At 54.5% G+C, this 62825-nt stretch overlaps 1 protein-coding gene and 1 long non-coding RNA gene across 5 annotated transcripts in view; both read right to left on the bottom strand.

Moving 5' to 3' along the window:
- Positions 1-2362: 2362 nt before the first annotated feature.
- On the bottom strand, positions 2363-36857 carry SRRM4 (serine/arginine repetitive matrix 4). Of its 4 annotated transcripts, none has more exons than XM_035340687.1 (13): positions 36428-36857; positions 25397-25540; positions 23450-23533; positions 23081-23152; positions 21505-21531; positions 20780-20830; positions 18077-18169; positions 16979-17135; positions 9211-9548; positions 7524-7742; positions 7183-7293; positions 5315-5458; positions 2363-4709 (listed from the first exon to the last, which is right to left on the bottom strand). In XM_035340687.1, the coding sequence occupies exons 1-13, from the start codon at positions 36556-36558 to the stop codon at positions 4448-4450; spliced, it is 1833 nt and encodes a 610-aa protein (XP_035196578.1). In that variant the 5' UTR covers positions 36559-36857; the 3' UTR covers positions 2363-4447. The 4 variants fall into 4 exon arrangements, with proteins under 4 accessions (XP_035196578.1, XP_035196577.1, XP_035196580.1 ...); XM_035340686.1 differs by having other exon boundaries at positions 16979-17141; positions 36428-36854; XM_035340689.1 differs by lacking the exon at positions 20780-20830.
- Positions 36858-47075: 10218 nt separating this feature from the next.
- The window catches only part of LOC118174909, a 21403-nt gene continuing 5653 nt past the window's right edge, over positions 47076-62825 (bottom strand). Inside the window, exons 6-10 of the long non-coding RNA XR_004754802.1 lie at positions 62088-62183; positions 56998-57286; positions 52540-52721; positions 48749-48964; positions 47076-47277 (exon numbers count right to left, since the gene is read on the bottom strand). This is a non-coding gene — a long non-coding RNA (uncharacterized LOC118174909). The remainder of the gene's footprint in view (positions 47278-48748; positions 48965-52539; positions 52722-56997; positions 57287-62087; positions 62184-62825) is intronic.

Raw genomic sequence — 62825 nt, 5'->3', positions numbered from 1 at the left:
GAATACCCCACTTCAAACAAACGCCTTTGTTTCAAAGAAGGGAGCGATGCCTGCAGCTGGCTCCTGCTCATTGCGGCCCTTGGGAGAGGACAGGAGCGAGCTCCGCAGTCCTGATATTGCTCCCTAAATCTCTGGTGGTTGAGCTCCCACTGAGCCTCGCTGGCCTGGCAGATGCCCCCGAGCTGGCAGAGGCCAGCCCCCGCGGTACGGCAGCTCTCTCCAGCGTATACGGCACACCTCGCTGCATGCAAAAGGCTCAGATGTTCCTGGACCCAATGGCAAGACCCAAATGGTTTTTCTAAGTAACGCTCAATAAATAGGAGAAATAAATATTAAATAAGAGGCCGAGTCCTCTCAGCCTTGTCAATATATACAATGCATAGGAAAATAATGTTGACTGGCTGTTGCAGACGGGTTTGGTACAGCGTCAGTCCCCCGGAACAACAAAAACATGGAGAAAACGTTCAACATAAAGCAGAGCAGAAGCGAGTGCTGCAACCCCTGGTGAAGTAACACAACAGTGCTCTGAAATATCCCTTCTCTGCGCTCTTCAGCAAAACCGCAGGGGGATTGGGCTGGGTTTGCTGGAACCTGGCCCCAATGCATGGGGTAGGAGAGGAGGAACCCCAAGACAAGGCTGGTCCAGGCAGCAGGGAGCGTCCCGGGGGGACACGTGGGCTGTGGGTGCTGCGTCGTGTGCTCTGCCGAGGAAAGGCAACCGGGGTGCTTGGGATGGAAACAAAATCACGGGCAGGAAGGAGCCCTTGAATGAGGAAAGAGAACTCCACCCTTTGAGACAGTGCTTCCTAAAGGGGGCAGAGACTCCCCCAAAGCCTGGCTGCTCTCGGTGAGGCCCCAGCTGCTCCTGGGTGCAGCGGCTGCCGATGAGCAGCGATTCACCTGCACCAAAAGGACCGAGCTGCCCGCCAGCTGGAAGCTGCTCCTTGCGGACAGCAGCAGTCTGGGGTGCCGGACACAGGGCAAAAAAATCCCGTAACAGCAACGAATGAGTGAAAATGCAAAACAAAAAACAAAAAACAACAAAACAAAACAAAACAAAAAAGCAGTGGCAAAAGGCACAGAGACAGAAAAGCTCACGGGCTTCTCGCAAACTGCCAGAAAACCCAGTTATCCATTGACAGGGAGGTCGATGGTCTGGATTGTATGGAAAAACCTTAAATAAGTTAAAAAATAGAGAGAGAAATACCAGTGAGGGAAACATTTACGTATATGCGCATAGGCACATACACACACACACGCAGACGGTTAGGTCCTGCTGTCACCGGAGGCTGGATTTTGCAAGCACCTCCCGCACACAGCTCGCTCTCTCACGGTCTGGCTTCTTCAGTTTTTCCATGGGTGGGTCGTGGCGCGGTGATAAACAACACCGGGGAGTCCTGGCGACGGCGTCCTCCTCCCAGGGAAGCCGGCGGAGCGGTGCCGAGCAGCCCGGTTTCGGCAGCGGGGCCGGGGGAAACAGGGCTGGAGCCCGGCCCGCAGAGAACAGCCACCCCTGGCCGAGAGGCAGGTGCTGTGAGAACCTCTACACAACAACAGCGACACGGAGACGTTCAAGACAGGCAAACAGGTCCAAAAATAACTTACTGTCCCTCCCCCCCCAACCTCCCCCCCCCCAAAAAAAAAAAAAATAGAATAAATAAATACTGGTAACGGCGGCCACCTGCATCTGTTCGGAGGTACAATTAAAAATAGAATAATAATAAATAAATAAATAAATAAATAAATAAATAAAAGAGGTTTGCTCCAACGCGAGTCACTTGGGAAACCCCAGGAGCGTTTAGCTGCCATGGACTGTGCAGGCGGAGGCAGTCCTGGAGGTGCGGGGCAGCCGGACGGGTGCGAGAGCCACCGGTCAGCTCCCGTCCTGCGGTCGGCGTGTGCCACTGCCCCCGACGCGGCGTTTGTTCGTCCGTCCCCAGCCACGAGGAACTCAAGTTAGTGTTGGGTTTGGATATTTACACCGGTTGCACAAAGCTTTTCATTTCTTTCCTGGTTTTTGCCCGCCTGGCTCGCTGCTACCTTGCTGCAGACACAAGTGTGCGTTCAGGGGTGCTCGGGCAGAAAGCAACTCTCCGTGCACCGGTGGATTTGGGGTTGGGCCTCCAGTCACTGTGATCGTGTCTTCTGCGGAGCATTCAAATGCCAAACTGGGAGAGATTCTCTGGGGAAGAAGCATGAGGTTTTCAGCCCTTTACGAGAAGGGAGCTCACCGCAGAAGATGGCCAAGGGGCTGCTGCCAGGCCCAGGGCAGGGGAAGGAAGCAGCACCCTGCTGCACGAACACCCCGTCTTCAATCCTCAGCCACTGCCCTCTGGTTTGCTCAGCCCTGCCAGGAACACGCTTCTCTGTGCCCTAGGAAGTGGCCTCCCAAGAGATGGATGTCTCCCCACGGAGCAGCCCTAGGAGCCCAGCTCTGTGCCTCTGCCCAAAATGCCCCCCACAGAGCAAGGCAGGGGGACAGGGAAATAAGCGGGGCTTGGGCTGGAAGGCACAGGGCAAGGGGGACCAGCAGTGGCAAGGAGACTGGGAAAAGGGGACCCCTGGCATCAAGCCTCCCCGTGCACCAGCCAGGTGGAAGTATAACCCTCGCTACTGTTTTTCCAACAGATAACACACTTATTTGCTTGATAAGGCAATCATCCAGGCTGTGTTTGTCTTTCGTCTGCTCACAGCTTGGCCCCTCTACCTGCTGCCAGCAGGAGCAGGCCCCGGGTAACCCTTTATCTGGTGAGTTTGCTTTTCTTTCTAAGCCCTCTCCTCCTCCAGCAGATGCTGGCTCCCCTTAGCCCTTTTCTGTGACACTTACATGACACACCTCCTTGACTCATTAAGCCCAAACTTGTTAATAATCAGGCAGGATGGAAGGGGAGGGGATGGAAAAAGGGAGGGAGGGAAGTCTTAAGCCTAAATTAGCGTCTCTAAGCAGCCAGGTGTTGTAAGAGAAAGAAAATCCTCAGCACCAGCTCAGCCTGTGCTGGGAGAAGCCTTTGTTACCCTGCAAAACACAGTAATTGCGCAGGCAGCTGGGCTGGCAAGCCTGGCAGGGAGACAAAACCACAGGGCCGCCCAGGCAGGCAGGGCCCTCCTGGGAAAAACAGGCAATTAGTGGGGGCCCTTCCTGTCCCCCCACACCACTCCGTGTCCTCCCAGCACCAAACCGGGGTCCCGTGCACCCTGCTGCAGCTGCAGGGAGGGGAAGAGCCTCGGAGCAATGGAGTGCTGGGGGAGGCCAGGCCCCGCGCCGTGTGTCGGGGAGCCGCTCAGTTGCCCCGTGGCCAGAGCTGAGAGCAGAGACTTTTCGGTGTGTAGTGCCAGGGAGGGAAAATATCCTCTTGTCTTACACTCGGAGTGATGGGGCTGCTGATCCTGCCTTCAAGGGGAGCCTGAGTGTCTCAAGGAGAAATTATTTCCCCAGACCCTTCTTCTATTGACAACTGCTGTCCGTTAGGAGAACGGGGAGCTGGGATCCCCTGGCTCACACAGTGCCCTTCTGACCCGGTATGCTCTCCCTACACCTCGCTGGAGTTAACCCAGCTCCCTTGTCTCCTCACAGTCCCACCTTGCTCTCAAAGATCAAGGAACCCTTAGAAACACCTGAACTGTCCCCAGACTGCAGGAGAGTCCTCCAAGAAGGGGACCCACGGCCTCACCTCTCACACTGTGGCACCAACTCCCCACTCCCAAATCTGCTTCCGAGCCCAGCAGTGCGTTCACGAGCCACAGCACTGGGGGGAAACAGAACGACCCTGCAAAAGATGGTAGGAAAGGGCAGGAGCTTTTTTTTTTTTTTTTTTTTTTTTTCCCCTGGAATTAACATCAGGAGGGATTTCTAGCATTCTGTTTATAGCAGAGACTGGTTTATGGCAATAAATAAATATTCTCATGGAAGAGGCCTGCTGCAGAGTGGGCAGACGCTCTGGAGGAGACACCCATGGGATGTGCTGTCTTGGTTATGACAGGTCACCCCCACTCATCACCAAAGCTTCCCAGCAAATTCCTCCCTAAATGTGTCTCTTCCTCCAAGGGAAATTCATCTGCTGGCTACCGGTTTGGCGGAAGAGCAAGGAGACAAATTCTTCCTTTGGACCAGCTGGTGGCTTTCGGAGAACGGTGGCGATGGGGAGGTGGGGGATGTTGGTGAGGACGGAGCAGATCTGTTGTAACAGGCTCTCCGTAGGGCACTGACCCTTCTTCCAGCCCCGGCTGGGGGAGCTGGGACAGATCCATCCTCTCTGCAAGGCGGTGAAGGGGCTGTGCTGGGCGCACGCGGGCTCTTACTCTGTCCGAAGTGGGGAAGGGAGACCCGGTGCTGCCATCGCATCGGTATCAGGGGTGATTGCTATCGATGGCCGGCTAGGTGGGAAGGACGTGGAGAATGCCAGGAATTCGGAGGTGCCGGCAGCATGCGAGCCCTCGGCGGCACTCCCTAGCGCCGCAGGCTGTCGGAGCTGCCTCCTGACTCAGAGCTCCTGCTCCGGCTGCGGCTGCTTCTGGGGCCTGAGCTGCGGCTGCGGCTCCTGCCCTCCCCGCTGCTGCTGCTCCAGCTGCGGCTCCGGCTTGTCCGGGAGCTGGAGTAGCTCCTGCTCCGGCTCGGGGAGCGGCTAAAAGTGCTGTACCAAGAGGAATAGCTGCTGGCGCTGCTGGAGGAAGGACTGGGCCGATAGTAGGGGATGGGGCGTTTGCGGGCACTGTGGGGGCAAAAAGATGTGGATTAGCAGGAACACCAGGACAGATTTACTGCCTAAATCTCCAAAACGCACTGTTCACTCCGTACGACAGCCTCCCAGCTTGTTTGTTTATTTAAAAGAAATAAAGTAGGTAGCTGACAGGCTTTGGGATTCCAGCCACCCACTTCCAGGGCCCTGGGGAATGCCCCAAGCACCAAGTCTGGGGCAGGGCTCTGCCTGATGCTGTCCCCAGAAGCCCTCAGCTTGAGGGTGACAGGCTCTCTCTGTACCTGGGACATCTACCACAGGAGATGGCGAAGCAAAAAGCCTGTAGGGGGATGCATCTCGTATCTGATGGGCAAGTCCCTGCTCTGACTTCATCTGCCTTTTTTCTTCAGTGGCTGTAAATGAGACCCCTGCATCCTCTCTCTGCCTCTAGCTGGAAATCCTGAAGCTCTTGGAGTGGCAGACGGGCCTGCTGATCAGGCTCAGGGGAACCTGTCTCCTGCTGGAGCAACCTCCACGGGCAAGGGCTGGGAGCAGAGTACAGCCCACGTCCCCCAGCAGCGAGCGCTGAACCTGCCTCCCTCTGAAGGACAAGCCTGTGTCACAGAATGTCCCCGTACCTCGTGATGCGCCGAGCTTCCAGGTGGCTGGGGGAGTCTCTCCTGCGTTTCCTCAGGGGTGAGTAGGAGCACCGCCGCCGTCGGTCGCGCTCCCTGTGCGACTCCTTCTCGCTGGAGCCGTACTTGTGCTCTCTCTCACGGTCCCTAGGGCAGGTTGGGAACAGTCAGCGCTGGGCTCGTGCGGGTGCAGTTGGCTGGGTGGGGGTTGAATGCACAGAAAACGACCCACAAAGGCACGCAGCTCCAAAAGGGAGCACCCTAAAGCTCAGAGCTCTGGTGGCATCAGCCCTGCACACACAACCAGCTGGGCAGCGAGACATTCATCCGGCCTGACGGACGGACACCAACCAGTTCTGGGCTGCCGGGAGGATTCAGCAGTCTCCCAGCTGCCCCACACTGCTGAGCTAAGATGGCTTCCCCGTACCCATGCCTGTAGCTGCGCTTGGTATTTCCACAGCTCTGCTAAAGCTGCTCTTGCTGGCTGTGCTGCAAAACTGGGCGAGCACAGCCCTGCCAGCGGGCCCCACGCGCGCCGAGGGCCCAGGTATCCCTGCAGGGCCACGCGGCTCCGCACGGCTCACCAGAAGGAGTGTCGGGGTTGCTATGGTTTTATCTTTTGTTAAATTCCCGTACACGTCAGCACAGGCCCTTCTGCGGAACATGGATGATTTCATACACCCCGTTCCCTGCTCGCTGCCATCTGCAAAGCGCTACGTTACAGACCAGGAGCCCGGGCCCTGCACACAGGAAATGTTCTCCTACGGCAGAGCAGGGACTGTCGCAGCTTGCAGGAATCAAGCCCCGGGAATGTAACATTTAAGGGTGCCAAATGTTCACAGTATGCTCAGCAGCAGAGATGTTACCAGAAAAAAAAAAAAAAACTGCCCAAAGGCATCTCCGGGGCTGAGCTGTGAGATGAGATGCGTGTCTTCTGCAGGGTGTGGAGTGAGCAGAGTCGCCTGGACCGTGCTTCCCCTTGCATGGCTGAACGAGCGCCAGCACGAGGGTACCTGGCATCTGCCCACACAGCAGGGACACTTCTCAGAGCCTGACACCTCTTTGGCAGAGCTGCAGCCCTGAAAAGCGGAGCGTCTTTCCCTGCTGCACTAAGATTTCTCTCTGACAAGGGCTGCAGCCCCGCCGCAAGGGTGTGCTGCTGGCTGCCATGGGCTTTTTGGATGATGGAAGCCACGGGCAGACCCGGCTGGAGCCTAGTGCTCTGCCCACTGCTCACAGCCCTGCTGCTGGCCCCCAGCACGACAGGGAGGGCGCTCCCCAGGTTTTCCTGTGAGCCACCTACTTGCACGAGGCCCTGGCAAACATCACCGAGCAGCCATCTGTGCACTCTGCCGAGCAGCGCGTCCTTCGCAGCAGCTCGGAGCGGAGGAAGAGTCGCCTCGCACGCCGCACACTCTGAGTTTGAGGTGCTGCGGTGCTTCAGTGCTGGGGATACACCAGCCTCCCTCCCAGCCCTGAGAGCGGGACATTTCAGGGTGAAATTCCCCTGAATCAGTGCAGGGTGATTATTTCTCGGCTACAGGAAATCCCCTCTTGCCACTGAAAGCGAAAGGCTCGCTGCTGGGCTCTTTCCTCTGCTACCAGCACCAGCTCTGGGGCAATAAGTGGGAAGAAATTTCCATAGGGCTGCAGGCCAACATAACATACGGATATAAACCTTGTCCTGCGTCTCCCTGCTCCTCCTTCACTCTGCTGAGGAGTATTGGGGTGCCTGAAGCACCCAGTGAGGAAGCTCAGGGAGCAGTTTGGGGCTGACAGAGGGCACCAGAAGGCAGGCTGGAGTACAAGCAAGCGATGGAGGCAGTGGGAAGGCATGAGGCAGCAATTATCACATGCAGAGACAGCTGTACCTGCTAGGGCTGTAGCGGGAATAACTGGGGCTCCGGCGAGGCTTTGAACTCCTGCTTCCAGGGCTTTTTTTGCAGGATTTGGAGGAATAGCTGGGGGACCGTGAAGAAGACCTGGGGATAGGGAATAAACACTTGAGTTAAAGATGCTGGAAGATGAGACAGTACCAGACTCCTTCTAATCTTAGCTACTGTGAGGAAGAGACGTCCCATATTTCAGGAGCTATGTGGCTCCCTACCCACACACACAAACCCTCTCACCCACTTCCCTGAGGAGTCTGACAGCCTCCAAGGGGCTGGACGTTGCCCAGGGTCACAGAGACAGCAGTCTGCACTGGCCTTACCTCTTCCCTGAAGAACAGGACCTGCTTCGGGAGTACCTGGGGGAGGCCCTGTGGTGTGAGGAGCGGGAGCGGCTGGAGCGGCTGGAGCCAGGGGAGGACCTGCCTGTGCTGCTGTATGACTCGCTGCGGGAGCACGGCCTTGCCGGGGAGCTGGGGGCTGGGGACGGGGACAAATTTCGCTTCTTCTCTGAACAGCTGAGACACAAGGACAGGCACGCTCTGAAAACATATATATGGTGGTCAGTTATATATATATATATTAGTCAGTTATACATATATATATATATTAAATATATATATGGTGGTCAGTTAAGCCGTGGCTTAGAGCTTACATAAGCTAACAGCGCTCCCATCCTCCCAGTCCCAAAGGGGGGATAAAAACCTCCTGGTTTCCTAGGCTCCTGCTGCAGGAGGCCCAGCGTGTGTGTGGTCAGAGCACAAGAGCTCAGCCTCCAGGCCGTGGGCCAGGTCTCAGGCAGCACTTCTGCCCCGTGCCCTGCAGGCCCTGGGGAAGCAGCAAGGCGAGGAGAAGCCCTGCAGCGAGGCAAGCCAGAGCTCCTGGCCTGCACAGCAGTGTGAGCAGGCACATGCCATCGCCTTTTGAGAGGCTTGTGTGAATCCCTGCACTTCCAGAAGTGTCCTGGCTGTGCATCGGGGCTGGCCTACCAACAGCAATGGCCAGCTGCAATTCCAGCTCCACCCATGCGAAGGCAGAGTTATCCCACTGGAGTCATGGTGTGAGAAGTACATAGGGCCTCAAAATTGTATCCTCTGACTGAAAATTCGGGACTCGCTCTTCCTAATACCAATTCCCCTGGCTCCTTCCCACTCCTGGACCACAGCTTGGCTCTAACTTTTGGTGTTTAAGACCTGAGGGCCTGGAATCGCTCCCTAACACTACAGCCTGAGCACAGCCTTGGGTGCCAGCCCTCGTGCTTCAGTGCCTTCATCCTCAGCATCACCGGGCAAATCCCCAGGAAAGGGAGGCAGTGATGGAGGCTGGCACCTACGTCCCTCTCCTGATGATGTCCTGTGGCACCAGACTGTGTTTGACTCCAGCTCCAGCAGCACCATGGTGCCAGTGCACCGAGCTGCTGCTGTTATCCCACAGCCAGCATGGCACCTGCCTCTCCCTGTGCTCCCCACGTGCACAAAATGCTATCTGGTCACTCAGGACCAGTCCTGAAAGGAGGCAGGAAGGGACAGACTGCATTTGTCTCATTGCACAGGTGAAAAAACAGCCTGTAATGGTTTTAGTGAAAATGAACCCCATTCCCCTTCCCACAGTAAAAGAATTCGCAAGGGAACCCCTCAGGCACCTTTCCAGAATTTGCCCTTAAGGGCCAATGACACGATTGTGTCCAGCAGAGCAGGGCTGTGCTCAGGACACAGCTCTGCATGGGGGCAAACCCCAGGCAAGCTGTATTAACACCAAAAGAGCAGGCAGGGCATTGCCCAGGGGTGCGACAGCTGGGTTTTCATCTTCCTCCTCAAGCTAAAGCATTGCTCAATGCTGGGTTCCCAACTCCAGACTGGCAAGACCGCGGGTCTGATTTAGATCTAACTCTCTCCAGACCACAAAAACCTCCCTGCCAGCTCACCGCTGCAACTGCAAGCAGGCAGGAGATACAGAGCAACGCCATAGCAGGTATTTGGCTGCCAGCAGCAGCTTCTGGTAATCACTGACCTTCGGTCTTGTCCCTGGGCATCTGGAGACAGATTTTCCAAAGCTGTCGCCTTGGTCTGGGAAAAGCAACTGGAGAAGGAATTTCCTGAATCAGAGCTGTTATCACTGTTGGCCAGTTTGGGCTTCCCGGATGAGAAGGCATGGCCAAAGCCATCATGGACTAGACTTCTTTTCTCCTGGCTGTCCTTTGACCTGGATGAGCTCGTTTGAGTGGAGGGAGGGGAGGAAGTATCGTTTCCTGAGTCATATTCATGATACTCTCCGTTCTGGCTGGCTAGGTTGCCAGGTGGGCTGTCTGTTTTGGTAAAGAGGTCAGCAGAAGACCCTGACTGAGAGATCTGAAAGCAAAAAAGCCATGTAGCATTGTTTGAACATTTTTTGAGGGTGGTTGTTTTTGGTATTACTTTGTGTTTGTTTTTTTTAAATAAGCCCAGAAATTTTACCATCATGATGCACTGAAACAAAAGGAAAGGAAAGAAACAAAGAAAGAAAGAAAGCAAGAAAGAAAAAGAAGAAAGAGAAGAAAACAAAAGCACATATCCCTGAAAGAAATCCACAGTAAGAAGAAACTTCTTTTCCCCCTGCTATGATAACGGGAAGATTTAGAGATCATGCAAAGAGTATCAGCATGCGATTCATGTTAAACAAAAGAGTTCAACAAAGTAAACGGGCAACCAAACAATCAAAGGAACTAACTAAATAAAAAAGGTGTAACAGAGGAAAAAGCCCTTATTTAACCTAAAAGGAGGGAAGTTAAGAAAAAAAAAAAAAAAGGAATATACATACAAAAAAAACTACATAATTCTTGGGGGGAAAAAAAAGAAACAAATTCTTAAATGAGTGATTTTTTTAAAAAAGCTTCCTTAATAAAGAGGGTGAATAAATGTCACTAAAACAAGTAAAAATCAAATCAAATCAAGGGGTTCTGTACATATAAAAACTGGCAAATAAACAAGCTTAGCACTTTGAAAATTAAAAAATATATATATAAAATAAAAATGGGGAAGGGGGGAAAAAAAAAGAAAAAACCCTCTGGAAATAAAAGGTATACAGACATTTCTTTGTGTGCTTTTTTCCCCCTGAAGAAGATATAGCTAATGCGCTCAAGTGACCTCTAATAAATTCCCTGGTGTCTTGCGGATAGCATCCACTTACCCATCAAGAACTCCTCCTTTAGTAGGTAAGGTGTAAGAAAAAAGGAAGAGCGGGCAACATAAGTCCATCATTAGAGTCTCATATTACATGAAAAAAACATAAACCTTCTCTTCAATCCACACTGCCAACTGTTCACTTGACTCCGCTATGTAAATGTCAAGCCTGCTTTTTGTCTGCTTGCTTGTCTCACTTATTATTCATTTTTGTTTCCTTCTGGTTTAAATTAGGCTATCCAGCCAGCTCCCGGAGGCTGATCGCTTGTGCTGAGAAGTCGTGGCTTGCGCTAAATCCCCTCGGGTTTCCTGGTGACCCACAGATACATGGAAGTAGCAAAAGGAGCTCGAAGGAAGAAGCAAAAAAAATATACATATAAAGTAGAGGAGGGAAAAATATCCCCCTTGTTTTGCTGGTTTGGAGACCTATTGGGATGGATGAGAGCCCTGCTCCTGCTAGCTGTTGTGTTCAGCCATACCCAGGCTGTTTTTTTGGTGGGCTGCTGACCCACCAAATGTGGTGAGTAAGGACCCCGTATCCACGTGGCTGCCTCGGCCAGGGCTGTCATCTGGGACCCTGAGCACCACCAGGGACTTTACATCATTTCAATATTTTAACCCTTCAGTTTTAACTTTATTCATATCTATTAGAGCCAGGCAAGGAACATATCAGCACTGGGCAGTGGGGCTAGGTTAGTACCAGCTCCTGCTCTTGCTATGGGGAGAATTAGGGCCAAACACAGACCCAGTATGTCTGCACCCTCGTGTGGCCTCCTCCTCTTTCACTGCTCTCCTAACTCCCACCCATAGTGTTCAGTCCAGGATTTGCAGTGCGGACATGTACACTTGGATCCCCCCACTCGAGACAGTCCTTCAATGCTGTACCTGCAAGCCATGTTCTCTCAACCCTCCTCCCCTCACATCCTCTGGGGCACGCAACGCCCTCCCTCTGCTTCCTTTGTGCTCTCCAAGCCACTCTGGGGGGCTGGGATGTGCCCTCCCAAATCTGGGGTATTCTGAGCCTAGAATCAGGGGGGTTGCTCTTGATTTAATTTAAGAGGTGCTAACTGGGACAGGGAGGGTGACTCAGGTGCACACGCCGAGACCAGCACCGACTGAAACCGGAGGGGAGCTGCTCCAAGAGCAGAACTGCCAGAGCACACAGCAGCTCTCAGCGAGCAGTCCGTGGTGAACGAGGTCTGTTCACAACACCCTCGTGCTCTGAAAACACCTGGGCTTGGAGGATCTCCAAGTACTTTCTGCTTGTTTGGTAACAGGCAGTGTTTCTGGGATAAAGCACAGAGGGAAAGGAATTAGTTCATCCCATCCCATCCATGCCAGAGCTGGGAACTACCCATCTTCTCCCATCTCTGCTCCACACTAGCCTCTAAGTAACTTCTAAGCCATGCTCACGTCAAAGGAGCATAAGAAAGCCAGCTACCCAGCTCTTCTTTCTGAAACCCTGACACCGCATCCTGAGGGAACTTGCATCCTTAGACTGAACCTCCGCTCTCTCCCTAGGGGCATCCCAGAAAATACAGGACGGCACTTTCAAATATGGAACCAGATTTTTATTTTTATGGTGGCTCATGGCTTGCATTATACCTGAACCCTAACCAAAAGGCAGTCAGCTTTTGACTGCATTTATTTACGGGCATAAAAGAACGTGTGAGATACTCCCTGGCTACACAGGTAGGAGGCCTGGGGTGGGCTGCTCAGAGGGACACGGCCACCAGCGCTGCACATGCATATACCTCACTTCTACTCCCTCCCAGTCTAAGCCTAGAGGCCTTTATTTCTTCACAGCCAAGAAATTCACCTGTTTCTTCACATTTCTAAAACAGCTTTTAAGGCTGCCTCTGGGACCTGGGATATACGCTCTTGCTTCGCCTTCGCTGAAATCTACCTTTGAAGTGACACCTGTTGTCAGCACATCACTAAATCTAGCAAAAAACTGAGCGGCCAACAAGCTCCTCTGTAGCTCCGCTGCTGCAGTACCAGCACTCTGGGAAGAGGCAACACGTTGATATAATTAAATGATAGAGCCTACAGTCCTTGTGAAGGCTGGAAGGCCTGGGATTTCTGCCATGCACCAGGAGCCAGGACAGGCCTCAAGGTGCTCGACTTCTCTGCTCAGACAACTTCCCCATCTGATGGCCTTGGCTTTGCTCCTGGTTCCATTTTCCTGTTTGTGAAAGGCACACAGGCCACACAAAATGGAAACCAGGAGCCACATCTGAAAACACTGTGCAGAGTTCAGCTGAATTCTAATGGCTTTTTTATTTTTCTAGGTTGTCTTGAAAGAGCCTGGTCTTTCATGAAGCTAATTTTCTCTGTGTGAACATTTGGCTTTCCCTCCCTCCCCCCACCCCATAAGTAATTAAATAATCTCAGTGAACTTTGCTCCTTTCAGCGGGGGACCTTCTGCTGCCCTCAAGAAAACCTAAGATATCCACTTATTGTTTGGGGTGTGAGGTTTTTTTGTTTGTTTCAAATCATTATTTAATCAAGATGGAGGTGTGAGCAGGAACGAGGCCCTCACTCGTACTTCAGAAGGTAATTTTGAGTGTGCTCATAGATCAAGAGGCAGTGCAGACTAATAGGTTACAAAAATACAATCACCACTCGTCTTCCAATTAAATTGAACAAGTCCATTTACTGTGCTTCAAACAGCCCCGAGGAGAGATAGGGCTATAAATTTTCTCAGCCATAAGGGGACCGAGGCCCATCAATGAGCAGCGTGGCACAGCCTCACTCAGAGCCAGAGGGTTTATTTCTTGGGTCTCGTTCTCTTGTTTTGCAACTCATTTCAAAGCAGAGTTAATTTCTCTTTCAGGGTTGCATAACGTCTCCCCTCCCTCCCTCTTTCTGTGCGTTATACTAATGAAAGGAACAAAAAGCTTGCGTCAGTGACCCCTGCTCCTCGCGAGGCTGGCAGACAGCTGCCGGCACCGGAGGCAGCACCTGCTGCGAGGGGCTGCGAGCCTCTCTGGGGACGGTCCCCTTCGGGACCAGCGGGAATGTGGGGCTGCCCTTCACCCAGGAGAGATGCCCCAGCTGAAAAGCCAACGAAAAACCTTGTCTGCCCACCGGGGTGCAGCCAGTGTGGTGTGACACAGGCCAGAGGGTCCGCAGCTCAGCTCCAGGCCAGGCTGGAATGGCTGTGGGGTGAGGGTTTGTGTCAGGACAGCTCCTTTGGGGTACTGCTTGGTCCTCCTTTTGCATGCACGCACCCCTGCCTCTAACCGAGCACTGAGCTGCAAAATTTTCAGGCAATAACCAGCGTAACTTCAGTCCTCTGGCTGGGAGGGGGGTAAAAATGGAACAGCAAAGAGAGCACCTTCCATATTGAAGGGAGGGTTTGCCTTCCAGCTCTTTAAGGGCCTTGTTTGTTCTCAGAAACACAGTGTGCAGCAGATAAAAGAATAGCTTTTCCTATATAAACAAAATCCCAGCCTAGAAGAAAGCAAGAATGAGGCATCCTGCAAGTCTGCTACAAGGCTCCCTGAGCCCTTCTGCACACAGTGTCCCAGCCCCTGAGCAGCATTTCCCCACTTGTACCTTCCTGCAGACACACTAGCACAAACAGAACTACTTGCAACAACTGTACCCCACCGAGCCTCGCTGAAAATTTGGGTCAAGCCTATGTTAATTTGTGACACTGTAAATGAGCTTCAGTGAAAGTAAAGGAGCTGGCAGGGAAAGTACATGCAGAGTGCAGCTATCTTCATCAGGTACAACAAAGGCAATTAAAGTTGCACCCTGCAGGTATTTGTATTACGCTGCTCAACCAAAAGCACAGGGACATGTAATACAGCTGTGTTGGTGTAGGATAAAGTGTCTGCAGCAGGTTAGGGGGGTTGCTATTAACGTTCAAAAGAGGTGCTGCATATTACCCACGGTTTCTCAGCACACTGAGGCACAGAGCCACAGCCCTATTTCTCAACAGGTGTCTATTGTGGCTGCATGTGATTAAAGGGCAAAATTACAGTGAGAAGCTAGGAACTTCGTTGCTCAGAAGTAGCAGGGAACTCTGGGGTGTTTTTGTGTGTGTGCATGTGCACACATGCATGCATCAGCTTGCACATAAAGGTAAGAGGGAAAGAAGGAAGGTAGATGCATGGGCAGGGCACTCTTTTGTGTGGTTTATCCATCATAAATTAAAGGTAGACTGAGTTAGATGCGGCCATTCCAATAGAAAAGTAAAACAACGTGTGGAGGCAGAATTTACCACACAGTGCTTCAACTTGTCAGCAGAAAAAGGAAATAGAATAAAAACTGGCTTAAAAAAACCTTGGATTTGGAAATGCTATAGCATTACCTCAGCAAGTTTGTCTATTGTCTGTGTGGGTCTATTCTGTGTTTTAGGATCCTTCCTGGAAAACCTCTGTCCTCTGGAGATACCACGATGCATCTCTCCATGTAACGATGGTTTGGTTTGGAAGCTCAGGCCAGAGGAAAGGTCAGCGTATGATATAGCAACGCCCACTGAGGACTGAAACATGGTATTTTTTGATGCAAGTTCTGTATTTTTCCACTAAAATATTTTCTGCAAGAGCAGAGAGCTGAGCATTACGAATCCAGACCTCTCTCAATGCAGATTCTGACAGAGCTAAGCTCCTTTATAGAGCAACCCTTGAACTCAGAAAAAGGAGAGCCATACAACAGTTGTGTATAGGCATTAATCAAGGCTAAAAGCTTCCATTCATTTTTTCCCTTGCCAGTTTTGAGTAAATGATATTTAACAACCTGATCCAGAAAAAAATAATAATAATAAAAAAATAAAGTGCTTAAACAATGTCCCAACAGAGTGTACTTCTTTCTGGGAACAGAGAGGACACTAGTGTCAGTACCTTTACTAAGCATTACACCTTTTTGTCACTGGAATATTTGCCCGTATTATTAACCACAGCTAGAAAGAATACAGCAACAGCCTGATGACTTTTGCTTTGCATCCGTTATCTGCACCTGTAACTATAAAACTGATTTCCCCTGCCCTGCGGCTTGTGTGCTCATTTACCCCAAATGAGGCAAGTGGAAAGCAGAGCACAGCATGCTTGAGTTTAGCTAATTTTAAAGATTCTTACAATTTTAAATTAGAGTTTACTCTTGCTCTGGGAACAGAACTGTTGGCAATTGGCCTCACAGGACTCATGGAGCCTGGCTTCAGAGAGAGGAAACCTAGTACCAATTAAAAAACAGACTCACACCTGAAATATGCATGTAAAATATGCAGCTTGAACACCACCAACAAAACCCTGGTGGCAAGTCTTTGGCTGGCTGGTTTTTGAAAGGAGCTGTGAACTCATTCTGACCTTCCTAAATTGACCCAGGGCAACACCCCAGGCTTGTGGCAATGAAAGCTTCAGTTTGGTTTTCTTTCTTTTCATGTTTGCACACGTAGACGCGCACCTAAGTATGGTGCTCACGTTCTGTTCTTGCTCTGCCTTACATGGTTTTATAAGCAGTGACTCACGTGTACTACATGCTCGGTAGACGTATATAACATAATTAATTCTGAGAGACAACTTGTGCCTGTCCACATCCATGTATGATCTGCGTATTTTGATTGGAATGCTACCTGTGCAGGTAAGCAGATAAAGCGTCTCCTCTTGCTGGGACTACCCATCTCATACCTGATGTAACTAGTGAGTATTTGCAGTTGAGCACGAGCTTTAAAAGGAGAAAAAGCAGTTCCCCATTACATAACACTCTGGGGCTTGGAGGGCTACATACTCGAGACACTGCTAACATTACACATCCACACACAAATACAAGTTTCTGCAATACCTTGAGTCTTATGTAGCACTTTCTCTCTCCAGAATGCCTATCAGATACTAACACTGATCAAAGAGCATCACACCTCTGCTTTGCAGCTACTAGGAACAACAAGGGGAAAATGTGCCATGGAAATCACGATTTCATATCAGTCAGTATCTAATATTTCTCTCCATCGTTTGCTCCCTCGGTTCTATGGCATGTATTATATCATCTCTTTCCATGTGTATGGAAAAACATCCCAAGGCACTGAGCCTGACTTTCCCCTCGGCTGCACATGCAGTTCCCATTAGCATCAATGAGAGCTGCTCATAAGCTCCCAGTTTGGCCCTTGGGCTTGTCAGTCCAGAGCAACAGTGATCCTAGGAGGACCCTGATGGTCAGATAACATCCCCTGCCAATAATCACCAACTCATTAAATGTAAATGTTTCATATTTATATATGTTTGATTCCCTTTCTTCCCCCGAAGGGCTAAACTTTCGGACATGAAGACCAGTGAATTAAGTTCACATTCAGCTGAGCAAAGACTGCATAATAAATACATCCCTGTAAAACATCATTGCTGGAGGCCACTTTTTCTTTGTTAAATGTCCTCAATTCATTATTCATAAGCTAGAGTCTTGGCAAATTTTTCCCTTCTCCAACCCCACCCTTGATGTGAAAGTGCTGAAGGAAGGAATGACTTTAAATACATTGGAGAACAGCACCATTAATAAATAATACTGTTTTAACCAACTTTGTCTAACATCGCTATAATTGAGTTATAAAATTTTTATAGCAGATTTCATGCCCAGATTCCTGTGGCTAGTTCAAGCAAAGCAGCACAGTGTGTAATACTTACTACTTCCTTGGGAGACAGGAAGCTGTAGAGTGGGAGGGTTTGGCTGGCTTTTTGGTTGGCCTGAACCTCTGCAGAGGAGCTTCGCTTTGCTGTGACCTTTGAATGGTGCTGGGAGCATCTTCGCCGTGTTTTACGCCCTTCCTCCCGAGACCTGGCTCTGTGCCTCCAGAAGACATGGAGAACCAAACCGTTATTCCTCAGTATTGCAGTGGTGCCCACTCTCAGCTCCACACAAACCCTTGACAGCTTTGTGCTGAGCCACTGCATGTGGGAGTAAACCTTCCACATGACTTCTCTGTGGAGTCACGATGGACAGAAAAGGAACAGTTTGCTTTTCTACTTTTTTAATATATATATTTAGCATCCAGAAAACTTGGGGTGGATTTTGAACTTTAACCTCAAATTTCACCTCCATTCGTAATTTTATGGTGGCTCAAGACAAACTATGCTCCCGAGCAACTTGACAAAGGGACATCCAATACACCTCCAATAGAAGACACTGTTCTTGCATGAACATCCCACCTATTACTGGTTGCGTTTCTCCCTGCACTGATCATCATCAGCTTTTCATGAGAAAAAGAGAGGGGGTGGTTTGCTCATGAAGTCAAGCACTTTCAAAGAACACGTATCAAATTCATGTGCATAAACTATGCAACTTGCTATCGCAGTGATGTGGCTCCAGCACCAGCATCCACTCAGCTGGCCTCAGGATGCATCTGTCATCCACAGGACAGAGATTTTAATCAGGTCAAAGACAGTGGATACAGATGCCATTGGCAAATACATTTCCATTGCTAAGAACAAGTTTAACGGCTTGCCTGGGACATCAGCAGCACAAAGCCCTTGGGCTGGGGAAGGCAGACTGGGCTGAAATCAGCTGTCACTGGCTGAGCGTCAGCTATGGGGATTAGAAGTGACTGCTGGACTGAGAAGCTGAAGCCACTGCTCCTCGAGCCAAAACCCTCTCTTTTATGGCCAAGAGTGCAAGCAGCTCAACGCACGGTGTCCCAGCAGAACAGGACACGGCTCTGTGCTGAGCTTGTGGATCACAAGAGCTGTTGCAGTCACAGCCCTGAGCTCAGCGAGCGGTCACGTTACCTGCTTCGGCAGCTCGGGGAGTAGGAGTCGGAGCTCTCCGAGCGAGAGTGGCGGTGGCGATGGCGATGAGCTTTCCGGGTGCGCCCACGAGAGCTTTAAGAAGGCAGAGAGGAAAACCACCGTTAGATAGCAGACGGGGGGCTGCAAGAGGCAGCAGATGGAGGCTGAAGTCATTTAAATCAGAAACAAGAGCTGCACTTTAAGCCAAAGAGACTGGTGCGTGAGACATGGTGCAGTACACCAAGGCATGAGAAATCCTCCATCCTTTCACGGCTACACTGACATTCAGGCAAGCCTTCTTACTGAGATGTATGCTAGCATTTTAACTACAAGCTATTAGGTTGTCTCTATGGCCTGCTGGAGGAAGATCTATGGACTAGCACACAGGAACGCAGCAGACAGCACCAATCCTTTCTGCTTTCAAGACCTTAAAGAAGACCTTAAAGAACTGTCATCTACTCTCGCTTCATCCTGCTAGCTGCCCTGACAGCCAGGGAACTACCCAGAATGTTCCCATTGCTAAGCCTTGATGTGGGAGCACAGTCCCTCTGGGCAACCCATTGCAAAGCTCAAACCCTTTCTTGCTGTGCCCCTCTCTGTAGTGCAGGTTTCTTTCTGAACAGCAGATGCAAGAGGACAGGTTCCAAATAATCCAGTACACTTCGTATCTGACTGCCTTCCCCACCTTCTCAAGGTGGGAGGGTCTGGCCAGTCCTATAGGGTGCTCTTATGATTGCTGTATAAACATGAAGTACAGCTTTCCTAACTGCAGCCTGCCCTATGCACAGTTCCTCCTTGCAGGTACAGGACCCTTTTACCTGGCTTCTCATAGGTGTCCGGTCATGCTGCCCCCTTTATTTACAGGGCCACAGGGACAGGGACCAGCAGAATGTGCACACAGACCCAGGTTCACTGTCCTGCTGCTCCATGTGGGTTATTACTGGTGGCTTACCTGGCCCCATTACTGAAGGGCTGTTGTTGCCCTTGCCAAACGCTTGAGCCCTGCACACAGAGCAGGATGATGTGGGTGGCTCTGTCACCTTCAGTGCCTATTCCCCCTCATCATGCTCAGTGCCCATCGCAGCAGGTATTTTAGGTCTGGTAGTGCAGCCATCTGCTCAGCCTGGCATTGCTGTGCCAGCAGGCAAAGCTAATGAGGGGTTAGCTGATGGGAACAGGCTGCTTTCATGACCATGCTGCACCAGTCTTTGACACCGCTAATATACCTGACTGGACAGCATTTAGCAGTCTGGCACCATGAAAACTTAGCAAATCAATTGCTTGAGAACAGCATCTCCCCTAAGACAAAAGGGCAGCCGCCAGGGCAACTGCTTGAACTCCACTTGGCTGTTTCCTCTGATGCTTTTTACACCCTATGATTCTATTAAAAAAACAAAGGGGATCTTTCTTCTTTCTGCACAGATGAAGTCAGGAATACTGAACATCTGTCCGTCACACAGTGGATTTGAGTGAAAATCCCCACTTTCTCTTCACCTTCTGCACCAGTCTCTCCAGTTTAAGACTTCTCTTTCTTTAGGAAGGATGAACTGGTCCCATGTGGTTTAGATAACCTGTTGCTCAGCACAAAGATAAGCCAAAGCAGGATGATGGTACAAAAAATCCTGGTCAAAGTTGGCTCATGGGATCTCTCTGATCCACCCCTGGGAGCAATAGGGAGGTTTGCAGAAACCGGGAGTGATTCAGTTCTGATTTATGAGCTGAAAGATGGGGGCTGGAGATGCCTGGCTGGTTTATCCCCAAAGAGCAATTCTAGCAGCTCTTTGGGGATAAACCAGGAAGGAGTGAGCTCTTCTCATTCCCCTTGGTCAGTGCACTCCAGGAAGGCATCGAACCTTTATGTTAACCACACTGCTAGGCTACTGCACATTGGCCAACACTAGCCTGTATATGGGAGATGCCTTCTTGCACCAATAATCTAGGAAGCCTCGGTTTTACCAACAATCAATGAGATTTCTGGGTGTGTAGCAGCTTAGTTTGAGGAAAAAAAAATGGTGAGTGCACCACTGAATACACATAAATACAGAGAAAAGGAGATGGGTGTTCTGCATTGCAACACAGCATGGCATCTTGTGCTCCTCTTGGATTCCCAATTTCTTCAGTCCTAATGGGTACCGAGGTAACATTAGCAGTGCTAGGGATTGTTGTCCTGTCCCCTTTCTGCCTAAGAGTAAACAGCTTCAGCCCCAGAGCTGCTTCCTTGCTCTGAAAGCAGGTAAGATAGTTGCAATCTTCTTCTGGGAAGTTGCAATTCCCAGAAGACTTAAAAATTAAGACCAGAATGCTAACAGGCTCTCCTCCTGGCCCTTTCATGCCATACTCCTTGACTGTCTGCCCCATAAGACAAGCACAATCCTTGTCTTATGCACATACCAGAGCAGATAGGAACCTCAGCTCCACATTTTTGCACTATCACCTCCAAACAACCCCTACTCCCCATTGCTTTCTGCTTTCATGAGAAAGTACTGAATCAGGTGGCACAAATGAGAGAGAAAAGATCTCCAGCCTCTACAAACCCTTTCCTGTTTCAGCAAAAACAGAATTGTTGGTTTCACCTACAAAATAATCCAGAGAGTTGCTCAGGGCTCTGCAGCCAGCGTTAGCTTCTGGGGACCCCACACCAAATGCTTCCTACCCTGCAGCTCTGCAGAGGCAGTGCAGGGAATACCACAAACCACTACTTACTGTTTTTTGTGTTTTCTTTCTTCCTTTCTCTTACTTTTGGGGCTTGAAGAACTAAATAAGAAATGGCTAATTAATTCAGAGATTTCTGTTCTGATAAGGAGCCACACAATCACACACAATGTTACAGCTAAATTGCCCAAAAGCGTGCAATAAAAAATTAAAGGGATGAATGATTCTCTCTCAGCACAGGGGGTCTCGGTTCCTGCTAACAAAGCTGGCTCATGGGCTTGGACAAAAAAAATCCCCAGTGGGATCAGCCATCCTGCTGGCTTTCCCATAGAGAACTGGAATAGTACATGCATGTACTGGGATCAGGAGCATTCTTAAAGTGCACATCTGGAAAGGCAGCGAGTCTGAGTGTTTCAAAGATGGACACTACTCAGGGATGCGGATGAAACCATAAAAGAAATGAAGGCTCAAGATACAGGAAAGCTACAACATTGATGATGTTGCTGGGGCTAGGTTTAACCAAGATGCCCTTTCCAGTTATGTGCTTGGCTGCACAGGTTGGGCTGGTGATCTGATCCCTATGGGATCTGAGGAACACAAAGCTGAATAGGACAAGGGTAGCCCCAGATCCACAGAGAATGAGGGAGCCAAGGGGTTTCCACCAGGAGACAGAAGTGTCTTCTGCCCCCACCCAGTGAACATCAACCTCGTGAGATCCTGAGAAGACCATTAAACTATTATTTCTAAGGGACCACCCAAGCTTGCTCAACTCTTACCTGTGTCTTCTCTTCTTTGAAGATAACCTGCAAAACACAAATATTCACACTGAATACAGGGTCTAGCAGAAGTGGAAATTTGAATCAGAGACAATATAGTAAGGCCCATCTATAGACTGAGCACCTCCCATGTCCCTGGTGGTTCCCTTTTTGCTAATATCGCCTCTACAGTCTTGCACTGCAATTAGTTTGAAGAGATACAGGAGAGTCCAGTCCCAGGTTTTCTTTATCAAGGACCATGTAGCAGTCAAAGGAGGAATCCTTTCTGCATAATAACCCCAGAGCAAGTTCGCAGCCAAACCAGCATCATGCCAAGTCTTCTCTCCTGGCTCCACAGGAGCCATCATGCTGGTGGTCCTCAAAGAAAACCCTAGGAGGATGAAGGTCACTTTGCAGTGAGACCTGACCCCAGTCTACTACACAGCCCGATGGCCCATCTGAGCTTCTAGTACAACATCCCACAGAGGACATGGCCTAGAGGGGCCATGAGATTACCCAAGGCAATTGGGATCTGTAGTTGACATGTTACCAGGTGTCTGGAAATGACCTCCATCAGTCACTACTGCTCAATGGTTGCTCATGGTGCTTTTTGGGACCAGATGTAGCTTATCATCACCTTGTAGGGAGCACAAATGGGTACTACAGGTACAAAGCCAAAGAGCATCTGACCCAGGATGGCTATCAGAAGGTGGCATCCATAAAAGAGCATAAGAACCTCTTCTTGGAAAGGAAGTATTTTAAAGGCATTTCTATCTCCTTGTATTTCCCTCTCCTTGCCTTCCTCTTTAAGAAACAAACTCTGCTTTCCACCCTGTTAGCCACTTGGTAGCTTCTCGCTTTGATTCAATAAATTATAAATACATGAACTTTCCAAGGGAGATAGCATCCACTGTTCTCTGCAAATATTGATTTAACAGTTGAGGGAAAATGGTAAAATATTTGCAATTTTAAAATTTCAACATGCTTTTTAAATTAAAAATGGGCTACAGAAGAGGGAAGGTGGAGGCAGTCCCATGACTTCAAGCAATGTGAGGTGAGCTCTCAACCCTTGCCAGCACAGCTGGGAGACGGCTGTGGGCTGGGAAGGGCAAATCCAATGGCTCCTGGTGACTTGGGAGGGGAAGAAAGGGGCTGAGATGTGGGCATGAGGAGCTGTTTGGAGCTTTTCACTGGTTCAGATGCTGCTGCTTTCTGTGGGTTGATGGAAAGGGGAAAGGAACTGGTGCCAGCTCTGAGTGCCAAAACTGCTGGTGCCACAGGGGACAGGAGCCGCGTGAAGTTTGACAGCAAGACTGTGGAGCTGGCGGAGGCTGTGTGGACCTTGACCTCACTCATCTGCCTGTCTGTCTGTCCATCCAGCCGTCTTCTCTGCCACCCTGGCAGCTCAACAGGCCACCCCAACTGTCATCCCTCACCTTCTGGTGGGGCCCTGCTGCCTCAATGGACACCACCACGAGTGACTACGAGCCGTGGGAGGGCAGTAACGTCTCCCACCTCCTGCCCAGATGCCCCATCCGAACCCAGCACACCCCTACACAGCCACCAGCCAGCCGTGACATTTCCGAAGGAGAAATACCTGTTTCTTTTTCGTTTCTTGGAGCTCTTCTTCTTCTTCTTCTTCACAGGGGAGGGACTGTAGGAGGGAGACCTGGAGGGGCAAAGGGGTGTCAGGGGCTGCATGGCCCCCTCACCCCCCCGGGGCCTTCCCGGCCCGTGCCATCCCCGGGCTCAGGGCCTGGGGGGCTTTGGGCTGAGCCCCAGCCCGGTGTGAGGGCAGGGTGACAAAATGGTGGTGCCTCGTGGGGCCTGCCAACAGGCCCAGAGCCTTCAGCCCCTCACAGCTCCATTTTGCATCTGTTTTCTTCCCTCATGCAGCGAGGGCCACCAGCCCCCCCTTATCCCCACACGCCACAGCCCAGGCCCACGCTGTCACGGCTGCCCTCACCTGCGGCGCTTCTTGCGGCCAGACTTCTTCTTCTTCTTCTTCCCCCGGGCCGGCGGCGGTGCACGCTCCCCATTGCACGAGGGGCTGAAGAGGGGGGAAAACAAAATATTTTAAAATTAATAAAAGCACCACCCGAATCATTTCACTTGGGGCTGCTCCCTTCCGCATGCCACTGTCCCCACCAGAGGGACCGACAGGGCAGAGGGATCACTTCTGATAGCAGATTGGGGTGTGGGTGAGCACCTAATTACCCTCTAATGAATAATTTGGTCACACTTTAAATTAAGTGTCTCCTGCATGGATTTAATGGAGATATAATGAGACAGCCACTGTACGTGGATGTAGTGCCAGCTGATTATTTAAAACGTGTTTGCTGAGGTTAATGACTCCATAGCAGATTTATAGGTTTTGTTGCTCTTTGTAAATATGCTTTAAATAATTAATTGGCATTTAATTTGCATATAATAATTATTGCAATCAGATGCATCTAACAGTAGTAAAAGACATGACATATGTTAAATAGCAATTGATTAGAAAAATATATATTTATTGAGATGCTATGGTAATTTAGTAAGCTATGTATATCTTGCACAGCTGTTAAATCTTAAAAAGTTGTGAACTAATTTCTTTTTAAACACATGACACTGAATCATGTCATGTTTCAGCAAAAAGTAAAATCCACAGTTAATTTAATTCAGAGCACTGGACTAAAAATATGAAATGTCCGGGGGCTAGAGATCCAAAAAAAAAAGGCAGACTGATAGAAAGGGCACTTGGTCTCTGCCTCAGTTTCCCCACTGCTCATCCCACTGGCAGGAGGAGCCACCAGTGGGGACATGAGTGTGGCCTCGTGTTTGTAAGCCACCGGTGAAGCCACCTAAAGGGCTGCAGCTCAGCGCCAAGTCCACCAGGAGCTGGCCCTGCTGCCAGCCAGAGTCAGCAGGTCACAAACATCACCTTGCAGGGCAGGCAGGGGGACAAGGAGATGGAAGATCTCTTCCCATTGTCTGACCAGGCACAGCCAAGTGTACCAGGGGCTCTGAGGGAAGAGAGCTGTCCTGGTGAGGGGACAAGCAGAGGCTTCATCCCAGACCCCACTGAAACCATCTTGATACAGGAGAGGACCTCAGTTCCCCTGGTAAGATCAGCAGAACCCAGGGATAACACAAATTTGGGCTCCCCAGCAAGCCAGAGCACATCTCAGCCCCTTTTTCAATCAAGCCCTGCCATGGCCAAGCCAGAGCATGAAGAAACCTCCAGCCTGTACTGCTGAGCCACAGGCAACTCCTGCAGAGCCCTCCTCCTGCTCCCGAGATGAATTCTTTTGTCTTTGAAGTGGAAGACTTCTCCCTGGGCTGATCCAACTTTAATTGTTCTTCTGTGATTGTAATCAGATTCTAATTAAAAATACACTTTAGATTATTGTTCCAGTTAGCCTGCAATCTGAAGATAGGAAGTGTGCTTGCTTTCTCTTTCTTTCCAGCATCTTTAACCAAATGGAGAAGCTTTAATCCCAGAGACGGTTCAGCAGGCAGCTCTGAGATCCCAGCTGCTTTGCTTCAAAGGTTTCCTTCATTTTTTTTCCCCTCACAAGTAGCCAGGGGCAAACGATGAGCTGATAACAAAGCCGTGCCCTAACGAGGGCAATGCAGCTAGTCTGCTGTGGGCATGGGGAGTTGATCCCCAGCTGGGGGAACCCTGCAGGCCCTGTTGCACATAGGATGCTGGCAGCTCACCTGGGCTGTCTGCGAGGGGCTGCATGAGCACAACGTGGAGTGAAAGGGAACTGCAGACACTGGGTTTCTCCATGGGTTTCATGGAACTACAGCTCACATGGCCATTCAACCCATCCACAGCTTTCACAGACCCCAGTTGGGATGAGCATACACTCTCGGGTGCTTCCTCTGCTGACACCCCCACCCCCTTTTGGGTGGCCCCATCCCCTACCTGCGGGACCTGTGGCGGGCATGGCTGCGCCTCTCCTTCCCTCTCGTGCAGCCGTTAGTGGTGGAGGCCTCCTTGGACACGCGGCCACTTGGCTTCTCGGGATGTCTGTCCTCTGCAGGGTATGGCAGGCAGCTGAGTGGTCCACTACAGGGTATCAGGACAGAAAGAGCAATACGGAAGGAAAAGCAAATTGAGTGAAAATCCCAGAAAAACAAAGGGGTTAAAAAACCAACCAAACAAACAAAACTTTTGCATTTCAAACACCATTCCCCAAACCTGCTGTTGCATTGCCAGTCCCTTGCTGCATATCCTCCTCCCACAGAGCATCCCCCTCATCAGCACCCAGGTGGAAGCAAAGCTCCCTCCCCGCTCCTACAAACAAGGTGCTGGGCCAGCAGCACAGCTGGTCCTGCTGAAAGCCCAAACTGGAGGCACTGGGGCAGCCCATCAGAGCCAAGGGGAAGCGCCTGAGCCTTGCAGGTGCCTCCACAAGCCCTGGGAAACCCATGCAAGCAGAGCCCTGCAGACATTTTTTTTCAATCAGAACGACTGATGCAAAGCCATAAACCACACCTGGAGGGGGCACTGCGAACACCATGGTTTTGGTGTCATCCAGAGTATTATTCAAACAAATAAAGCAAGTGTCAGGGTGTCCAGGGCAGGCTGCAGAGACTGTCACAGCCATTGCACATGGGATGAAGGGCCGGGGCCAGGAGCATGCTGCATATCTGGGGGGTTCAATGGGCCCAGGAGCGTGGCTGGAGCAATGCCATGGTAAGGAGCACGTTAATCCTGGCTAGCCTTGGCCAGAAGCATGCAGCCCCTGGTAATGTCCTTCTGCCTGCGCCTGTCATGCACGAAGCAATTTTGAGGGCTGCAGTTGGCCCAGGAGCAGCTGCAGAAGTCAATCCTATTTCCACTTGTGTTCTCAGCAAAACCCCACCTTTCCTAATAGCTTCCTCTTTCTCAGTGCACATTTTTCAATGGCCGAACATTTTAGGGATGTGCCTTAGCCAAACACAAGCACTAGGGTTCGATGGGGTGAAGCTGGGGCAAGTATTTCCAGCCCAGGACGTGCAGGAGGTGGTGCTGATGGGATGGTCCCTCTGGCTTTCAAATCTATTACTCTGCTCGTAATAAATCCCCCGGTCTCTTCCCAACATCTATGTGGTTTGTAACCATCCGGGAAGCTACATGGTTAATTGCTTTCTTTGCGTGAGCTAATTAGCTCGTGGCCTTTCCCGAACCCCTTTTAAGAGCAGCCTTCCGAGGCTCAATCATTAGGATCCATTAAAAACGTCCCCAAATTAATGACCTGTGCAAAGCCCGGGCTGGAGCAGCTCCGGGAGCAGAGGCGGGGGCTGTCCCCGGGTACAGTGGGTGACGTCCCCCACCCTGGTCCCTGCTCCCACTAATGGCATTTTCAGGTCCCGGGGTTAAAACATTTCGGCCCGGAGGCGAACAAGGGCTGCTGCTGTCCTGCAACACACCGCGAACCATTTCTTCTGAGCTTGGAAGCAATTATCGATGGCAATAATTATTCTCCAATCCCATCAAAGGCTGGCTTTGATTCAACCAAATGTTCTCCTCCGGTGAAAGCTGAGAGTCACTAACACGCTAAACCGGCTGGTAATCCCCGCGCGTTAAGCTCCACAGACATCAATTGAATATAAATATATATAAATGTATATATACTTTGTAGTCTTTCGTGTCTTTCATGCCTGGCATAAAAGCGGTTGCAGTTTGGTGTGAAAGACCTCCGCAGCCTTAGAGGGAGGACTGACACACCTTCCCCTGTGGGAAGGAGAAGACCTCTGTGGAAGGTTTTTTTTTGGGGAAAAAGAGCTTAGTTTGCTGGAGGCAGCCCCAGGAGGGCAGCAAGGACACACAAGCAATGTGACTGGATGCACAGGCTTCCTCTGCGCAGGGGACGTCCCTTCCCTTTGCGGCAGTCTCTGGTCCAGGGAGATTTTGTGGCAATTTTAGCCAGCATTTGGTGGATGGGAGGGGAGCAGAGGGCACGCAGGGCTCTGCCCGGGTGCTCGCCTCTCCCACCAGCCCAAGCACTTCACTGCTTTTCCCAACCAGACTGCATTTTGGTATTGTTAACGTGAAGGGGGAACCACCACAAAATGCTGCAGCCGCTTGGAGAACGGGGCTGGGGCTGGCGGCCAGGGTCTGACAGCGTGGAGAGGTGGCTGCTGGCCTTCCGCAGAGGACTGGGCAAAGGCAGAGGGTATTTGCAGCCTCGGGGAGCAGAGCTCTCTCACAAACCATCACCACATCTCCGTCACAGAGCTCAGTGCCATGGCCACGTGCTGTCTCATCAGGCCATGGACCGCGGCACTCGGTGACGCAGCCCCCTCCCCTGCCCCCAGGCTCCCGCGTCCCCCAGCCGTCTCCTGCCACAAAGCTTTCATCAAGCAGCCTTTCTCCTTCTCTCCCTTCGCTCTGGAGGAGAGAAGGGCTGGAACGTTGCCTTCCTCGTGACCTTCCAGCTGTGGGACCCCATTGCCAGGGCGGCAGCAGCAGCAGCATCCCTTGCCTCCACGGGACCAGCTCCAGCAGCCCCAGCCCTTGGGGGCCAGTCCAAGGCCCCTCCGCCCTTCCAAGCAGTTGTGCAAACAGCAGAACAGGCACAATGGGGCTGGATCATGCCCACCAGGCCTTTTTTTAAAAAATAAAAAATAAAAAATAAAAGTTTTATTTCACTTCTAGAGGCACAGGGGGATTGGGTGCTGGATGTGCAGCCCGGTGCCACAGGGATCTGGCTGCGTGCATGAGCACTTTGGAGACCTCCAGCACTGGCCACGCTTGGCTCCACTCTGAGGGCACTTCTGAGCTCAAGACAGAACATTTGAGAAAACCAATACCGGCACTTCACTACCTTGCCCTTTTCAGCTCCTCATTCCCATTACTTCAGCAGCCCCCGGTGCGAAAGCAGACACAGCTCCAGCTGACTGGAGCCCTGAAAACTCAGAAGATTAAAGCCTCTCCGATGAGCCTGTTAGTTGCAAATATTTCACTGGCAGAGCCGATGATGGATGCCTCGCTGAGGGGCATCAACCCCTGAAAGGACACAGGCACCCGTGGCCCCAGGAAGAGTGAGAAGCGCCCGCAGCCTCGGTGGTGGGACCCGGCGGTCCCGCAGCCATCCCCACGCATCGCCTCTGCCCGGCGCCTGGGCTGCTCCGCACCACTTCGGGCAGAGGAGGCTTTTCTGTGCCAGTGAAATTACCCTTTTATTTTCTCTCCCGGTTTCTGTCTCTTCTCAGCTGATTGAAAAAGAAAATTGTGCAACCGTTCCTTTGTCCCAGGAGGGGGGGAGGGGAAGGAAGGTTGTAAAGACATTTCCAAGCCCAAACTCCAGCAGATGTGTTTACACAAATCCCTTTGAAATACACACTAAAAATACCTCTTCAAAATTAGGAGATGGGGGAGATTGTAAAGTGCTTTCCACAAACACAGACACACAAGCACCCCACGGCAGGTTCCTTCCCCACCTCATTCAGACTGTTATTATTAGTGCGGCAGGAGCCCTGCGGTTTGTTATTGAAAATTATAATAGCAAATCACCGAGATATTTTCCCTGATTGCACAGATTCCAAGCCAGTTCCATTTTAATCTTCTCTCCACTATTTTCCCGTGCATCAGCAGAGGCGCCAGCTGCAGAAAAGCATGTGTTTTTTTCTTGATGCAGTTTAAGCACAGAAGAGAAACACCACTCTCTAATAGATGTTTTTCATCCAATTTTCACCACCACGCCTCGTTCCCCCTCCTGCGATGCCCTCGTCCTGCTGCAAGCCCGAACGCGGCGGCGGCTCCTTTTGCTTCTTGGCCTCCAGAAACGCTTCACGATCTCCTCTCATCACACCCCGGGCCAAAAAAAAAAAAAATGCAGCTCAGCTCTTTATTTTCCAGCAGCTGATTTGCCATGCATGGCTGCCCAAAAACAGAGGCGCGTCCCCGCTGGCGGCGGGGTCGGTGCCAGGTGCTCCGGGAACAGAAGCGATGCTCCCGTGAGCCGTCCTCGCGAGGGTCCCCACGGCTGCGTGCCCTCCTCCCCACAGGCTGTCAGCCCCCGTGCCTTTCCTATCCACAAATCCCCCTCCTTAGGCGAACACCCTCCGGGTCCCCACGCCTGGAAAGGTGACGGCGATGGCACCGCAGCCAGGTCCCGTCCCACGTGCAGCGCTGGGCAGGGCCGCGGGCGCTCGTCACAACGCGCCAGCTCCCCTGTCTGAAGCCCTGCTCCATTTGGCAGGGCAAACGGCGGCGAGATAAATAGTTTATTTGCCAATAACATAGCTCGTTAACTTTTAATCGAAGAGCGGGTTGTGAGCACACAGCTTCCAGAAGCAATGGGAGATTGCTCTGAGCACGGATCAGGCACAGGGCACGTCGGCAGGGGGAGAGGACGGCAGGGGGAGAGGACGGGGAGATCCAGCTGCAGAGGCTCCCCCTGGAGCAGCGGCATGCCCTCTCTATTTCTTTGCCCTTTTTTTAAATTTATTTTTTAATTCCCACTGGAAAAAGAATGGAAAACACATCTGATAACTCCAAAACCCAACCTGCCTGCACAGCATCCGCCTGCCCAGGGAGCAACTTGGGTTGGTGGGGACAGCGAGGGACGCCAGGAGATGATGGCCAGCTTCTCCATCCATCCTGGGGACAGGACACTCAGACCGCACAAATAAACCACCCCTGAGATGGGGTCCCCTGGGTGTCCCCCATTTGGGACTTTTCTCCCTAATATCCACCCTACTGTGACACCCTGGGCTGCACGGGGCTGGGACAGAGCAGATGTCCCTGCGCGGGGACGTGTGGGCAGCGCAGCTTCATGGCTGGGTGGGTTTGGTGTGGCTCCAGCCCTCCTATCCCCACACTCCCCCAGTGCTGTGGGAAACACCTCGGCGGTCTCGCCAGCTGCCTGGTGATGGGTGGCAGGAGGCATTTTTTTCAAGAGGGTTTCTGGGAGGGAAGATGGGGCCTTGCCTCTGCTCAGGAGGTCGAGGTTGGGGTGCCCGTGCCACCCAGGGCTGCTTTTGGGGCCAGGCCAGGAAAAATCCCTCCCTGTCGGCTCCCAGGTCTTGTCCCCAGCCACCTCCTCCACCCTGAAACCCTGCACACGGCTTCAAATCACCGGGGAAGAGCAAGGAGAGGATATTTATGGGTTTGCTGCTCCCTAGGGGGAAGGTCTGGAGGAGGCAGCCGGCTCCCAGCGCTCCTGGCCCCGTGGCTGGAGAGAATCATTTCCCTGCTCAGCACGCGTGTCTTTAATTGGGTGTAATAATAAGTTTATTGCTTGCCGGGATTTGTGGGGCTGAGCGAGTATTTGTAAAGTGCTCTGCTATCCTCGGCCAAAAGGCAGCCTAGACCGGCAAAGCCCCCGTGTTATCCACATTTGGATAATCCAGAATTATTCCCAAACAAAATCAAGATTATGCAAATACATTCATTACTTCCCAGAACACCTCCAGGAAAATAGGGGAATTAGTCTGGTTAACAATTACCTGTCACGTCAGCGCGTGGCTGAGCACACGGGCGCACGCGATCCCCGTCGGCAGTCACCTGGGGCTCGGCCCGGGACCTCGAGGTGCTGGAAAAGGAGGGGAATTTGGGATGGGGGTGGCCTCGGCGTGCCCCTGTCCCCGCACTGTCCCTCGCCTTTGTGCCCGCTGGTGCTGAGCCCGGCTTCGTGCGGCGCAGGGCAGCCGCGTGGCTGGGACGTGCTGGATAAAGGTGCGCGGGAAACCCCGCACGGTTTAATTAATGCCACATGCCTTTCACTCCGCGGGTTGCGTGGGTTGTTAATTATTTTTATAAAGAAAATAATTAGTCCCAATCAAGGCAGAAGCTCTCCAGAATTACAGCTCATTAAGCGCTCTCACATTTTTCTGTTCTATAAAAAGTCGTGTGGCGCTGATGAAAATTGCAGACCCTTGGAAGCAGCATTAAATACAAATTCAGGCGGTGTTACCATCCTGTTACCACCAGCCGCATCGCCTTGGCTTCAGCACTTGCAGCTGGAGATGAAGTGTGGGCTTTCTGCTCTCCACCAGCACTCCACCCGTTAGCGTGCCGGGACCAACGTGACCCCCAGCAGCGGCTCGGCCAAGGACGTCCCCGAGGAGGTGACAGCCACCGAGGGGAAAGGGGCACCTCGGCGGGGCGTTGAAGGCGAGGGATGCTCGGGCTGGGTTCAGCTCCCCCATGGCTAAAAGAGGGGACAAGGAGCAGCCTCGGAGCAGTGGGGTCACCCCGGTGGGACACGGGATGTCAGACGCGGAGGGGTGCTCGTGGCGGGGTGCGGGAGCGTCCCTGAGCATCCCCGGGCGGACCGTGCTGATGTGCCAGGGCCGGCCCTATTGAACGCCGCAGGGGCTTCGCTCAGAGCCTAATTGAAAGAAATCAGAGCACGGTGAAGGGAGCTGAGGCCAAATCGGTAGCGGAGCAGCGGGGAGGGCGAGCGGGATGCCGGCTTTGCTGCCTCTCCACCATGAATGGCGAGGAGACCCCCATCCCCTGCTCCTCATGCGACAAACAGGGGCTTGGGAGAAGGCAAATACAGCTCAGGCAGCTGAAAATAAAGGTGTCTGGTGGTAAACCAACAGCCTCAGCAGGGCGGCTTGAGCAAAGCCCTACCTCCCCTCCTGCACCCCGCACGCCGGAGGAGGATGCTCTGCCAGCGCAGACGCTGCGGGCCGCAGTACGGCACATGTAGGTCACGGCGCGTTGGGGGCACACCGGCACCACTCTCGCAGGCAGCCACCCCTCGGCTCCAGCTGACCCGCAGATTGATGCAGCGGGGGGTCCTTAGCTGTGAAATCTCTCTTAATGCAAAAATATTTCTCTCGCTGGGCAGTAGGCGATTCTTCATCCTGACAGCAGCGTAGCTGAAAGCCCAGCCTCCTGCCCCAGTCCTCTCCTGCCGCGTTCAAGCACACCCAGGCAAAGCCAAAAACCCCAAACACCCAAAAGCCAAAAACCCGAAACCAGCCCCGGAGCTGCCCTGCTGTGCCAGGGCGATGCTCTGCTGGCGTTCGGTGTTGGCCTCAGCAAAAATCCATTTTCTCATTGTGGCCCTTGGGTTTCTGAGCACTTCCAGCCACTCGCACATGCAGATGAGGCGTGCACCGACCGAGCCCCCGTTCCTAATCCTTGGGATTTGGGATCGAGCATCACAACGGTGTTTGTGACCCCTATCTGCTTGCCTGGGCTTCCTCTGGCCCCGGGAACAAAGAGGGAAGCGGGACAGAGAGCAGAGCAGAGCAAACCTGGAGGAGCAGCACCCTGCTGAGCACCTCGGTCCTGCTGCCCCCCAAGCACACTGGGGAGGACACTGGGACACCCCCCCGGAGCCGGCTGCAGCCACCTGGACTTGTTTCATTAATGGAGAGACATCAATTAAACAAGGAGCGTTAAACGAGTCATCAGTGAAGCAATTAGCCCCAACCACGGGCTGGGGGCTCAGGGACCCAGCTCAGCCTTGAAACACCCAGCTGAGCGCCTTCTGCCCCAAAAGAGGCGTATTTCGGCCCAATTCTGCCATCCTGCTGCAGGACGGCATCCTGCTAGCATCCAGCCAGCTACAGGGCTGGCTCCCTGGAAAAGGGCAGGAGCGGCACGGGGTCCCCAGCACATCCCCCCACTCCTTGCCCCCTTTCAGTAGAGTTCGGTCCCACTTTTAGGTGTTGTTGTTTTTTTTAAGCCCTCCCTGCAGTCCCCGCTGCAATGGCAGGGAAGCGCTCCCGTCGCTTGCAAAAATAAAAAAATAAAAAAAAAGGCTATTTTTACACTCCCGGCTCCCTCAGCTGACGGAGGAGCCAGCCCCGAGCCTCCTGCAGAAGGGCGGCCGCGTGGCCTCTGCTGCCAGCGGTGGCCCCAGCGCTGCCCGGTGCCAGAGCCCCGCTGACCGCGCCACCAAAGCCCAGCACCTTCCCCGTCCCCTGCCAAGCCCGGTGCCAAACCCTGGTGACCCACAGGTGGGATTTTAACGCCCTGCTTCAGGCTTTGCAGGGACGAAGAGGTTTCAGCGACCGCAGGAAGAAAAGGTGGAAATAAAGAGAAAAGGGAAGGGCGGTCATGCACGAAATGATTTCATTTCTCTGAGGCAGGGAGTGCGTTTGATAAGTTCATATTGCAGAAAAACAGACCTAAAGAAGGGCCCAGCTGTGAGACAGCGGGAGGTGAGAGGGGGGATGGAGGCTCGAGCACCCGTGGGTGGCAGTGCTGGGTCCCACAGCCCCACATTTTTATTACCCAGACCTGGAGGGAGGGAGGTGAACTCCCTGCAGGGGTGCAGGCTTTACGAGCCCCCCTTTTCCAAGGTGTCCCCGCGGGGGAGCCCACGCACGTCGAGCTAAGATGGGCTCAAGCCAATTTTTCGGGCACGTCTCTCATTCCCAGGAGGGGAGCAGGAACACGAGGGGTGTTTTCCCCAGCTTTCCGCAGCCCCGTTGGGGTTCTGGGGGCCCTGCAGCACCTCCAACCTTGGCTTCATCCTCCAGAGCCCTGTGAGACCCCTGGAGGTGCAGATGCAGCCTTTGGGGGACGTCTGGCGGCCGCCAGAGCCCAGCAAATATTCTCTGATTAACTTTTCCCCGTTGGAAACGAGCCCGGTAGCAGCCCAGCAGAGGCAGGTGGACAGGGCCGTGGGGAAGGAGGAGGAGGAGGAGGAGGAGGAGGAAGGCACCGTGTGTCCCACGAGCATCCCCGGCTCTGTCCTCGCCGCCTTCGCCCCTGGCTCCCCCCAGCAGCCCCCGAGCTGCCTAATTAGCGCTGCCGCCGCCGTCCAGCTGGAGCTGGAGGGCAGGGGCAGACAAAGCCTCCCTATTGACAGCACCCCCGAGGACTGGGGGGGGGGCTTTTCTTCTCTCCCCCCCCCTCCACTTTTCTTTTCAAGCCCCGCTCCCCCCGTTGGGCCGGGGCCACGGGCTCATTAGCGCTGCGGCTCGTTGGGAGCGGGAAGGAGCAGATGGCAGCCAGGCCCTGCCGCCTCTCCCCGCGGAGCAGATGCCCGGCGGACAAGGGGGGGATTAGCAGAGCCGGGGGGGCCGCAAGCTGGGTCCGTCCCCCCCCCCTGAAGCAGCTCGCTCTGGTGCTGATGCTCGGGGCCCGACTGGTGCGCTGGGGGCTGCCGAGACGCTGCAGGTTGGGATGGGAGAGAGCTGGCACCCCGTCCCGTCCCCAAAATCACCGGTGACGGCAAACCAGGCAGCAAAACTGTGCTGCCCCCCCCACAAAACGCAGTGACCCCCCCCTCCCTGCCCGCCACGCGCGGCACGTCCCGGGGGACTGGGGGTTAAAGCGCAAATCCCCGCGCTGCCCTGGTGTGACCCAGTTAGGCCATCTGGCAGGCACGGACGCGGCCTCAGCCCCCCCCCGACGCCGTTACCTGCCCCGGGGTGAAGCCCCCGGGGTGACCGGGGGGTGACAGCGGGCGGGTGACAGCCCCGAGCCCCTCGGTGCCCCCTCTGCAAAGACGAGCGTTTCCCGGCCGCGCTGCAGCAGCTGCGGGCTGCTCCTGGGTAATGAGGCTCCGGCACCGGAATACCGAGCAGCCACCCACAGCCTTCTTAACAAATAAATAATAAAAAAAAGAGTCGGACGAGAAGAAAGTGAAGACGGGAAGCGACCGCCTCGATTTTTCCCCTCCCGTGCCACCAAACTGCTCGGGAACCCCTTGACTTGGCAGGAGCCCCCCTGGGGACGCAGGCAGCCCCCGGCCGGGCATGGGCAGGATTAATGTATTCTTTTGTTCCGGGGATGAAACGTGGTTTTAGCAGGGCTTTAACCCGCTGAACCTCCCTGGGAGCTTGATGGGAATTAAGATGGAAGGGGATTTATCTCCGGGAGCGGCGGCGAGGGATGGGGCAGCACTGTGCTCCGTTCTGGGGGGCTCACGGGGAGCCCACAGGGCACGGAGCCTCCCAGGGGGTCTGCGGAGCCAGCTGGAAGGAGGAAAATCCCCTTCTGGCAGGAGGAAAACCCTGCTGCCCCATGGCTGTCAAGTGCAGGAGCAAACAGAAAGCCAGCTGGTCACCGCAGCGCCTCGGCAGCTACCTGGTCTCCCCACCTGCCCCTGGTGCCGCTCGGCTTTAGGGGATTTGCTCCTCAATTAGCCCGGCGTGCTCTCGGGGCCACGAGGCCGATCCGATCGGTGTTGCCGTGAAGCCTTCAGGAAAAGCAGAGCAGGCTTTCGGAGGGGTGCAGAGCAGGCGCCCAGCTCCGAGCCTTCCCCAGTTCCCAGCGCAGGTTCCCAGTTTCCCAGCCCGACCGACGTGGCGGGGGGCAGCAGCAGCAGCAGCCCCAGGAAGCAGAAGCCTCGCTCACTCCCTTGGGCAAACAACGCCGAGGGGATGGCTTTACCCGACATCGAGGCAGCCAACAACATAAATTCGGATGCTCCCAAGCCGGGAAGGCGCTGTCGTGAAGAAGCCGCACGGGTCCTGGCGCATCCCATGGCCCCGGTGGGTACCGGGTGGGCACCGCTGCCCCCCGTTGCCTTTTTCTGCGGGTTTTGGCCCCAACTGCACGCCTGGCAAGGCAGGGGCTGCGCACAGGGGTGGCCACAGCCCCTGGGCTACTTGTCCCCAGGGGAGGGCATTGTGTCCCCCCCCCCCGGTCCCCAGGGGCTGCTCCCCCTGTGTCACCTTCCCACGGGGTCCAGGTGCTGCAGGGACAAAGGCAGCAGGACACACACCCTGGGGGCTGCACGGTGGGGCTGGGGGAGACCCCACTTTGTGCCTGGTGACCCCCCCAGCCCCCCTCCCCCTTCACCCCATAGCCCAGCAAGAGCTTTCCAGCCCCCTGCTCGGAGGCAGCCAAAGTTTCCCGAGCGTGCATCAGCCTGGGGAAGGGGTGCCCAGCCAGCGGCGGGGGGGACAGAGAGCAGGGGTCCCCCTGCCCTGTGCATGGGGGTCCCTTGGGTCCCCAGCCCCTAAGTGAGACAGAAGGGGGGCACCAGCAGGGACTGGGGAAGAGACCGGTGGTGGTGCTGAGCCGGGGGGGGGGGTCCCGAGCCCTTACCTGGGCAGCGGCTTGCGGGCGGTGATGCTGGCCACGATGATGCTCTCGGGGCGCGGCGTGGCCACGGCTTTGAAGGTGCCTCGCCAGAACTTCTCGAAGAGCTGCTTCTCGCCCTGCTGCACGCTGGCCATGGCCCCGGCACGGCTCGGCACGGCTCGGCTCGGCTCCGCCGCTCTCCGCGGTGCTGATCGCTGCTACATCCCTCCCGGCCCCGCACGGCTCGGTTCGGTGCCCGGGGTGATGCGGCTCGGGGTTAGCCCGGTTCGGCGCGGCTGGCGGGGGGCGTGTGGAGCCGAGCCGCTCCCGGCTCCCGTTTTGTGGCGGCGAGGCGGGGAATGGGGCCGGGCCCCGCCGCCGTCCCCTCCCCGGTGCCGCCTCCCGCAGCTGCTCCGCCGGGAGCATCCCTTGACCGAGAGCATCCCTGGGTCTGGAGCATCCTGGATCTGGAGCATCCTGGATCTGAAGTATCCTGGATTCAGAGCATCCTGGATCTGGAGCATCCCTGAACCAGGAGCATCCCTGCACCAGGAGCATCCTGGATCCGGAGCATCTCTGGATCTGGAGCACCCCTGGATCTGAAGTATCCCGGATTCAGAGCATCCTGGATCTGGAGCATCCCTGGACCAGGAGCCCCGCTGGTCACCACCCAAGTACATCACCCATTTTATCACCCAAAAGGGCCCCGTGGGGACCAGCCCGGAGCTCCCGGTCCAGGGATGCTCCCCAGGAGCATCTCCTCTGTGGCTGGGTTCAGCCTCTGGTTTTGCCCTCTCCCAGCTGCTCACTGGGAAAAAAAATAAAAAAAAAAATAGGCAGCAGCTCGGATAGCCAAGAGAAAAAACAGCAGAAATCCACGGAGAGCTTTCTGTATCTGGCCTGCACTGGGATCTGCATGGGGAAGGGGTTTGGGGAACAAACTCTTCCTTTCCTCCCCCTCCAACCTTTCCCATTTAATGGCGAGGTGGAGGGGCAGGGATGGGCTTTGCTGCGTCTCAGCCCCAGCTATGGGGCAGCAGCAGGGAGGGAAACCCAAAGCGGCTCCAAAACCAAGGGCTCAGCACCCAGGGCAGGATCCAACCCCCCCTCACCTCCTGGGCACCCGCGCTGGCGCAAGTGCAGCGGCGTGATTCTCCCCAGCCTCTCGCACTGAGCACAATAAAAACGTCTCTGGGAGAAAATGCTTCTCGGAGCTGGCGCTTGGGAGCACAAGTGAGAGCCGGTGACCTTGGGTGGCTGAGACGCTCGCTGTTGTGCCTCGGCACGCCGCGTGCTGCTTTATGCAGGCAGCTGGGGATAGCGGAGCCGGGAACAATAGGCAGCGGGAGCTGAGAAAGGAGGGGAAATCACAGAAAACTTGATCATCTCCTTGTGATGGATACAAAATTAGCAGGAGACAGCAGGGCTGGCGGTGGTGTTGCCTGTCTGAAATCCTCCAGCCCTGCTGATTTGTGCTTTCTGCCCCCAGGCTGCAGCCCTGCACCGAGAGCCACGACCCTAAAACCCCAAAACCTCGGCAGCGGCAGCTGGAGACGGAGGCTGGGGAAGCAGCAGTGGGGTCAGGCAGAGGTCCAGCAGGGCTCTGTAAAACAGCCAGCTCCACCTGGAAAGCCCGATGGGTTAGGCCACATCTGCACGGGGCAGAGAGCTGATCCTGTCCCATGGGCACGGCTTTGCCTCCGGCTGGTGTCCCCGTGGCTTCTTAGGTGCTGCCGGTGGGGATGCCGGTGCCCGGAGCAAGCGGGGAAGGATCCCAGCCCGGTGCCAGCTGTCCCCCATAGCGGCAGCTCGTTGCCCCAACACCCAGCCCAGCACCAGCTCCGAGGTCTGCAGGATGAGTGCAGCCGCTGCCAGCTGCAGCCGAGGCCCCATGGCACCACGCAACGCTTCCACCCCGCCTGGCCCTTCTCTCCTCTAATCCCCATGCCACCTGTCCCCGAATGAGCCCGGCTGTCCCCAGCTGTCCCCAAGCATCCCCCCCAGCCCAGCCCAGCCCACACCTGGGGCTCGGCCCTGCCCGTGGGGCCGGGGAGCCCGGAGCCACTCCGAACGCCCCCAGACTCGCTGCTGAATGGGAGGAATAACAAATGTTTGCGCTATTAAATCAGCAGCACGGGTGGCGCGTGGGCAGGGGGGAGGCAGCGATCGCTACAACGCGAAACCTCTCCTGGCGTACCTCGCGGAGACATCAGCAGCCAATTAAGCAATTGGCTCCGTTAACGGAGGCTCCGAGGAATGCGCCTCCCCGCCGCACAATAACGGCGCTGTAATAAATTGCCTCGTAAATAAACAGCCTGAAAAAGCGGCACAAGATGCCCAGGAAAAGCCCAGCAGCGTGCGCAGAGGCAACGCCGGGTGTCAGCAGTGCGGCTGCCAGCCCCGTGCCACCCCCTGGCGATGCTTATTTCCCCTTTTTCCTCCCCCAAACCCAAAGGGTTAACCTCCCCTCGTGCCCCCGACATCCCCAGGTTTAGATCTGGGGGTGAGCAGTAAAGGAGCCGCCCCCACCGCGGGTGAAGCCCGCCCGGGGCGTTCGGCTGCTGCCGAGGGGAGCGAGCGGTGGGGTGGCTCGGTGCGTGCTGAGAGGTGCCCCCGGGGACGGGAAGCAGAAAATGTGTTTACCCAGGGTTACATTTTAATCTCTTCCCCCTTCTAGAGAGAGAAGAGAGCTGGCTTTGGCCTGGAGCCGGACAAATATTTTTCTATAAACGTTGAATTTTCCCCTGGGTTTGGATTATTTACTCGGTGCGCCGCAGAACCCCGGTGGGCGCTGAGCACCCGCTGCTCTGCACCCGTGGTGCTTGGGGTCCCTGAGTCCCCAGAGAAGCAAAACCGGGCCTGTCCCCATGTCCCCATGGCCAGGACAGCAACAGTGCAGTGACCCCACTGGCATGGCACCATCCTGGCACCTCGACCTGCATCTCCATGCCCCCACTGCCCCCCATGGCAAAGGCGATTCAGCAGCATGAGGCCAGAGGAAGAAACAGAGCCTGGTTTTGCACAAAACCTCCCCATTTCCACCTCCACTTCATCCCCCAGCCAAGCAGGCTTCCTGCAAACACAGAAAATCAATAATTACCTTTGGAAGTATTCATTAGAACTCGAGAGTCAATAAACAAAGCTGCGAGTGCCCTCGACTCATTACACTTCAGAAGCACCTACCAATTATTCCCTCCACTAACCCAGCCCCAGTCGGCTGGGGGGGGGGATTTTGGCCCCGTGCTGAGGCTGCAGCGCTTCGTGGGGTCTATCCCTCGTACGCCAGCGTTCGTCTTTCCCTTTGGAAACCTCCATTTTATGGAAAGTTCTCCCCCCTTGAGAGGCTCCCGGGCAGATCCGCACACAGCACCGGGTCCCTCCGCTGTCCCCACAGCTGGGGACGTCCAAGGATGAGGCTTTGGGGGAGAGGGAGAACAGGGAAAGGGGAAACAAGCCCTTTTTCCTCGAAACAGGAGGGCTGCCCAGCAAATGTGGGGAGGTGGAAATTTTGGCAGCAATTTTGGCAGCTGGCAGCATCCAGCCTTTGGCACTGGGATGGCACCAGCAGCACCCAGGGCTTGGAGACGGGGTGGTGCTGGGACTTGCCCTTGAATCCCATCCCGTCCCGTCCCATCCCATCCCTCCTTTCCACGGGGACACCAGCCAAGATCTGGGGCAGGCTTTCTCGCAGCGCCTGTCCAAGACAATTCCCATCCAGGCTGGGACGGGAAGGCAAGCATGCCCCACGCAGGACAGGACACGGCAGCTCCTGGCTCCCGCCGCGGCTCCTTCGGCTGTGGCCTCGTGCACTGCACGCAGGGGGCAGGCACCCCCGCCCCGCTAATGTAGCAATTAGACGCGTTCAGATTAATCAGATAATTAAGCAGAAATGCGCTAATTGAATAAACAGGAGAGCTGAATGCCAATGACATGGGGAGGAAAGGAGGACGGGGATGGGAGGCGCGCTGGGCGGCGTGGGGACGTGATGCTGCCCGCCAAGAGCATGGGGACATGTCCCTGGCTCCCAAGAGGCTGAGCTGAGGGGCCAGGGGGGGCCCCAGGGCTGGGGGGGTGCTGGAGACGAGGTTGGAGCAGCAGGGATGGAGTCAGGCACCGGTGCCATGAGGGTGGCTGTGAGGATGTACCAGACCTAGAAGGCGGCGGTGCCCATCCCATCCCTTCCCTCCCTGCGGTGCCCGTTCAAGCCACGGCTTTTTTTTTTCCCTTCTGCCTCTAAAAAAATCTCCAAGGGGGGAGGCAGGAATTACCATTTCCCCATCCCGCTGCAGCAGACGGCAGCGAGCCAGTCCCAGGAGCAGGCAGCGGAGCCGTGCAGCCTCCAAGAGCTCCGGCGGACGCGGGCGGTGTTTCGGCGGCACCGGGGTGCCCGTGCTGGCACGGTGCAATGCCCGGCAGGAGCGCAGCCTCTGCCGTGAGAGCTTCAACTGCTGCAAAGAACGAGCGGAGAACTTGGGGCGCAGACACTTCCCATTAAGATGCGCTAATGAAACGTGAAAATGTTTTGCTGTGCCGTAATTTTTTGTATTTTGGAATGCAGCGTGGCTGCGGTGCTGCTACGTGAGGGGCTAATTTGGACATCAATAAAACGAGGCTAAATTAGGGCCGAGTACTCCATGGGAACCAACCTGGCAGGGGACATGTCCAGGAGCCCCAAGTCTTGCTGACCTTGCCACCTCCTGACAGGCTGGACCAAGAGCCCCATCTTACATCGCCGCCGTGGCCGATCCCTGCCCCTCGGGTCGCTCCCAGAAGGCGTTTACTGGGTGAGAGTGAAATAACAAAGCTCAGGGGGCTACGAGGGGAGCGGGAGCACGGAGCGCAGGCTGTTCGCTCCCAGATTTTCTTTTTAATAGAATAAAAAGGAGATTATTGGCTACAATTAATTGTTCACACTCTACAGAAGATGAAAGTGCGGGGAGTAAACAGATGCCGGTCACGATTCGGCGCTCATTAAGGCAGGAGCAGGATTCATTTCATACGCGTGATTAACTCCTGGCCACTGATGATTTACACGGCAGATGATCAAAAGAGGATTAATTATGCCACAAACGGGGCTGTGCCAAGCTGGCCAGGCCGGTGCTGCCGACGGTGGAGCCCGCGGCCCCCAACATCGGGGCCGGAGCCGCCGGCATCCCCCACGAACAGCAACCAAGCAGAAAATCCGGACACGTCCTGCCCTCAGGACGGCTTTTGAGCGGCTCCGTGGGCATCACCCCCTCGCGCTGATGCTCCTCACCGGTGGGTTTAAGCCCAAGGGTGACCCGCTGCTCTTCGTGGGCTGGTTTTGGTGGCTGTGAGCGCAGGGGAGCTGCAGGCAGCACTGCCAGAGCGTGGCATGGCACGGTGTGGGTGTCCTCTGCCCAGCTTCCTGCCCCTCATTAGCAGTAATTAACCTGGAGAAGGCTTCTCTCCGCTCGACACCTTTCCTTTCCTCGGTGATTGATGGAGTCCTCGCCATTACAAATCCACACGGTAATTAAAGGAAGGGCCTCCGCACCCTGAGCCTGATTTATTTTTTAATACAGCCCCCTTTTGATCTCGTCTCTCTCTCTCTTAATTTAATTATGAGCCGGGAATCTGCGTCCCTCCACCACCAGAGCTGCTCTGCCTTGCTTGGGTTCCTCCGTCCCCAAAACCCGGCGGCTGGCAGGTTCCAGGAGCTCCATTAAGCAGCAGCCCTGCTCTCACTTCACGAGCTGGAAGAGAAAAATCTCCCCTCGGTTTCAGAGGGAGGGCCGGTTTGTTTCCAGCGGGGGGCTCCTCTTCCAGGCAGAGAGCAAGGTGGGATGCTCGCTTCCCTCCCAAACCCCAAATTACCGCGGGGCTTCTCCACCCCAGCAGACCCCGGGCTGAGCCGCTGCACGGCCTCACGGCGAGCGCCGCGGTGCAATAACTCCTTCCCACGCAGCCTGGGCGACGGCAGGCGTTTTAAGGAAAGAATGAAAGAAAAGGGCATTTTGTGTTTAAATCCCCTCCACGGCTTTTAGTTGCGAGCTCCCACAGGGGCCATGCCCAAAAGGTGCCCACAGAGCCCGGGCACGGGCACGGGCACCTGCCTGGTCCCCCCGAGCGCCCCGCTCAGCTAACGAACCTGTGCTGATTAGCGCCTGTTATTTTTAAAATCTTAATCTTAACTCCTGCAGGAGTCACCTTCAGCTCCGCGAGGCAGCCCCTCCCCGAGGAGGCGACGGGGAGATGAATTGATTGCCTGGAGCTGATTAGCAATTAGGCCTGGCACGCTCCAGCTGTAAATACCGTCACCGTGGCTGGGGACGAGGCGCGGGCAGGGCGCGGGGGGGCTGGGGTGCTGCGGTATTAGGAGCAGGAGGGGGCAGACCCCAAAATAACACTTCCCAAAGATTTTGGCAGCCGCTGCCGCTCCGTCCCCTGAGATCGCCGCGTGCTCCTGCCCAGCCAGCCCACTGCACGTGGGTGCTCGTGAGCTGTGTCTTTTAATAGGGTGCGGGAATATTTGCCCCATAAATTTTTAGGGACAGATTTACAGAGCCGAACAGCATTACGGGCTGTTAGTGCAGCAGTGCTCCCCATGGCGCTGGCAGTGTAGAGCTACCAGAGGGCTGGGGATGCTGCCACCCCCCAGCCCTGACCTGCTCCATCCCGAGGGACACCGAGGTCCCCAGGGTGACAGGATCCCACCCTGGTCGGGCCCAGGCAGCACCCGAGGATCAAATCCAGCTCTTCTCCAGCAGGACCATTAAGAGACGCCCACACAACGCCGCTGCTTCGGCAAGCTGTCATCTCTCTGGCTGGCTATTTAAACAGCTCTTAAAGGTTACAGCTGCTCGGCTGCAGAACGTCTCCGTGACACAAGCCCCCGGTCCCAGGCACTTTAGAAGAAATGAGAAACAAATTGAATTGTACTCGAAGGCGACTTCTGGGGAGATAAAGCCAAGGCTTCGCTCGTGGGTGCAGTGGCAGCAAGAGAGATGAGCTTCACCTCCCTGCACGGCCCTGGCAGTGATGGACGATGCCACAACCAGAGCACCACCAACCTGGGCAGCTTAAAAACCAAAGGTGCTGAGGGCCAGCAGGCTTCGTGCTGGGGGTTACCACTGCTGGGAAGGGCTTCTGAGGTCTAACAGCACCGCAACAAACCATCGCTGGTTAAAGAAGCTGAGTCTGCCTCTGAGCTGATGCTCTCCAGCTCCAAGCTGCTCCTGGCTGACGGTGCTCACTTCAAGATGACCAGAATTTGGGCAAACTCGAGCCAAAATCTCTCCACAGCCCCAGCTGGAGGCTTGCAGGGCTTTCATTCCCAGGCTTTGCCAAATCCGTGCAGCAGCAGCAAAATTCACCAGCCCTGCATGGAGCCGTCCATGATCCCAGCAAACCCGGAAAAGGAAAAATAGATTTTAAAAAGATGCTGGTTCGCAAGGGCTGGCCGTGATTCACGGAGCGGAGGCTGACATGGAGGAAGGGCAGCTCCAGGAGGCTTGGCCCAGGAGGAGGACGTGGCCTCTCCCCACAGAGCCCCCGGCCGCTCGCCTGCCAAACAGCCTCGGTGTGGGGGCTCTGCCGGGCAGTGCCGTGATTAACGAGACGTCGGAGCTGTCGCTCAGCACCGTGATGAGGTTGCAAACGAACAAGATAGATCAGGTGGAAATGCGTGTGATGGAAGAAAAAGGGTGGTTCTGGCTCAATCGGCCGGGCTGTTAACCCCGACTGGTACTGGGTCGGGCCCAGCACCCACCAGAAGCCAGTCACAGGCTGCAAAAGCTCCAGAAAGGCTGGGGAGGTCTCATCTGCCCGGGGAGAGCAACAGAATGCTCTTCACAGCTGGGACCGCACCGTCAAATCCCTCTTTGGTTGACTAGATCAGAAATCATCTGCTTGATCTTCAAAGCCTTTACATCAATCTCAAGATTAATTAGCAGCTGAATAATAATCCCAGGTAAGTCTCAACAAGGCGTAAGAACATTCCCTGCTGCCTTGGGGGCCAAGGGGGCGGACCACAACCTGGTGCCAGGACCCCCTGGCCTGGCCCCTTTTTGGGTGTAGCTGCTTGTTTTCTCTTGGCGCAAGCAGACGGGTGCTGTCACCCATGGCAGGGGCTCCCCGGCAGCAGAGGACAAGCTATGGATGGTGCAGAGCTGGTGGGGGCTCAGGACCCAGCAAGGAGGCCCGAGCAAGAGGCACGTGCATCAGAAAAGGAGAAAAGGCTCTGGAGGCTTCCTGCTCACACTCATCCCGGCCTCGCAGCCGCCTGCCCCTCTCACGGGTGGGCACCGAGCCTGACGGACAACCAGCATGCCCCAGAAGGCCGGGACTCATGCTCTGGGCTCCTGTCGTGGCCATGACATCTCTGTTCCAAGAGCCGTTACTGTCCCCTGGCTGTCACTGCCGCAGGACGCGAGGTGCTCCCTGAGCCGGAGGATGACAGCCTTGTAGCTCCGTCCGTGTGCGGGTGACATTCCTTTACGTCCAGCCCCCCTTTCCCCAGGCACCTCCACTCCTCAAAAAACGGCAGCAAGAAAAAATAAATAACCAGCTGCAGCGAGCTGGCTGCACCAGAACATTTATTTCACAGAATGCATCATTTATTTTCAATTATCCTCGTACCTCCCCTCCCCCGGCTCCCTCCCTCCCCGCGCACTCGGTGGATCACAGGGACAAAGTTTGCCGAGTTGCAAAACGGCGGCGGAGGAGCCGGCGGCCCTGCGCGAGGCAAGGCACAGCGGGGCACACGTGCTGGGGTGGCATGGGGGGAAGGACAGGAGGATGGATGGGACGGGGCCGCGGGTCAGACAGAGCGGGAGAGGCGCCCTGCCTGTTGGCGTACCTTGGCCCAACGTGCTGAAGAGGTGCGGCAGCAGCAGAGCAGAGGCGACAACGGGGAGGCTGCAGGGAAGAGGCACAGGCAGGGGTCAGAGCGGTGCTGTAGGCATCTTATTCTTTTATAAGCTCTTCCAGCCTCACAGCCCCAGCCTTCTCTCCACTGTCCTCTCCTCCTGGGGCCGGAGGCTGACTTCAAGCTGTCCTCACCTCCTTGGGGATGGAGCCACGGCATCCTTGGGTGCGCGGGAGACGGCCAGACCTGGTGCGAGATGTGGTTTCTGAGCTGGTGATCACAAAAACCAGCCCACCCCACGTCCCCACACGGCCTGCGGGCCTCCAAGCACCAGAGCTGCCAGAGCGCTGTCCCGACACCCGCTGCTGCCCACGGTACCCTTGTCCCTCTGGGTGCAGACAGGGGTCGAGGTGCGGCACACCCTGGCTCTGCCTTACGCTCGCACTCCAAAAGCCTTCTTACTCCCAGGTCGATCTCAGTCAGAGCCATTTAAAGATCTCTGACATATCATGAAGGATTCTCTAATGGGGTTCAGCAGACTAAGATTTATATCAAAAAGCCCCAATTTATTGAATTAATGCTGCAGAGCGAAACCGTGGCTGCTTAACAACTGGAGTATCAGTATTTTACAGCAACATAACTAATAAGGCCATTAATACAAACTGGGCTCCCTCCTGACATTTATATCACTGTAAATCTCTCTCAGCACTGGAATTATTTATGCCATCCCAGGCACTCGAGGAGTGCTGTCGTCCTTTATCAGGCTGAAAGATTTAAGCCAGGAGATGATGATGCTAACTGTAATAAAAAAGGAGCGTGAGAGGAGCGGGGACAGCGTTGGTACAGCAGGAACGGGGCCGGGACCCTGACCCAAGGACACTGGGTGCAAACGTGAGCCTAGCCCTTGCTTTTGGGGAGTGGCTCCCCACTTCCAGCAGCAATGGGGCCAGAGGCACCTGCAGCCCCAGGCCTCGAGATCAAACCCATGGGACGTACCTAGCTGCAGTTTCTCACGTGCACCGGGTTTGCCCTGAGCAAAGAAAACTTTGCAAGAGGAAGAAATGAAGCTGCACAGGGCGAGGAAGGCTTAAAAATCAAAAAAGCAGCCCCAGCCCTGACCAAGCAGCAAGGGAAACCATAAATAAGAAGGAGGACGGGGTGGGGGAGGTGGGAGAGGAGAGGAGCCTGACAGACCTCGGTGAGTACTAATTATTTCTGGCATTATCTGCACAGACAGATAAGGTTTTCATTAATAAATGTGAAGAGGAACGGGGGGAGGAAGTGGGGAGGAGTGTGGGGGGGGGGGGGGACGACAAAGAGAAGCAGTAACAGCTGAGTGCCAGGCAAGATCTGCAAATTAGCCACAACCACCAGCAAAATGCAGTCAGGTACAGGGAGCAATTAGGGCCCAGGCAGCAGCAGTGGCAGCACGGGGGGACACGGGGGACAGTAATTAGCTGCCAAGCCCGTCCCCAATCACCTTTGCTTCGCAGGCTGCCTCATAATTCCCAACACGTTGGAAATGGGATCGTTAGTAATCTTTCATACGCGGGGCCTTATTAAACCCGCTATCTGTGCTTATTTAATTGGAAGGAGATAAAGCCAGGCCAGCCTGGGAAGCGGGGCTGGGGCGATGCAGCATCTCGCTGCAGCCCTGCTTTTAAACCCAAACGTGCAGGCACACATGCGTGCACGGGGTGACAGGGGTTGCAGGGATGCCGGAGCCACGAATTCAGACTTGTATCGCTGGGCAGGCCGTGACAGTGCTGAGAGGCAGGAGGAAAAGGAAAGCCCAGCTCCCCCGTGCTCCCTCGGTTTGCAGGCAGCGCATACCTGGGCCGCGGGGCAGGATGGGGCCGGAGCGCCACGGGGCTGGCTTCGTGCAGTGGGGTTTGCAGCCAGGTGAAGGAGCTGCAGCAATTAGCAGAAGCAGGCCGGTCCTCTCTTGGCCTCGGTTCCCACGGCAACGGGGCGTTTTGGCACATTTCTCCACACACAACCTCACCGCAAAGGTCAGCACGGGAGAGGAAGATGTTTGGTCCAGCTGAAACAGAATATCGGGCAATCCATTAAAACCCAGACAAACCAGAACACCTCCCACCAGAGCCCACCTCTGAGCGACGCAGCCATCCCCAGAGCAGCCTCCCCGGCCTGTGCGTGCCAGGGCCGTGGCTCAGCAGCTACCCCCAGCTCACGAGTGATGTTTCCATCAGCCCCGCTGCTCTCCCCGGCGAGCTGCTCCCTTCAATTGCTGTTGTGAGGAGACAGCATCCTCCCTGCTGGGCAGCCCTTCGGCTCTCCTGCCACAGCCCCTTCTTTCCAGGAAGCCAGGGCTGCAGGGCCTCTGGAAAACTTTATTCACAGAGCGGGGAAATGGAGAGGGATTGGGAAGGGGGCGAATTGATTTTCTCTGTTTTATCAGAGCCGAGTCTTCATACGGCTCTCCTTACACCGTGGCATTACAAAGGAAGCGAGAGCCATGCATAGGTGAACGGACAATTTTTCTGGAGGCAGGGCAAGCTGCCGTCACTGTAAGCACTTAATTAGGAGTCAAAGTGCTAGACCAAGGAGTTTTGCCTGCAGAGATTTACCAGACACAACCACAAGCTGCTTACTTTTTCAAACAGCTGAGCAGGAATTGTTTCTTCCTGCTTGAAGCTAGGAGCTTGTGCCCACGTCCAGCTACTGAAAGGCAACAGAACCGCTGCATCTCTTCGTGCCCCTCCAAGCAGAGACAATACAGGCTCAGGGACGGGGGCGGTTTTTGCCCTGGGAAGAGAAGATGCTCTTAAAGCAGCAGATTTAGATCCCCTCCTCACAACAGACAGCACTTCCCTCCAAAACCCGCTGAGCAGTACATGGGTGAGCAGACCCCATGAGGCAGTGCAGGAGAAAGTCGAGGAGAACAGGGCAAACACGAACCCCGCTTCAGCAGGTGGAACTTGCACTACAGCCTACCCAAACCAGGCTTTGGCCACAGCAATGGTGCTGGTGGACCCGGGGCTCATCCCCAGCCAGGCACCACCGGTCCTCTCCTCACCTGCCAGGCCTGCAGGAGTCTTCCAGATGTCCACCAGCTCTGGAGAGCCAGAAGAATAGCGAGGATTTCATCCAAAGACCTCCGTTTAATAGGAAAGGAGGCTGAGACCAAGTTTCACCTCTTTGAAATTTAGGATGAAAACTCCCCGTGTTAACAGCAGCTTTTCTGAGGAAAGTTAGCAAAGCCTATCTGCAGGCAGAAATCTCCTAAAAGGAGCAATTACGACCAGGACCAGAAGAGAGGCTTTGATCAGTTAAAGAGGCGTTTTTCCTGAGACAACAGTTCAGGACAGGGAAGCATGAGCTGCCTCCCAGAAGGCATCCCGACCAGCAGTTCCCCTCCCTGGTGCTCTGCACTACAAAGCCCAGTGCCACGGAAGAAGCAGAGGCACCAAGGAAGCGAAGCACACCCTGTGCTGGGGTGAACACTGCGCACAGGACCCATCTGGAAGGAAGACAGCACCCACAGCACCTACCTGGCCACAGGGGGGGCACATGGACCTGCCACCAGACCCACTGCTAGATGGGAGGGCTGAAAATCCTCTTTGCTTCCTCCAGTAGACAGACGGCAGTACGTGGGGGTTGGGTTGGGAATCTCCCCTCGCTGGCACAGAGACAGCAGCGGGTGTCACGAGCTGGGCACGAAGAATGGGGCATCAGTAGTTCGGGATCCAAGGAAACAGCCCAAGATCCTGCCAAGAGAAGGATGCATTGACTGCTTTAATACCCCTACAAACGTTAAGCTTGCAAGTCAAGGCTGCATTCAAGAAAGCTCTAACATTTAAGGAGCTAAAAAACCCAGCGTATGACTGATGGAAGTTTGAGAGCTTCTCTCCATGAAGCTGTCTGAGCTGGGATGTGTTCCCCAGTGCCCCAAAGCACTTGGGATGCAGCTCAACCGGTGTCCTAGGTGGGAAGGGCCGCAGAGATTCATCTCATGCCTCTCCTCCGCCCCAAAAACCATTCCTCCTTTTTCCTGACTGTGCCAGCAGCAGTCAGTCAGCTCTGCAATCCCCATTTAATGCTGCGAGGAGTTACTGTGGTCTCTTGTGAGCCTTTTCCCCCTCTCAGTCACTGAAGCAGAGGGAAGGTTTCTTCGTTTCCTTCCAGGTGACAAAGCACTGCTTCTGCAGCACTTCTTACCAACAGCAAATGCTGTGCCCCAAGCCCAGGGAGACCTGATGAGAACACAGACAGCCAGAGCAGCCTTGCTTCTCGTTTTCCCCTCCCTGCCTGCTCCCTGAAGGTGTCAGCACCCAAAGTAGCACCCGCTGCAGTCCGACAGTACCGTCCCCAGCATGAAGCAGAAGGGACAGCTCCGGCCTCCCATCCAAGCCTTGTCACTGCAGCCCAGCAGAGCAGCCCTTGAGTCAAGTTCAGCCCCAAGTTAAGACTAAAACCCCCTCCAATTTCACCTCATTGGGAAAAAGGGCTGGGAGGCCAAGCTCCACACCAGCTCCTCTGTCCTCAGACAAGGGCAAGCAAACTCCAGGCTAATTAATAAAGAATTGCAGCACTCGACGGCTTTGCCACCGTCATCTGTTGCTGCAGTTCAGGTCCATTACGCACGGCCTCGCTCCGCTAACGCCGCCAGCCACCCTGCAGCCGGCACGAACCGAGCCCGAGCACTGGGCACGGACGGCAGCCGAGCACCCAGCTGCACAGGAGGGGACCTGAGGGTGCTGAGCTGCTCCGCCAGGCAGAGCTACAGTGCCCCTGGGTTCGTGCTGCCCCTCGCCTCCACTTCGCTGCGCAGAGCTCTCCAGCACACCTGGCAGCTCGGGGACACGCAGCCACCTGGGGCGGTGGCAGCAGCAGGAGGAGCCAGGAGGACACGCTGCAGGGAGCGGGGTGGGGGGATGCCATCCCCTTTCCTTTTCTCCTTTTAGGATCTTTCTCCTACTTGTTGCTCAGCTTTTCAGTAAGTGACATAGGACCTCCTTTCTCCAGGTACTGGTGGTAACAGCAGCGACGTGCCCGGCTTGGCTCTAATCAGCTGCAAAATCACCAAACGTTCTTCAGCTGTGCATTTATTTTAGTTTAAGTATCAAAATCTGGAACTGAGCTGGAAGAAAGTAAGCAAAATCCACCATGGTTAATTATTTGATCTTAACTGTCAAAAAAAATAGACGGATTGATGAAAGGAGCTGGTAAGCAGAACGATAGCATGAGTGTCCTCGAAGGCAAGCACTGTAACAGGATCCAAAAGCAAGATTTTTTTTCATAATCCTCGGGCTGTTAATTATCTAAACACCGGTCCCTTGGAGCTGCCTGAGTGAGGATCAATTAGTTTGTGAAATAATAGCTAAACTGATACTGGGAAGGAGCTTGGGTTCCAAAACAACGGCTGAAGATTAGCCAGCCGGTTTCCCCATTTCTCTTTGCGATGTTCAGAAGGACATTTGTCTCTGCTGCTTTTTCAGAAAGGGGCCATTAATCAAATGAGCAGACGGCCCTTCCCAGATCTGTGATGTTGCAAAAAGACAAAAGGAAGGAGGAGGAGGAAACAAATCACCTACAAGTGTTAGGAGAAATAAATCCCAAAACCCAGGGATTAGCAGCTACAGAGACGTCTTCCCCACGGGGGCTGGATCCGTTCAACCAGAGCAACTCTCCTGGAGATGAAGAATATCTCCTGTGAAAGGAAGGTACCTACAGGAAAGGGATTTGACTGTCTCTAAAACAAATTACTTGCACTAATCCCAGACACCAGGATTTGTGTCTCCTGATTCAGCCCAGTTTGATGTCTATGTTGTCACCACCTGCCAAAGCTTTCCCCATGAGCGGGCCGCGTGGACATAAGGATTTGTAGGATCGACCCCTCTCACCTGGCTGCACACCTCACAGGACGTGGAAGAACACCTCGCGGCAGTGTCTTTGACACTGCCACATGTGGCTGGAGCCACCTGGCAGGTTCAGGAGGTGCCAGAAGCAAAGTGCACAGAGGTACCTATGCATCCTGCTTCGTCTCATCTCCTCCAAACAGCCCCACGATGCTCCCCACCTCCCCGCGGGACGGCATCTGCAGTCACAGGACAAGCTCAGGGCACGCAGCCTGCTGAGCACAGCACCACCTGGAGCAGGAACCCGCACAGCACCAGGGACCCCGCTGCCTTCCCGAACTGCTCAGCTTCCTGCCCAAGAGGCGGCACGGAGCCTTTTCTCCTGGCCCCTTCCCCTCTCCCAAGCTCCCTGCCACCACACACGCATTTACGGAGCACTCTGGGAAATCAACTTTGCGTTGCAGCAAAGTGAAAGAGCAGCCGGCTGAAGGCTGCAGCATTAATCACACCAGCCTCTCACTCACGGAGCCTGTTGTCTTGCAAGAGTGTCTGCTCCATAAAATATGCACAGCTGACACGCATGAAACCCTTTGCAGCATTTATTGATGTACATTACCTTGGCTTTTACAGCATAATAAATAAACGGGAGAGGCAGACACCCATCCCCTAATCAGTCTGCGCTGCACTGCCCACCCTCCGTGGCGTCTCAAGCCAAGGTCTGCAGAGAACATCTCCCCTGGAACGGCATTGCTCAGAAACCCCGCCAGCAACATGTCCGAGCCCCAGAAAGGTCGTGCTCCCAGGCAGGGAGGCCTAGATCGTGTTTCCTTTCCTGTGCAGGGGCCTTTAATAAACAGGCATCGCCAACTAGCGAGAGAAGCGTCCTTCCAAGCTGTTTGTTACCTTTGGCATCAGCTACGGGCAGGAGAGGGGCAGCGCTGGCTCTGCGCAGGGGGTTCTCAGCCCTCAGGCAGCGAGGAGGGGAATCGTATTTGTCTGTAGGAAAGTCCCTCCAGCATCTGCCAGAGCCACAGCGCAAAGTGCAGACGCTCTCCGTGAACGTCCAGCAGCCCTACTGTGGGCCCTGGTGCCGCCCTGACCCCGAAGCAGACTGCTGGCAGGCAGATCTGCTCTCGGTTTACACCGCTTCTCAGCGGGATCAGACCTCAGTGGCTCGATACGCTACAGAGGAGGCTTAAGCAGAGCTCGGAGGAGAGATCCTATCAGATAAAAGCAAGCAGACAACAGTCCCATACCAGAGGGAAGCCACTCCATCTCCGGGAGGCTTGGTTTATCATCACAGGTCTCGGACAGCACAGAGCACCTACCGCAGTGTCAGACAGCGAGCAGCAAACATCTCATTAGTTACAGCAGGGCTCCTGCTGCTCTGCCAGCCTGGGTTGAAACAGCTCGGAACGGGGAACAAAATTCCCCTCCTGAAAGCAGATCAAAGGCAGAGCAGAGCGAGGGGAGGAGGAACGCACCTTGCAGCTGCCAGACCAGCAGCATCCTCAGCTCCTGGAGCACGTAGGCTTCGGGCTGCCTAACCTTGTGGTCTCACTCCGCTGCAACGCCTTAGCTAGATTAATCACTCACGCTGTGGGCAAGAAAAGTCAAGTGGATACCGTCTCCTCGGCCATTACTCTGATTTTTCATCCTCCGCTTGCTGTGAACAAAACAAAGGTGACAGTGAGAGTGGCAGCTCACCAGCCTCCCGCGGGCTGCAGCACACAGCCCAGCACCCAGCGTCCCCGCGCCACCATCCCAACCAGGGCACGGAGCGCCCACTGCTCGCTTTGCCCTCCACTGTCCAGCAAGCCACCGATTTATCTCCAGGTGCCAGTTATTTATCTCCACCCTCAGCTGGGGAAGAGAAGACACTTCTATTGGCAAGTTCTGGGGGCCTCCACCAGAAACAGAAGCGAGGGGAGCACCAGGGCCCAAGGGAAGAGCTATTTTTTGGGGACCATTGCAGAGCTGGCCTGCAGAAGCTTTGGACTCACAGCACCTGTGCTGCCTCCTCCCTGCAAGGTATCGCCGCCCCCAAGAGGGGACTCGGCCTGCTGAAGTGGTGGGAGCAGCTCCAGCTCCCGTGCAAGAAAGAAGCTGGGGGGCAGCTCCACTTCGACATCACGCTCAGTGTTTTCAGCACGGGCTCTTCTCTTGGACCCTCTGAATTCCCCCTGCCCAGCCCCTTGCTGGCTGCAGGCACCAATACCAGCCCGCCTGGGCTTTGCAGCCCAGCTAGCACCATGGGGAGAACACACGGTTCTCTTTTCTAGGTTCCCTTTTAGCTGTTTCCTAGCCCCAGGGGGACGAGGTAGTTTTTTTTTTTTTTCATCCCTTTTTACAAGGTGATTAAATGCTGCATTTGTAAAACACTTCATTCTGGGAAACAAATTATGCAAAATGCACTCAGTGGGACCTAATACGAACTGATACCATCAGTTAGCAACAGGGGCTCCACTTCCAGGATTTACTTTCCAGGCGGCAGCAAGGAGCGCCGTGGGTAACCTGCTGACCTGCTCCAGCCCAGGACTGGGTCCCACCATGCACAGAGCTCTGATCTTGCCCTGCCGCAGTCTCCTGGTGACCTCAAAGCCTGCAGCTCCCGTGGAAAGAGCCAGCTGGCTGCAGGCACCTTCCAGGTCACATCCATGCTGGGTGAGCCCTGCTCAGCTCGCAGTGCAGGGACGGGCCAGCCTGGATGAGGCTTGGGCATTGCAAAGGGCAGCTACGGAAAGTCTGGATCTCCTGCTGCTGCTTATTTTAGCACTCACAAAGGGTTTTCAGAGCTTTCCTGTTGCTTCTAGCTCTGCTGTGGCACTCCAGGCACGGAGAGCTGGAAGAAGAGCAGCTGGATGGAGTTTCACTCATCTCCAAGCAGCTCCAGGGGATGCACTACCTGCCCCCAGCCCTGCCCCGTGACTACAGCGAGAGACAAAGCCAACTGGACCCAGCTTTCCAGGTCTCAGGTCACTAACGACAGGAAACGATGCAGCTTCCCTGAGGACAGGCCGCTTGTCAGGGCAGGTGGCTGCAGCAGAGGAGAAAGGAGCTCTTCTTCTGGACAGGCTCAAGGATACTCCAGGGGAAAGCACCGCGGGCAGGTAACGTGCTAGATTAGAAGAGAAACCAGTCGTAGAGCCTGCCTCGGGTGTATTGCTGATGAAAAAGGAAGAAGAGCGAAATCAAGATTTCCTGCCCCCAATTTGCTGACTCAGTAATGACTCAAGTGACTAAATTTAGCTACTGAAGTGCTCAGCAGCAGGGTGAGCGCCTGCTGGCCTTTCCTTAACCTTATTATGAGACCTTTCAAGTAAACCCTTCCCCGGCTCAGAAGGGATTCTGCTCATGCTCCAAGGGGATTATAAGCCACCTTTGAAAGCTGGAAAAGAAACGTGTGTACGTACATAGGCTCACACACGGCTTTCTGGTGGCGATGCAAGACCTGGGAGCGGAGAGACAGCACTTGAGTGCATCTCGCTTGTGGAGTCGTCATAGCAACAGGAAATTTTTAAAAGCAATTAGGTGTGGGTTCATCTGCATCGCTCAGAGGATCGCAGAGAGCCCTGCCTCTCCTCCCTGCAGCTGCTGCGCGCGTGCGGTGGGTCCTGGGGGCTCGGGGCTCCACCGGTTCAGGCGGATGCGGTGGTTCTGGCTGAACGTCTGCGGGCAGACCCACAGGGGTTTTGTGAGCCAGCCCCGTGCTGGTGTGAGCTCAGGCTGGACTACGGAGAGGCAGAAGCCTCGCAGGAAAACAGCCAAGACCCAGGTCCACGTCTGTAGCCGGGGAACAAGGAGGCAGAGCCTTTCTGACCGGAGGAAAGTATAAATTTCTGACAGCAGCAATACCATCTCCTGCCATACGGACTGACCTGGCTGCAAGCTAAGCTGCCCCCGTGTTTTAGTAAGACCCATTCCTGCGAGGTCAATCATTACCTAACCTCCCACAAAACCTTCATCGACCATTCTCCAAAAAGACAGGAGAGGAGAGCAGCTCATCGCCTGCGATGCCCGGCAGCTCTGCGTTCAGTGTGTGGGACCCACAGAGCTCCTCTCCTCCACAGCCCCAGGGCAGGAGCCGAGGGAACCTGCTGTTGTGGTTTAACCCATTTTTAGGAGGAAAATTAACTATTCCAGCTGAAACCAGGCCACCTGCCTGCCCCGAGCTGCCCACGTCTCCCCAAAGGCTGCTGACTTGAACCTCGGCTGCTGCAGGAGTGGGAACAGATTGGTGCACGTTCACCTTCACGTGGGCACGGCGTCAGCCCTTCTCCAGATAACACCACGCACTCTACTTCTCCAATTCCAATCGCATTGCAAGGGCTTTCTTCTTTTCTTTTCTAAAACTCAGTCCCTCCTCCTCACTGCTAGAGATCCCTCTGAAGTTTCTCTTCACATCTTTTCGCTTCCCTCCGCAATTTCGACATGTTCCAGGCTCTGTATTGCATGAGCTGCTGTTCCAGCTCCCCACCCCACTTCCATTTTCTGCTTATTTTTCTACATCGTCTGCTCCCAGTGGCCACCCTGGCCACCAGCAGCTTTTTGGCCATTTGATGAAACAATCCTCACTCTGTGTGCGAGTGTTTGCTCATGGCTGATCCAACCCCCGCCTACGCCCAGCGCCAGCACTTGTGCTCCTTGCACCAAAGAGCTTCCAGGAGGCTCCGCGAGCTGCAGAAGCACAGGCGGCCTGGTGTTCGTGCCGTGTTTTAGCATTTGTCTCCCCCTTTTATTTATGAACTAGAAACGGAGTTTTAGCTTCTACTGGAGCAAAGCCAGAGAGCAAAGAGGTGCTGCAGGGAACCCACGCGTGGGGCTCTTGTCACACCAGCAGCATGAGTCAGCCGTGCCACAGCCTCCCCCCTGCAGAAAGGAGCTGCAAGGACGAGCACCAGCGTGAGGAGAGGGGAGGAAAATGCAGAAATGGCACACGGCATCCACTCCACGCGGGCGGCTGGGTGGGAAACCGGCTTCCCTCTCTGTTCTTTCTGCCTTACAACTTGCCTGCAGGGCTGGAGAAGGCTGAGTTGCTGCTGCTTTCTCCCGGGCTGGCTTGCTTTCAGGGTGAGAGGGGTGGGCAATGTACATCTGCAGAGGGGAGATAAGGTAATCAGGCACCTCGAATGCCTGGGATCTTATTAAAGAAGGACTGGCTGGCAAGATCCTATCTCTGCACAGAAATATCTGTAACTTTATCCTCAACTGTAACATGAACCAAAACAAATTGGATGACCAGCATGGCCAGCCTGGGCTCTCCTGCGTGGCAAGGTGGGCAGGGAGCGGAGGGGAGGCCACCCCAGCACAGCCTGGGCCCTGGCAGAGAGGCACAGCAGGCGGATAGGAGGCAGCGCAGCTGAGACAGCAACACAGCAGGATGCTGCTGCAGCCATAGGAAGCAAGGGTGTAAATGCAAGAGTGAGGGAAACCTTGTGAAGGACAAGGGAAGGGCCCGGATTCAGGCTCGCACGCCCAAGGACACCGCAAAGGGCGTGCAGCCCAAGGGAGCACTTGAGAAAGCAGCTGGCTTTAATGTGTCTCACAGGAGCGCTTCTCTCTTAGGGACACCAAATCACAGCGTGTCCCCAGGGCTGCCCAGCGAGCCCACGTGCTGATGGAGAAAGCTGCAGCGGCAATCTGGTTGCTAACGCAGGCAGCAGAGCCCATTCCTGCTGTTCATAACACCAGGAGTGCTGTGAGGAGCCAGGGCAGGGCTTGAAGCTACAGAACTGGGTTTCAAACCCACTGGTCTCACATTCATTCAGGGACAAGGGGACAGGGGCAGCTCTTGGAAAGCCACCACCTCCCCACTTGTCCCCAGCTGCAGCCCCACCTCCTCCCAAGCAGGTTTGAGCCCAGCGGGTTCAGCTGGAGAAGCCCACCCAACCATTTTTCCATCCTGAGGACAGGGCAGTCAGCTCGCCGGGTTTGTCACTCACCTCCCACCCCTCTGCACCAGCAGAGGGAACCAGGCACCACACACGGGCTGGCCACCAGCCTGCTCTGCAGGAGCAGATGAAAGGCTCCATTGTTCCTCCACCTGGAGCACACAGCCAGCCTGGTTCTTATGCATCTGCAGGAGCCAAGGACATTGGGAGCAGGGTCTCTTGCTGCAGCTGGGCTACAGTTGATAGGGGGACCACTGACCGCTCTTTACAGCATTTGCAGGTGACTGCGTGCAGCTTCCCTCCTTGCTCTCCAGCAGAGCTCTTCACCCATGCTGGCAACCTGGGAAGTGAACACAAAGATAGATGCTCGTGGGAAGCGTGAACCTACCTGTGCTGACGGTTTTGGCTCTGAAGAACACTGAATGTCCTCCAAGGAAGAGGGACCTGGTGCCGTGCCCGCTAAACCTTGCAGAGCAGCTGCATGGAGCCAGCTCGTGTCCCACCAAAGCCAGGGACAACATGCACGCAACCAAAGCTCAGATCTCCATCTCCTTTCGTTGTGCCCAGGAAACGTGTCCTAACCGCTCTTGCTACCAACACCTTGCCACAGTAACCCAATAATGTATGTCAAAGCAAAAGGTGCAGGAAAGCTTCTGTCAGCTCCTCTCCACCCTCTAAACACCCCAGTCAGCTGCACACAACGCTGAAGGGATCGCAGCCTGCCAAGAGGGGCACAAAACCATCCATGGGACATACAGAGATCTAGGAAAATGTTGTGCATCAAAGCAAGCAGCAAAGTACAGGCAGCGGGCGTTTAGCAGGGGCTGACATCTCTGCTCCCCCACGGAGGGTAACAGCCCATACACTGCCAGGGCGGCTCCCAGATACCAAAGACACGTTGACCAGCATAGCTGGGGAAGAAGTCCCGCAGCCTGAGATAATTTCTGCTTTTCGAGATGGGATTAGCCAGGGCAAGAGCCTCGCCTAAAGCAGCACTGCTGTTCTGGACTCCACGATTCCTCGCTCAGAGTTAGTTGAGGCATTTCTGCATCCTACTGTGGTGGAGATAAGGAAGGCCCTTTGGGTGAAACCGAGACTGGAAAATCTTCAAAGAAGATGCAGAGAGGACGTTACTGCCTATTACCTGCAACTGGAGATATGCTACCTGACTTATCCAGGGCAAATAGAGCTTGTCAAGAGCAATATACTCACTGAACTGCTGGATGGGTCAGTCTGTGTCGACAGTGTATGAGAGGTAATCAAAATGCTGCTGCAGAACCAACATGTAGCAGCTCCACCCGAGCTCTCCAAAGCCGATGGGAAAAGGAAGGAGGCAAGAAGTGCTGACAAGCCAGCTTCTTCTGTAGTATGCGAGAACAAGGACTGACATACAGCTTAAACAACGTATTAGTTAACACAGTGAAGGAACAAAAAAAGTTGCAGGGGTGAAGGAAGAAAGCTGTTTCCCCTATAAACATCCAGAATGTGATGCTCTTGAACTTCATATCACCAGAAATGTGACGGGGGGTGCACCCTCAGCACTCCGATCGTTAGCACTGCACTGGTTTTGACAAAGGAGAGAGCAGCATTTAGATGAAGTCATGAAAAGAGGCATGCCAAAGGGCCAGGGCTACTTCCTGGTGGGCCAGGTCAGGCTCTCACCATAGCACTGGGCAGGCCAGCAAGCTGCAGGTACTTCTCCACTCTTAGCAGTTCTGGGATTCCCTGGACAGATCCCAAGGCAAGCACCAGTGACCCAGCTAATTACTTGTACGGAATTACTCTGCAAACGCTGGCTCATAATAAATGATTGTGCTCCGTAAAACCCTTTTTGAACCAGCTATATCACAGAGAGGTCCTCAGGAGTAAAAGTGCTTCGCAAAAGCAGTGTGAACTTGGCACTAGAGGTTCCCCCAGAAAGCAAGACCCTAGCTGGCAACATTGACTTAAAGAAGATGAGGAAACATCCAAAAAGGAGCCACGCAGGACCATCACCCCATTGTGAGCCTCTTCAGCAGCTCTGAAAAGGGTTTGTCAGGAGATTTGCTGTTGTGTGGGTGAGACATTGGTCTGCTTTCCCTCTGGTCAATGGGAAAGCAGCACACAGGAAATTCCTACTTCGGCAAATTCGGAGAAGGAGGATCTCACACCCCATGTCCCTCCAGCTGCCTTCCTGTAGTGGTGCTCTCTCTTCTTGGGTTAGCAGATATCACAGACCCCAACCTCTGCGGGCAGATGGCTCTTTGCCTTCCTAGCAGCACGCTAATAGGAAAGCAGTAGGGACAGATGCTCCTGCCCGCCCACGTTAAGTGAGAGCAGCAATGGCATTTGCTCACGTCGGCACCGAGAGCCATCGAAGGCAGCAGGAAGCAATGGTGCCAGCGCTGACGTTGAGCCAGTGATGCTCAGAAGCGCTCTTGGAGAGGATGTTATCCACTGACCTGCTGGACCAGACAGCCCCTGCCCCTCCGGGGCTGCTTGCAAAAAGCTGGAGGCCTCCCAAGCACCAGCTACACCTCGCGCCTGGCTGCTGCGGCTTCCTAACGTGGTCAGACTGCGGAAAGCGCCCAGGCAGGGCAGCCCGGGGCTCACCCCAGCAGGCAGCAGGAGCTGTCCTCTTGGATTTCAGCAGCCCCACAGCTCGCTCCACTCCAGCAGCAGGCACACGGGAAGGAGCTCCACGTTCATTCCCACACTGCGGCAGCTCTGAACTCATTGAAAGCCACTGTCGGATGTTGTTTAAGGCCCACAGCTGCCCCCGTGCCCCAGTTTGTGCCCTGGGAGCAGAGCAGGGACATTCAGCCACCGAGGGATTCCAGCAGGCAGGGGGTCAGGAGAACGTGGCGCTGGCTCGGTAATGAGTTTTGCATTGTGCTGCATTAACCCAGACTAAATTATCTTTTATGCTGCTATGCTTTGGCTAATAGAATAACACAAACCAGCAAGCAGCAAAAGATAACTTCGTCCTTCTGATAGCTGTCAAGGGAAAACAGACCCTTTATTTGCAGCCCCTGTGCTGCCAATGCGAGGGCAGGTTTCTAGATACTCCAGGTGCCCCTGGAAGGAAGCTAAGAGTTAAAGCTGGCAGCGCTGCGCTCCCTGTGTCACGAGCACCATGACAGCCGTCGCACTAGGTGGAAAAGAACAGCAAGCGCTCCTAATTGAGCTCCTAGCTGGTTAAGGAAACACATTTAAAGGAGTCTATTTAAAGGAGTCAGAGCCTTTTTAATCTTCCTTCTCTGAAAGGGAAAAAAGCCTACATAAATATATCTAACCAGAATTAGAGCTTTTAACCCCTAGAGAAAGCCTTGTTTGTCTCCTTCAAGCGCATTGTCCAGCATGGCAAGGGCTGTTTCTCTGGAAAAGGCAACGTTAGCTAATCGCTGTTTGAAGTCCTCCCTCCTACAGGGCAGAGCAGCAGCAGCCTAGAAGCCCTTGCTCCCCTCCCATGACAGCTCTCCGCAGCACACGCTTCCCACTTGGGCAGCAAGTGAACAGCAGTCACAGGGCCGGATCCTGCTCTCTGAGACAAGCCACAACTGGGACCCGAGATGGCAGAGGGGGCAGCCGGCCTTTCCCCCTCGCTCCCTGCTTGGAGCACAATGGGCACGATCTGGGGATGAACCTCCAGCCACAGCAGGACCCGTGCCAGTGTCCCCCACGGCACCGCTACCAGCGGGGCAGGGAGCGAGCCCCATCGCATGGGAAATGCTGCAGAAGCATTTCTCTGCAGAAGCAGCTCGAGAGCGGGTGCAAAGGGAAAGCTACTGGAGACAGAAAGGGGAACCAACACATCTCCGTGGAGCTGGAAGGGGCGGGGTGGAAAATATCCTCCAGCAGACAGAAAAGCCTGCAGCCATCCTTACAGATGATGAGTCAAGGCAGCAAGGCAAGAGAAATGTAAATAGGAGTACATCAGACTTGAAGTTGGGCAGCGTTAGGGATGTGTGCTTTTGCCTAAGCTGGTGAGAAAAGCAGTTCGTCAGAAGGCAGACCAGGCATTTTAGTGATGCTTACTTGCAAGATTGTTTGTTTGGTTTTTAAAGTAATTACTACCCAGGGAAAAAAAATGAAAATAAAATTGCCTCATCATGAGCCATGATGATTTTCCCTTAAGAAATCTTTGATATTCACTGTTTCCATTGAGCTCTGCAGGGATGACAGCCCTTCTCTGGAAGAGCGGAGCACAGCCAGGGCTGGGGGAGCCACCTTCTAGGAAAAGAGAGAAAGGCTGGGGAGGAACGTGGCACGGCACTGCCCTCTTTGGGCAAAACCACCCGCTGACTGCAGGCTCACCGCTGTCTTCGGTTCAGATGTTGTGCATAGCTAATTTTCTTTGCATCCTGGTGAACATGAGTGATTTGTTCCCCCCCCCCACAATACGTGTGGGGTAGGAGGTGTACGTGGAGAGCTACTGCATGGCAAATAACAGGCAGCTGTTTGCTCAGGCAGCCTCACCCTTACTAACAGATGGTCAGGAGATGCTCTCCTCCTCCAAAACTCACCTAACCCCACTCTCTATCCAAGCCAGCAGCTCGCAGAGCCTTGCCACCACTGCTGGGGGGTTCTGCTCCTCAGTGGGAGAGCACCAGCACCGACTCGGTGCTCCCGGTCTGCACCTCCAGCCCTGGCTGGGAAACGAGACCCAAGCTGAGCAGGGTGGGTAACTGCACGCCCCCCTTTGCCCAGCCCAGCACCAAAATCCCTGCTGAGGACTAGGGCTGATGGCAGACAGTTCAAGACAGAAGGCTCAGAAAATCCCAGTGCTGCAAAGGGCAGCTGAGTTATTGGTAACACAAGAATTGGGAAGAGTCTCCTTCCCTTTCATACCTCTTCACAGCTCCCCTGGGAAGCAGTTCTGTCTTCCCAGATGGGACGGTCAGCGGTGAGGACAGGCGCCTGTCTCCTCTCTGCAAGATTATTTGCTGAAGGGGCCATGGAGTCAAAGCTTTGAGCTCTCCTGCCTGCTGTTTGTATACATGATAAATTGTGGAGCTTTCTTTTTTTTCCCCTTTATAGGAAAAAGGCTTAGTAAACTGACTGCAAAAATATCCAGTGGAAAGAACATCCTGGAGCATGGTGGAAACAAAGAGCGGAGGATGGAAGAGAACAGCAGGTGATTTGGTTGCTGCACATCTTACCTTCACGTGACTGTGCAGAAGAGGATGTGTTAATGGTGGTAGGCAACTGTAAATCTGGCGTGTCCTTATCTGGAAGCATGGGATTTCTCCAGATACCTGTGAAGAAAGAGAAAGCCGATGAATACATTGGAAGAATTCCCTTAGGACCTGAAGGAAATAGCTGGGGAGGAAGAAATCCATCCGCCTCCCCCACATTAGTGTGCAACGTAGCAGGGTGCAGCTCAGGAGGCAGGCACGCTGCCAGGGCACTACCACTCACAAAGAAAACCCTTCAGCCTTTGCTATGGCACTCGGGGATCCCACCAGGAGACACTTCGCTGCTGGAGCAGAGGATGCAGCCCTGCAGCCCCCTCGGGTGGGGCAGCAGCTCCTGCAGCATCTGCCAGCAGGCTCTAGAGCTAGCGGCCAGCTCTGATGCACCATTCCCAAACCACCAAGGGTGTCAGCAGGGACTGGGAGCTGCTGGTTCGTTAAAAGCAGCCATTTGGCAGCGCCTGCTCTGGGTAAAGGGAAGAGGCTAGCAGTTCTCTCCAAACTGGGAGCCCGTGGGTGCAATTCAAAACCTCTTTTCCAGCGCTCTGTGTACCCGCGGTACAGACACATGCATCCGTGCCCATATAGGACCCAGAACAACGTTCCTGCAGTTTCAGTCACACTTCTGTGCAGGTAATAATAGTTCAAACGAGCTCTGTTCTAGCCCCTCTCAGCAGCAGGTCTTGCCAGGCTTTACAAAGAGGG

This window comes from Oxyura jamaicensis, chromosome 15 (assembly GCF_011077185.1).
Source record: "Oxyura jamaicensis isolate SHBP4307 breed ruddy duck chromosome 15, BPBGC_Ojam_1.0, whole genome shotgun sequence".
NCBI lineage: Eukaryota > Metazoa > Chordata > Aves > Anseriformes > Anatidae > Oxyura > Oxyura jamaicensis.
The sequence above is the reverse complement of the archived record's forward strand: the minus strand, read 5'-3'. Positions and strand labels throughout refer to the sequence as shown.

Excerpts from the sequence above, each read along its gene's own strand:
- SRRM4 (XM_035340686.1), bottom strand. The coding sequence starts at position 36,558 with ATGGCCAGCGTGCAGCAGGGCGAGAAGCAGCTCTTCGAGAAGTTCTGG. Across the intron at positions 23,153-23,449 it reads GGCCGCAAGAAGCGCCGCAG|GTCTCCCTCCTACAGTCCCT; the intron begins GTGAGGGCAGCC and ends TTGCCCCTCCAG. Across the intron at positions 4,710-5,314 it reads GAAGCTCGGCGCATCACGAG|TGCCCGCAAACGCCCCATCC; the intron begins GTACGGGGACAT and ends TTGCCCCCACAG.